General features: G+C 38.1%; 1 protein-coding gene and 1 pseudogene across 3 annotated transcripts; one reads left to right on the forward strand and one right to left on the reverse strand.

The window, feature by feature from the left end:
• Nucleotides 1-14,847: 14,847 nt before the first annotated feature.
• On the reverse strand, nucleotides 14,848-34,592 carry ASNS (asparagine synthetase (glutamine-hydrolyzing)). 3 transcript variants are annotated; one of them, XM_006911933.3, is made up of 13 exons: nucleotides 34,436-34,561; nucleotides 28,982-29,067; nucleotides 28,544-28,814; nucleotides 24,824-25,061; nucleotides 21,349-21,534; nucleotides 20,991-21,092; nucleotides 20,443-20,570; nucleotides 19,178-19,304; nucleotides 17,793-17,899; nucleotides 17,208-17,308; nucleotides 15,967-16,048; nucleotides 15,723-15,878; nucleotides 14,848-15,205 (listed from the first exon to the last, which is right to left on the reverse strand). In XM_006911933.3, the coding sequence occupies exons 3-13, from the start codon at nucleotides 28,790-28,792 to the stop codon at nucleotides 14,996-14,998; spliced, it is 1,686 nt and encodes a 561-aa protein (XP_006911995.1). In that variant the 5' UTR covers nucleotides 28,793-28,814; nucleotides 28,982-29,067; nucleotides 34,436-34,561; the 3' UTR covers nucleotides 14,848-14,995. The 3 variants fall into 3 exon arrangements, with proteins under 3 accessions (XP_006911995.1, XP_006911993.1, XP_006911994.1); XM_006911931.3 differs by lacking the exon at nucleotides 28,982-29,067 and having other exon boundaries at nucleotides 34,436-34,592; XM_006911932.3 differs by lacking the exon at nucleotides 28,982-29,067 and having other exon boundaries at nucleotides 34,322-34,558.
• On the forward strand, nucleotides 22,909-23,026 carry LOC112479785 (annotated as a pseudogene).
• Nucleotides 34,593-72,089: the final 37,497 nt, after the last annotated feature.

Genomic DNA, 72,089 nt, shown 5'->3' on the forward strand with positions numbered 1-72,089 from the left:
CTTGAACATTTTTTTGTTTCTATCTTCCACATACTCTTAACAAGCAGACTCCATGAATGCATGCAACTGAAAGAAGTCCTTCTCTTTATATGCCTACATAAACCTCTTTCAAAGGTAAAGCAATGCCCAATGACCATGAAAAATTAATTCTTGATTACATTTCTACACCTTCTTTATTGTTTTGATGAAGATCTGTCTCTTGAGTCAACCTGTACATCATTCCTCCTCATTTCCCTTGACCATTTATGTGGACTCTTCTCAGACTCCTGCAGCTCCATTATATCTTCCTTATGACTTTAGAATTGCATATGTCATCCAAGAGCTTATGTAAGAAGAAGATAGTGTTTGCCATTTTATTTCCATTGCTTTTCTGATGATTCCTTCCATCTGGACAGCATTGTTGTCTGCATTCTAGAATGTATCTTGCCAATGCTTTTGAGGAACAATCAACCATCATGCTACATCCTGTTTGGAGCTAAAACTTAGAGCACAATGTTTTCATAATTTAAGTATGTTTTAGAATCAAATTTTCCAAGATACATTATTTGAATTTGGCTACAGATAATCAAACTCTGCTCTCAAACTCTTTTGTCACTATTTCATTTTTTGCATAATCAAGTGAAGTATTAACTTAAAAAGGCTTTTGTGTTCCATGTCTAGTTACCTAGTATTTTAAATGACATAATGTTAAGCATATAAATTTAGCTCTCTCCTTCAAAGGCAGTGTGTGAATCTTACTAATTTTTATTAGAACACAATAAACCCTGCCATTGATATAACACTTTAGAACTCTTGGATAAAACCAACACCTTGTAATTAGAATGACAAGTTAATAATCACTGCTATCTGCAGGCAACAACAACAACAACAACAACAAAAACCGTTGGTTTACAACAACTTGTTTGATCAAAAGCAATTTCAAATGAACAGAATAATTATGTTTCCAGGGAACAATGCACTCACAGATGAAAATAGACTTGGTTATTTCCTGCCCTCCACATTTGCATTGGAACAAACAGCACCCAGAGCGAACAGAAAAAATATTGAGCAAACACAGTTGCACTGGCAACCTCGAGAATATAGAATTGAAAGGTGAGGTTAGATGGGGAATAGATGTGTCCCCCCAATAGAACACTTCTGGAGCATCACTACTCTGCTTTATTTCAGCTCCCTCTGTAACCCTTTCTGAGCAAATCAGTAATATAACTTACATAATAAGCCAAATCGTTAACCAGTCACATGGTAAATATCTGTCTGGTACCCATACTTAACTCAAACTTAAGTTATCTACTACTAGAGCAGGAAACTGTTGTGTTCCAATTCATTAAACTTGTATATGTAAATACTGTGTGGAGAAAATACTACCATATATCAATGGGAAACATGTTTTGGTATAATGTTTGCAGTTTCACTTACATGTAGAATCTAAAAAACAAACAAACAAGCAAAAAAAAAGAAAAGGAAAGAAACAGACTCATAGATACAGAGAACAAACTGATGGTTGCTGAAGAGGAGGGGCTCAGGGAGGGATGGGTAAAAAGGTGATGGGGAATAAGAGGTACAAACTAAATAAATATAAAATAAATAAGCCATGGAGATGTAGAGTATAGCACAGGGAATATAGTCAATAATATCATAGTAACTATGCATGGTGATAGGTGGGTACCAGACTTATCATGACATCATAGGTATATAAATATCAAGTCACTATTTCGTACACCTGAAACTAATATAATATTGTATACCAACTATACTTAAATCAAAAAAATTTAAATAGTATTTGTTAAAAGTTGTCCTTGGATAATAATCTAACTCAGTTGTTTCTCAATGGCAGCTATTATTGGCGACACTTAAATCAAAAAAAATTAAATAGTATTTGTTAAAAGTTGTTCTTGGATAATAGTCTAACTCAGTTGTTTCTCAATGGCAGCTATTATTGGCATTCAGAAGGGACAATTCCTTCTTATTCTGTGCATTGCAAGATGTTTAGCATTCCTGGACCCCACTTACTGTCAGTAGAATCTGCCAGTCTTATGACAATCAAAAATGCTCCCATATACTTCAAAATGGCCCCTAGGGCAAAAATCCTTCCCTCTCTCCCAATAAAGGATCTTTTTGTAAGGTTTCCCAGAGAAATTGAAGGATTTAATAAGTAATTTCCCTATTGTATGGTCCATGACTCTTTAGAGAAAGTCTAAGCCAAAGATACAAAGGAGAGCTGAATCTAGAAGATATTTTGTACAGAACCAGAAAAATATTCATCTCCTTCTACCTTTTGCTAAATTATGCCTAAAAAGTGGTCTAAAGTTAGAAATTTAAAATTGTTAAATTCTCTATGACCAAAAAAATCTCCAATAATAAATGACAACCTAGGAACATGTTTGCAGGGTTTAATAACTTTAATGTATCAAAAATCCCCAAATATCATTAGGAAAAAAACTAATATCCAATAGAACACTGGATCGAGGAAATCAGCAAGCAATTAAAAATAAGAAAAATGGTTGATAAACATGAGAAAACACATTCAACCTCATTTATAATCCAACAAGCATAAATCAATAAATTAAAATGACAAAGAAGTAATATTGTTTTACCTATAGTATTGAAACTTAATTTAAAGTAAAAAACTCAGTATTGGTGAGAATTCAAAGAAGTGAGTAAATAGAAACAAAAATGATGTAGCCCTTATGGAGAAAATTTAGCCATAGCTGTCAAAGCCTTAAAATTATGCAAGTCATTTAATCCATCAACCCTACCTTTGGGAATTTAGACTAGGAGTATAATTGTGGTTGTGAGCAAAGATTTGGCTACAACATTGTTCAATGAATCATTATTTTTTATAGTAACAAAGTAGATACAACTTACATTTTTAAGAATAGAAAAATTAGATTAATAAACTAGGGCATATCTAGAAAACTATTATGAACTAAAAATAATGCTGTTGAAAAATATTTAATACCATGGAAAATATTCTTAGTAGATCATTTTTAAAAAGCTACAAAACGATTGGCATAATACCCTTTTTGTAATACATATATGAATGTGTGTGAGTGTGTATGAGAGAGAGAGGGAGAAAGAAAGAGAGAGGGGTGCTATGTCTCTCTTGGCGAGACTTTCTTTTTTTTCTTTACAGACTCCAAACCCAGCATGGTGTCTGGAATGTAGAGTGTATATTAGGAATGTATCAAGTCAATCACATACCTAAATGAATGATGAATAAAGGACTATAAAAACATGTGTATTGGTTCGGAGTCTAAGATGAATGATTTTTTTTTCTCTTTTTTCTCTTTATTTTCTGGGTTTTATTCAATCCATATGTATTACTTTTGTACTTTAAAAAAGAAGAAGTCATATAGAAAGCCTTACTTTAGAAAGAAGTTTGCAGATGCTAAAGGGAAAGTTTTTTGCACGTGCTGTAGTAGCTTTGCCTCTATTTGTCATGATGGGTTGTTTCTTAGCCATAATTTGAACTGATTTAAGTGGCTGCTCGTCTGCTGGGGTTGAGGAGTGCCCCTTCCCCCATCCAGAAGTAAGACATAAGCTTCTGAATCATCCCACCTTACGTGGGAAGAAGAGACAAAGGTAACTGGGGAGAAAAATCCCTGAGAACATTTAAGAGAATAAAATTCTCGTACCAGTTGCACTGTAATTCTGAAAAGGTGAAAGCATTATAGACTAGATATTAGGCTATTTGATTTTATGTTTGCTTTGAAGTGATGTGTATCTTATGTCAACTAACTTCAGCGTTATAATTATAGTCTGAGGGACAGCTTAGTTGCTTTAAAAAGTTTTAACATTTTCCCCTCCGTTGCGGTCAATTCCCTTGTCTAGAAAAAGCCATGACTTGCTACGATTAAAAAAAAAAAAAAAAAGCCAGAGCGCCACCCAGTGGCAGCTCATTTAATATGCACATGGTTTTGTAGAAGAGAAGGAATATCGTCCAGCGAGATGGGCTCTCTGACCTAACATGCCTCACCAGCTTCAATGCACTGAATTTCAAGGGTTCCTTCCTACTTAGGATTTTCGATTTCAGAAATGTGAGGGCTCTGGTCAGCCTGGGAAAGACAGCATCCTGAAATGCTATTATCTCTACCATCTATTACCAAATATGAGGCTCATCTGGAGATAGACCATTGATTTCTCATAGCATCGTTTATAAAACAACAAAAATCATCTGGTGTCAGGGAGCTATGGTCCTCTTCTCATTCATTTATTCAATTATTTAATGAACATTTACTGAGCACCTCTAATTTCCAGGAACTGCACTGGGCACTAAGAACATAAAGATGGATAAAATATCTTTTCCAGAAGGGAGGTGCTCCTGATCTCATGTGATGTTAAGCTGGATGACCTGTTATCAACTGGGCATCACCAGCATCCTTTTAAGGTCTCCTCCCAGAATCCTCTTCCCTGGGATTTGGAGCTGCCCATAGGAGAAAGATGCTTAAGATTTGAAAGGCTGAAGAGAAAGAGAAGCTATATTCTCTATAAGAAGTTGTAGCCAGACTCATGAACAGATGAGAGATTCGCAGTGGCTCCCTGGTGAGCTCTTGGGGACCACCGGTGTCACTGATGCACCCTGAGACTCCAAGAATGCTTCTGGTAGATCTTTAAGAATCGTAGCAGCTCCCTGGTGAGTTTCTGAGACCCACCTGTACTGTTTCATGTATTTCACACCAGATTTTCTTCAGTATCAGCGTCCCTCACCTCCACAACAGCTTTTTTGCCTTCATTACTCCCTCAGCTCTTCCAATTGTCAATTAAGTCCCTAATTCCTGTAGCAAACCCTGTATGACAGAAAAACATGAAGTGGCTTGTTTTTCTACCAAGCCTTGACTGATTCAGACACACAGAGAATCCTACGACATTGCCATAGCATAACAATACAGGAATAGATGAGGTTTTATGAGAACTGAGTAGTAGGAAAGCATTCCAGCTTTAGAAGAATCAGGGATGGCTTCTCAGAGAAATTGGCATCTGAGGTAAGTTTTAAAGGTGAAAAGAAATTATCCAGGTCCAAAGGAAGACTTAGAGACTAAAGTGTTTAGGAAAAAAAAAAAGGGGGAGGAGGGAGGGTAGAAAGACTAGCTAACCAAAATAGAACCGTGTTTAAAAGGAGATAAAAAAAATACTACGAGACTACAAGTTACCAAGTTTACAATTAGTGTGCTGACGGAGAATAAAACGGCAGTTTTCTCATATGATTATCGTTTCTGTAAAGGTCATTAGAGATTTGTAGATATCAATGTGGCAGAACATAGCAATGCTGTTAAAGCTTCTTAACTAGATTGGCACACGAAATTCCCCAGCTGCTGTGAAAGCTAGCCACTAAGAGCTGCAGCCTTCTCTAGAGAACTGCCCTCTGGTGGGAGCTCCCTGCAAGTGCCTGGAAGGTTTTGCCTTGCTTCAAGGGCATCCGTAGACAAAGACTGATACAGGCAGACGAAAGCCTGGCCCCATTGCCTAAAGGTTCGATAATGTTGTGATGCCATTCATTCTCTCCACGGGAACAAGCTGAGAATGGATATTAGCAGAAATTTTGTCTTTGCTTAGCTTTTCCATCATAATATCAAAATTTAAAAAACTGGGTGACTTGTGTGCGCCTGACTGGAAGTCAACATGGTCTAAGGCAGTACTGTTTGTGTCTTTCTCACATCCTGGGCTACATTACAAAGCCAGCTCTCTTCTATCATCATGAACATCATGCCTAATAATCCTTCCTAATTCTGGGACTCACCTTGGCTGGTGGAGATCCTCAACTGAAATAGGGAACAAAAGAGACAGTGGGATGAGGGAAAGTGAGTTCTGCTTTGGGCAGCAAAATCTGTCTTGACAGCAGAGGACATGGAGAGATACCCAACAGGAAGTTAGATAGGAGTCTGAGGCATGAGGTTTTTAGCATCATCACATTATAAGTCACACCATTTGATAAGGTTTTAATTCCAATTGCAAATAAGAAAGGATAGGAGAATAAGATTGACTATTCCTTTTGCTTTAGTCATTTATTCTATAGAATAGATATCTGCACCCCCATATTCATTGTAGCATAATTTCAATAGTCAAGATATGGAAACAACCCAAGCGTCCATTGGTCTTTTCTATTTTATTTTAATCTCTGTTTCATTTATTTCTTCTCTCACTTTCATTATTTCCTTCCTTCTACTACCTTAGGCTTAGTTTGTTCTTTTGTTAGTTCCTTGTAGTATAAAATTTGAGTTCTCTTTTTTCTTAATGTAGGCATTTATTGCTCTGAACTCCTGTCTTAGGATTACTTTCAGTGAATCCAATAAGTTTGGTATATTGTATTTCCATTTTCATTTGGGTCAATGTATTTTTGAATTTCCTTTTAGTTTCTTCTTTGACTCCCTGGTTGTTCAGTAACAAGCTGCTTAACTTCCAAATATTTGTGAATTTTTCAGTTTCCTTTCTGTAATTGATTTCTAGTGGTATCCATTATAATCAATAGACAATTCCATTGGCCACAAGTTGAACATCTTCTCTTTCAATATCTAGGCTCTGAATACAACCTAGGCTGCTTGTACACTGTTCCTGCATCCATAAAATGGGATGGCAACAATAGCGGGTACCTCTCAGGATTGCTTTAGAGACCTAGTGTGGTCTTAGACCAGTGTTGGACTCATACTACGTTATCGGTGCATGTTAGCTGGCTTTATGTGTAAACAAAGTGTCAGTACAAAATTTTGTCTTTTAGCTGGATTAGAATAAACTGAGATGAGTCAGGGGTAACTAGAGTGGGTGCTTATAAAAATGACACTTTATATCTAGATTTTATTGCATTCGAAGTGCAAATAAAGAGATTTTGGGTTGTCTACTTCCTTCTTACCTTTCAGAAATCTTACCTTTTAAGGACATACTTTGTACAAGTATGTTTAGAACGGTGGATCAAAGAGGGGAGAGATAAAAGTTTCAGTATTTATGCTCATACTGGCATGTACAACAGCCATATGTTGTTAGCAAGTAAAAACTGCTAATTACCTCTAGCAAACTACAGCGCTTCTGTGCTGAGAATTATTCTGTGAAATGAACTTGTCATTTCTCCAATTTGGCATAAAATAGTTTGTCCACACCACTACGTTTGAGAAATGCAGGAAACTGCCTGAAGACAAACTCATGTGTCATGGCTGCCACCTTGTGGTTATGTTAGCTCTCAGAAATCAAATACCTTATACTGCAACAACTAACTTCTAAAATACACCAACAGTTTGAGTATGGCTTTTTTTCCTCTTGCATTATTAAAAATTCTCCAAGTTGCAAAGAGGACTATGAATTAATTTCTTGGCATCAATTTACTGGCTAGTTAGGGCCTGAAATCAGGTAAGAATTCCCATAAAATCTAAATCACATAAGCTCTAAATCGAGTAAGGTCTAAATTGTACAAGAGATGTGTGCTTACGTGTTTTTCTTACAAATTTTCAAAATTGAAAAAAATTCCCATGCCTAATTAGTAGATGTGCTAAATGATTTATGGACTACCCATCACATGGGATATATATTCCCATTAAAAATATAGAATTAGAGACAAATTATAAGATTATTTTTTCAATGTACATAGTTATATTCTATATTCTAATCCTTTGAAGGGCAACACAGAGTAAAGGTTAAGTACAAAGTCACTAAAACCCTATAACTTTGGATCAAATATCCTACTCTGATTACTTACTAATTACATGAACTTGGGCAAGCAACATAATACCTCTGTGCCACTTCCCTCATTCCTCAAAATGTGAATGAGCTCAATAGTACATATCTCACAGGCCTGTTGTGAAAATCAATTATAACTTTTAAGCAGTCTTTGGCATTCAGGAAAGATGATCAATAAAAAACTCTTGTTCTGGATAACCAAAATTATAACAGCATGTGTCAAATTCGCTTTATTGTTAAAATCAGACTTCCCCCTTCAAAGTGCACCTGTTTGTCACCTATGCTTAGGAACCTATTCCCCCAGTTCTTTCACTCCTGCCTCCTCCCAACACACTTATGTCTTGGCTGCTGGAGGCCCTTGAAATTTTCTGCTGGTGACTTGAGGTGAGGGCCCTCAAAATGACTGGCGAGCGAGATGTCAGAATTGCTACCGGCTAGGGCTTGCTCTATTGCCCATTCTGCGAACAGAAATACATGTTTTTGTTGTTGTTGCAATTATTCTATTCCTGAACAGGTGGGAAGAATTCTCCTTCTCGATTCATGAAAAAGTGCCACCTCCAGCCCTGAAACAGCCTTCCACTTTAGTACATCACCCAGAAATCCTAAACTTTGGGCTTATGGTCATGACAAAATGGAATTCTTCAGTTGTCACTCCTGAAAAGGGGATGAGTATATTTATGTGTAAGAAAGAGAGTGAATTAAATATCTGGTGACTGGAGGGTGGATTGGGAGAGTTAGTAGTACTGGTACTTGCCCTCTTTAAGTTAGGAGTGGCCATGTGACTTGCTTTGGTCCATGAAATGTGAGAAAAAGTGACGTGTCACTTCAGGGTGGAAGCTTTAAGTTTTGGACACGATTCATCACTTTTTCCGTCCCCTGCCTCGTGGGTCATGGAAGTATATGTCGAGATTGTGCTTCCATCAGACTGGGGGCCCAGAGTGATTAAAACCCCTCAACAATGAGCAGAGCCCCTTAAAGATCCAAATGAACATATAGTTTGAGCAAGAAATAACACATTATGGTAATGCACTGAAAACTTAAAAAATGTTTTCTCATCATCATCTAATCTATCCTATTATAGAAAATGATTAGTGTCACTGTGACTCCTGAGAGGTGACCCTGCTTTCTCTGTCCCTGCCCTCAACTCAAGCCCAGAGGAGGCCCTTTCCCTTAGTCTCCTAACTCATGGCAGAGACCCAGGCTGCAGTTTCATGCTGACAGCAGCAGGGTAGTTAGGAAAGAACACACAAAGGTTCTGGCACCACATTCTCTCCAGCTGACGTGGGGCTCCACCGCTTAGTAATCAGCTGAACGACTCTGGGCAAGTGACTTGTGTAAACTAGGGGTAACGGTGCTTACCCCGTTCCAATTACTATGTCTGTGTAAGAAACCACCCCAAAACGTAGTAGTGTCAAACAACCATTTATTTTGCTCATGGATTTATGACAGCACAGCAGGGACAGCTTGTCTGTGCTCCCCATGGCTGGGGCCTCAACTAGAAGACTCAGACAAGGAGCTGGAGTCATCTGGAGATTCACTCACCCACATACCTGGTGATTGATGTTGACTGTTGACCAAGACCTTGGCTGGGACTGTCAGTCCTGACTCTTACCCATGGCCTCTCCATGTGCCCTGGGTTTCCTTACAACATGCATCAAGAGAAAGCAGAGGCCCAATCACCTTTTGTGACCCAGCCTCAGAAGTCACAGTGTGACTTGTATGGGGTTCTACTCGTCTAGGCAATCATAAAATCCTTCCCAGGCTCGAGGAGAAGAAATAGACTGTTTCTTCAGAGGAGTTAGCCAGGCTCTGGAACAGTCTTTGGGACCACAAATACTGCTGTGGCCACTTTTAGAAAATAAAGTCTGCCATACTTCCCATTTACAGTCATACTGAATGAGTAAACACAAAGTACCTGGAAGAGCTGGTAGGTATATGCTTGGTGTTAGTGATTTATCCACTGCACAGGTTTAGAACCATACAGAACTGCCTCCCTGCCCAGCTTCCACTCTGGCTCCCTGGGGACCCACCCCAAGGCTCTGTTATCTCAGACTCCGGACCAGACAGGACTTAAGGAGCATGCTCTTACTGCGGGCCTCAACAAGATACTCGTGCAGTGGTCTCACACCAGGAGGCTCAGGGTTGCTTCTTTTTTATACTTTCCTAGGAAAGAGTTTAAGAAGCTTTGAGGCCTTAACTGAGATCATACACTTGTATTTTGTGCCTTCTTAGAAAGAGATCTGCAAGAAAACATTCACTCTTTAAAGCAATGGTAGGATTTAGGTGTTTTGTTTTGTTTTTTTCTATTTTTTATTTTTTCAACAAAATTCCTGAGTATTTTTAAAATTCCCACTCCCCTACTCCTCTCCCCTTTGACAACCATTAGCTTGTTCTCTGTATCCGAGTCTAATACGTTTACTTTGTTTTTTTTAGATTCTACATAGAAGTGAGATCGTACATTTGTCTTTTCTGTCTTATTTCACTGAGCATAATACCCTCTATGTCTATCCATGTTGTTACAAATGGTAAGAATTCATTCTTTTTTAATCACTGAATATTCTGTTTGTGTATGTGTATGCATATATATGTATATATGTACCATATCTTCTTTATCCATTCATCTATCAATGGACATCTAGGTTGCTTCCATATCTTGGCTATTACTAGTAATGCTGCAATAAACATAGAAGTGTAAATACCTTTTCAGATTAGTGTTTTTGTTTTCCTCAGATAAATACCCAGAAGTAGAACTGCTGGATCATATGGTACCTGTTTTTATTTTTTGAGGAATCTCTATGCTGTTGGAAGTATATCATTCTGTCAAAAACTATAAAGTACTTTTTTTAGTGTCAGTGTTAAGGCAAAGTGAAATAAACCTCTTAAGGGTCATACCATTCACTAGGGTGCTGGGATGAGACTAAAAAGGCAGGGTGATATTAATATAAAAAAGAGGCACAAGAACTATACCAACTGACTAAATATTACAGCAGGTTGTATTCAGAGCCTGCTACTTACTTGCTGCTGGCCTGGGAACCTGGCTGATGAGCATATGGCCAGACCACAGGGAACCTACCGGAAGATTCCTGTTGAGATTACTAACAGCTACTTCCCCTATGCCTTTAACGCTGCATACTCATACCTCGATAGGAAAAACAGATATAACACTGAATTCCTGTAACACTGAGGCTTGTTCTCTGGCGTTGAGAGGAGACCACATCTCCGTCTGTGGAGCATTATTCCTTCTCTAACAAACTTCCGTTTTGTCTCTAACTTTGGCTCACGCTTGAATTCTTTCCTGCGTGGAGTCAAGGACCATCTCTTGGCAGGCACAGAGCTTGAATCCCTAAATCAGGAAGATTCGCCTTGTCCTGCATCAATATTAGCTAACAATCTTTTAGTTTATGTTGAGGGGACCGGATTAATCTGTTGTTAGGGGTGTTCTATGGATTAGAAACCACACACCTCTTTAGCAACGAGCCACCCATATCAGAATGGTTCAGGAAAACAGGTTTGGCCAGTACAAAGCTGTTGAGTCCTCTGTACATGCCCCAGTGGCTACTGTTTTTTAAATCTTCTATTTTAGTTGCAGAAGAAAAGGCTAACTTTATACCATGTGCCAAAAGCTTTATGTAGATCTCATGTACAGTCTGAAGTCCAGTGAGTTGCTGCAGTTATAGTTAGCCTGCAGGCCTGAGTTCACCACTACGAAACTGGCTGAACTGAGTATCTCTAGTATCAAACTTTTGGGTGGTATCTAAATGTCAGATTTCATAGTCGTTAAAGTTAAAAATCTGGAGCCAAACTCGCACCCTCAAAATCTGGCAGTTTGTGGTTTATAGCATACCTTAATCTTGCAATAATATATAGTTGACTCTGGAACACGGGTTTCAACTGTGCGAGTCCACTTCTACAGATTCTTTTCAATAAAGCCCGTACATGTATTTTCTTTCTTATGGTTTTCCTAATGTTTTCTCTTCTCTACTTTATTGTAAGAATAGAGTATATGATACATATAAAATACAAAATATGTATTAATCGTTGATGTTATCAGTAAGGCTTCTGGTATTAATACTTAAGTTTTGGAGAGTCAAAAGTTATACATGGATTTTTTTGACTGCACAGGGTACCCCTAAACCCCACGTTGTTCAAGGGTCAACTGTACACTGTGTAATCACTATTAGCCAAGTTTCCCAAGCATTGTTGGTGCCATTTAGCTTGGCTGGATGAAGTTGTACCATGAACAGATATGCCTGAAACCAAATCATGCTAGGTTTAAGCAACTCAAGAACTTGCAAATATACAAGATTGTCATTGTCATCCAATATTAATGACATTTCTTCAGCTTTCTAGAGACATTTTAAAATAAGTGAAGGCCTGTAGCTAGCCTCTGTGGACGAAAAGAGGACCACACAGTAAACCTGATATGTTCAGATGGGCCAGCATGGTAGTCCCTACAAACTCAGAGACCAAAATTAACCACACGGAATGGTCTGAACATAAAAATTCCTAACTAAAAGTAAGTCTTGGCAGGCAGTCACATCCTGGGCCTGCAGTTTTCTTGACAAAGATCAATTTTTACCTTAAGTAAGCCTGTCTGTTGTCTCTTTGCATCTGAGATAACATACTCTAGGAATGTCAGAGAAATCCCTTTTTCTCCAGACCCCTCAGGGCACAATCCACTGAACCAGAGCCCAAGACCAGAGGCCCCCATTATCTTGCTCCTGGCCACCCACACACCGCCACCGCCATACCGCATACCCAGTGGCATACCACGTACCGTCTCTATGTGCTATAAATGTTAATTAACTACTGTATACCCACCAATATAAAAGAAGTATGTGTCCCTCCCTTTCACTCTTTACCCAATCTCGAGAGATGTCTGGGCTTTGCTTTCTCCCATTCCCTTAATCTAACACCAATGGATTTCATGTAACCTTCTTTACACTTCCTTTTTTGATTCTAATATAGACAATAAGCTGCAAAACTGCTATTCTCTGGTGCATTTTCTTAATCCCTTGAGATTTTGCTTCCTGGCAATTGTCGTCAGTTTGGCTCAAATAAACTCATTAAAATTCTCTACAGGTCTGGACATTTTTTATGTTGACACCTCAAACAGTCCCTATTTTCCAATTTACCTGCTAAATTACTGGCCTACTTACTGTTCCCATCAAGCTGTTATCTCCTCAAAACTTTCTAGTAACCAAATTCATCTTTTATAACATATTTTAAAATATTGTCCCTAAACAACCAATGAGCATTCAAATGAAAATCTACCTGTTCTTTGAAGGTGGACAAAAAAGGGGCCATATACTAAACCTGACAAGCTCAGGGGAGGCCAGCACGGAGGACCCTACAAACTCATAGACTAAAATTAACCACATATTATGGTCTTAACATAAAAATTCCTAACTAAAGCAGGTCACAGTAGGCAGGCACATCTGGGCCTGTAGCTTTCTTGACAAAGGTCAATCTTTACCCTAAGATTGTCCATTATCTTTTTGCATCTTATGACAACATACCCAGGGAATGTCAGAGTAATCCTTTTTCTAGACCCCTCAGGGCACAGCCCTCCCCATCAGAGCAGGAGACCACAGAACCCCGCCGTGGTTATCTTGTTCCCCAGATACCATCTCTATGTGCTGTAAAAGTTAACTCTTCTGTACCCACCAATGTAAAAGAAGTATGTGTCCTTTTGTTTTATTTTTTATCCAATTCCAGAGATTTTCCCGCTTTGTTTTCTCCCACTCCCTTAATCAATCACCAATGATTTCATATAAACTTCCTTAGGTCTCCTCAATTCTAAAGTATAAAATAAATTGCAAAACTTCCATTCTCTGGAGCATTTTCTTAATCTGTGAGATTTTGCTTCCTGGCAATTGCCGTCAGTTTGGCTCAAATAAAGTTATTAAAATTCTCTACAGGTTTGGGTGTTTCTTATGTTGACAGATGTGAAGGGGAGCAGAGTTTGCCACCCCAAAATATGATTCTTTAGAGATATTATTTTAGGCTGATTAATTTTAAGCAACGGCAGATGGGAAAAGCTCTGAAAACCCAAGTTACCCCTGGTAAAAGGACATTTACATTTGTCAGGGAACTCTCCACCCATAGGGGTGTCTCCCTCACAGTGCCAGCCTGCCTTCACTATCGCTGCAGAAGGCCAGGACTTAAATACGCGTGACAGTCTTACTCTGGTTTGCTATGCTTTTCCTGGTTCTCAACCAAAACTGACTCTCCATCCCCAACATCTTCTTGAGCTGAGGATGGTATTTAATGCGATGGCTTCCATCATTTTGGCAAGTTACTCAGTTTTCCTGGGACTCTCCATATATACAGGAGGTATACATACTATTAAACTTCAATAAATTTCGTTTTTCTTCTGCTAACCCGACTTGTGTTAATTTGATTATCAGTCCAGCCAGAAGAACATGAAGGGTAGAGGATAATTCTTCCTCCCCGACAAATGTCTCCCTGGTATATTTACTCCTTCCCCAACTAGATTCAGAAGGCTTTTTTCCTTTTATCAGAAATGCTTGGCTTGGGTTGTTCCCCTAGAACAGAACTGGGCAAACTATGGACCATGGGCCAGATCCAGCCCATTGCCTGTTTTTATAAAGTTTTAATAGAATGTAACCCTGCCCATTTGTTTGCATATTGTCTGTGGCTGCTTTTGCACCATAATGGCAGAGAGGGACATTCCAACAAAGGTCTGCAAAGCTGAAAATATGTATTCTCTGGCCATTCACTGTCCAGTCACAAAAAATTTACTGGCCATTTACTGTGTGGTCAGAAGAAGTCTGCTGACCCTGATTTAGAACAGTTATTCCCAAAGACACACTGGCTCAACAAAATGTGAGTTACTATCTTATAAAACAGAACTGTCATGAACTCTTACAAAGGGCTAACTTCTCCAGAGTCTGTCTAGAAAGAAATTGAGAGAGGGAAGAATTGAGAGAGGGAAGTCATGAGATGACCACACTTTGATGATGCAAGGACTTAAAGGAACCCATGCTGGCACGAGACCCAAGTCTTCTACAGCAGCCCAGCCAGGAGAGTACTCATGAGTTCTTGCAATTAGACTATTTCCCCCTTTCCCAGCTCAAGTTCTACTTTACTGTGACATAGTAAAAGCTGCTCAGTTTTTTAGTTACCTATAATGAAGGGGCTGCATGAATATAAACAACTATATCGGTGTTTCAGATTTAAGACTTTTATTTTTTTCACCCCCAAGCAAGCCTGCCTGATTGATCCTCTTCGTTCCCCTGCCTGACCCCAAGTCCCCTACCCCTCATAAGAAGAAGAAACATTTACTTTCACTCCATTGCTTAGAGAGGGCCTAAGCTTTGGCGGCTGACTTGTAATGGGTCAGAGTGCGGGCAGAAGGGTCAGTGGCATTGATCCACCTGGGCATCCAGTAATGGGTCAGCCAGTCAGCCCGGCCTGGGTAATGGCGTTCAAAGATCTGACGGTAGTAATAGCCTTCTTTAGTTTTAGGAGTATTGAAGGGAAATTTTTGGGCTGCAGCTGCCATCGTTGCATCGTCGACCTGTAAGAGCAGAGGAGCAAAATGGTCTTTTAAACAGCGTGGAAACACTTGTATTTCATCTGGCTTCACAAAACAAAACAAAAAAAGATAGGGAAAGTCTTGACTATAAATTGTGCCAGAGACCCTCTGAATCACCCATCACTTAGAAAATGCTAAAATACCATAATATGCATAGCTGCAATGACTTTTAAAGAACATTCACATGCACATTTCTAATCCACGGGGGCTCTGAGCGTTTTATTCATTTATGCCTAATAACGCTAACCACTCAGCAGGTGCCCGAAAATGTGTTAAATGAAGGTCAGTGATGACTGGTAAGTTTCTTCTCTTTTTAACACAAGATGCTACTTGATAACCCTGCATGCTACTTAATTCTTAGAAAATTCTTAGAATTGAAAGAAGAAATCTCTCCTATAGACACAAAACGTTTAAGCTAAGTACAGAATGAATAGTAATTATATCTAACATCCGCATCCAAATTGTCCTATTTCAGAAAATATTTTTAAAGACATTATACCTGATGTTCAATATATTCCTGTAAAATCCTAAACCAGGAATTCTTGACTGAGGTTATGCCATCACTGAAGGCTTCTTTCGGTCGCCAGAGAATCTCTTTAGGTAGCAGATTAGAGTCTTCAAATGTCTCTCTCAGGAGATGTTTTTCTATCCCATTCTGAAATGAAAACAAAAGGAGCATCAGTAAAAGTTCCAAATATAATCAATACCAGTGGACAGTTTTGATCTTGAATTGATTCACTTGCCTTGGGAATTCTCATATCTGGTGGCAGAGACAAGTAATAGGAACAAAACCGATGATCCAGGAATGGGACTCTCAATTCAAGGCTTAAAGGGGAAGAGAAGAAAATCTAAGTCAAAATGGATTATTTAGTGCATGTCAGTTTAGATTCTGATTTAGTTTCCTAGCAATTCAAGCAGCCTCTAAATAATGTTAAGATTATAATGTCATTTTTACAATCTTCCTGATTGCCCTATACTAATGCATGAACACAAAAACCTTCATTCAATATATGTATTATCTCATCTAGGAAGTGAAACAAATTGTTTGAGAACAATTACTTTTACTTTCCTTTCTTTATACAATTAAATGCCTATCTCAAGGAGCAAAAAAAGAATCATGAGTGACCTGATCATTAAGGTGTCCTTAGCCTTGACCTTTCTGACTCCAAGTTTTTTTTTTTAGGTGAGACCATCTCTCATCCTATTAAAAGCTATAATAAAAATTCCAAAAATTTTACTCAACTGATTAATAATTTACATACAAGAATCAGCATAAACCAATGTTCCACAGTGTTTCATCAAAGGCTACTTCATCTGCTTCCCAAATCCTGGTAGCTTTGATTAGGACAAGCAGATAAGATCATAACCACAGATTCAGTTCATTCCCAACCTCTTATTTTATTATTTCCCAATCTAAGTGTGATTTGGTAGAAACAACTAAAAAATATGTGGGTTGTTTACCTTATACAATAAAGGTCTTCAATTCTACAACATGGCCAGCTAAAAAATAAAAACTTTAGCCAACCAGAAATGATACCAAAGAAATAGGGTTTTATAATCTCTTCAAGCCTCCTGCATTTTCACTGCAATATCTTCACACAGCATCAGAAAGGCATGGCCAGCAGTCAACACCTGCTACACAGAGGTGTATAATCTTTACTTCTCTTAAAAAGACTTATTAAAAAGAGCTGCAACTGCCTTCCCTCTCGGTTGTTCAGATGTGAGCAAGATGCTGTTACTCTTTAAAGCTGGAAACTCGGTCTGAACCACCCTGCGCCAGCCCTCTCACCATCCCCACAGTGGCACTTTGAATTTAGCCTAATTCCTTTGGGACTAAGTTCAGCGACAAGCTTCATTTTCCCTATAAAAACCACATCTTGCAACACACAACAAATTGGAAAGAAAAAAAAAAATCAGCCATTGAACTTTCTATTTTTTTTGAGGTTATTTTTATGATCGCTTTTTAAAATAATGAGTTAGTTACCCATGGGCAGCAGTAGTTCGATCTGCGCGGAGAACATCAAACAAATAGAGTTCCTTCAGAAGCCTCTCACTCTCCTCCTCGGCTTTTTCAGGAGAAGGGGCCTATTTTACAAACAAATAGCCAAAAGTTACAAATACACCAACAGATTTGCTTTGGGCACATGAAACAGTTCTTATTTCTTAGTCTTACACATACTCCAACCCTAAAGGTGGGAAAGACAAAAAGCTAAAACACAGTTTAGGGAAGGGAGTAAGTGCTGTATAAAACAGGCCTTCTCTCACATCCACACTGTTAGTGTTAGAACAAATAAAACGGACACACTGGCAATAATCATAACAGCGCAGGGACCATCAGAAACGTGATTCTCATGCTTAACGAGTTTTAAAGAATAGAGGTTATCTAATCTAACACTACTAAGACTTCTTTCTCCCCAAAAGAAACATGAAGCAGATATTATCAGATTTCTTCATATACCTCACAAGATACACAAAAATGTTACTGCTGTACTGAAAAGATGACAGAAAATAGTTAAATAATTCATACTTTTCTTAACCTAGCACCAATCTCTCTCCATTTAATGCCTACCTTGTGAAAATATATGTAACCCTGAGTGAGTTCATCTGAACCTTCTCCAGAGAAGATGACCACGCTATCTGTGTTCTTTCGAATGTACTTAGAAATTAAGTACATACCTTAAAAAAGGGACAGAAATTATTGTTAAGGTCAACATAACTCTCTACCCAAAATGCTTTTGTTTGGCTTTTGGAAACAAATGCAAATATTGCTCTAAATTAGACTCTCTATTAATATAAAGTAGTTTCCCAAATAATAATCTTTTATCTACAAGCCATTTATATGTATACTTAACCTAAAAGTCATACTTTTGTAATAAAATAATCTAAAACCATTCCACAATTTTATATAGACATTTAAAAAATTTAGCGCTTTTAGATCAAGAATGTCCACCTTAGAACTCTGTTAAACTGAACAATAACTCAAAAATATCACACCTTTCATACTAGTATCACTATACAAATATGATGAGAGTTGGGGGTTTGATAGTTTTAATTTTTTTTTCTAATACTCCCCCACCCACTAAATTTCACATATAGTTAAGGAAGGAGACTACATAAGTTATTAAAAGATGCCCATTGGTTCCTATTCTACATCCTTGAGATGTGGAACGAACCAGTATTTGTTCTTAACTGCTTTTTCATTACTGCCTCCCTAGGGAGACTTTTTAGACACTTTCCATAATTGCCCTCCAAATGAAATACCAGGTATACTATATATCTGTTTACGTATTATGGCCCTTCTGAAGTGTGCAAACCACTGTACTACCTAAGATTTTTTTGCCCCCCAAGAACCAATTTTTGATCCCTTGGAGGCGACGTCACTCCTGCAATAAGAGTCTTATCTGATTCTGGGTCTCTTACGAAAGGCATATCTAAGCCAGTAGCATATTAGAGGCTCCACAATACTAGATCAGTATGACCTGGAGTACACTTCTGAACTCGGTATGTATCCACAGGGTAAAACTAATATTGCTTGCTGAGCAATAATCATTACTGACTGATAAGTTGTACAATGAAATATTTGTCAAGATATATCTAAAATGAGTATTCTTTACAGAAAATTAGTTGCAATGTAGACCTATTTCCCTATATAGCCCCAAAACTTTACATAGATAAATCAGGGGAAGGGGTGCAAAAAATACATATCTACTCTTTGGAGAAATACAAAGAGTGATAGCATAAATATGGAGGTTTAACCATGTATTTATTGTTCCTCTCACTCCACAAGAGATTTGGGGAATTCTTAAATGATCTTGTCTTGAACAAGTGCTGACAGAGGGATTTTATTTGCATTCACTCAAGTATTGTTTTTTAAACAGTTGCTTGAAATAATAATTTTTAAAGCTTATACCTTTTCGGTATTAAAAATCTTTTTAATGCCATAAAATACCTTACCGACTGAAGCACGCACTGTTGTAATGTCATAAGTTTCCAAGGAAAATATGACTTCGTCCAGGACCTGAATACCTTCCTCTGAGTTGAAGAGGACTTCGTGATGTTCACTCCCAATATGATTTGCCACCTGATTATATAAAGAGATACCCACATAGTTGCTATTTCAAGAAAGAACTGCCCTTGAAAATGAAACATGACAGTAGTTCACAAACATTATGAATCAACAGCTGTGGAAAACAAATGAGGCAAAATAAGGGGAAATGGTTCTGAAAGCCACCACGATATGGGGAAATGATTCTCCAGTCAACCACGTATAAGCCCCACATAGTGAGAGTCCCTTGCCCCCCACCCCCTGGTCTCTCCCCTCCATTCAATCACCAAGAGGCAGCTATCCCATCTAGCCCTTCCACTCCAAGACTTCAACCTAACAGTCAGGAGGCTTCCGATTAGCATGCCACCCCCATTCCCTAAACGCACACGTCTTTTACCCGACCCACCTCATCTCTCTCTAGTCCAACATGGTCCCACCCTAACCTTGGCCTCCTCTCAGCCCTCCTGCAATGCCTAATTTTATATCCAGGATGTTCTTCCTGAATGAAATGACCTCTCCCTTCATTCTACTTTCTTTGGCTATTTCTGTTTTTTTCTTCAGCATTAATTAACTTGCTTTGGGACTGCTCTCTAGCTCTTTCTCATCCATTCTATGTAAGTTTTTCTGGAGTAAGAATGAGGTCTCTTGCACACTGAATGTGTACCAGGCCTCCCTTGTCCACAGTCCTAAACATGTTTTATTTAAAAAAATAACAACTTCCATTCACTAAATACTTATTACATGATAGGTTCTACCCTATGCACTGATATGAATTACATAATTTTCACCTCAAAACTACCTCATAGTAGATACTATTACTCCCATTACATAAGCGAGGAATTGTGTGGCAGAGGTACGATTTGAAAGAAGTAGTGAGGCTCCAAAGCCTGTAGACTTAACACTATACTAGGCCCTTACCTACAAAAGGACAGAATTATTATCACTGGGTTTTTGAGAAAATTGCAGGAGCCATGGTAGATAAAAATACTCAGAATACAGTGTACAACATACTTGATATTCAACAGGTTTTTTATTCTACATTAATATATTTAATTTAAAACAATTTCCTGAGTCAACACAGCAGCAGAAAGATAGAATCATCAATTATTGATTTGATTTTCATTGCAATAGCAAGTCTGTCTTAACTACATAACAGGGAGAGATAGTGTCTCACCTTTCTAGCAGCCAGTAAATCAGGACTGTCTTCCATGCCAATCGCAAATGTCTGCAGGGGGTACTGTACTTGGGCCGCTTTGAGCTGCGTCAACAGGGTGGCAGCAACCAAACTGGAATCCAAGCCCCCTATGAGCAAGACAGCTTAAGTGTACTGGTCATGCGCCTTGCATAAGAGAGGACAGATGACTCACATCCCTATTCAGTGCCAAGATTAGAGTTTTACCATTTAAAATCCCCAAGTTTTATAAACTGAGAAATCTAACATTTAACCTGTGATAATGATAGCAGTATCTGAACTGGTTAAAATTCTCTACACATAATTCTAAAGAAGGTTTACTAACTTACTCATAACAATAATATAACTTTAAATTGCTATATTACTATAAATATTAAATGCAGCTTACAGAAAACTTTTTCATCCAATAATGGAGAAAAGATTAAATCACAGAGTAAATACTTTATAGTCAAAACCTCAGAGTTGGCTATAAATCGTTTAACTTAAACAAATATGCACTAAAAAGAATTAGGTTCTTGAACAGACTTCACCTGATAAAAGGCAGCCAATCCTTCTGTCCGTCATCAAACGTTTCTTAACAGCATTGTCAAAAAGGATCCGGAGGTTGCTCTTCACAGTTTCTATCTCAAAACCTATTAACACATAAAGTAAGTGAAGCAGCTCCAGAAAAGCTTGAGCTGAGTTAATTATTGAAATGAGGTACACGATCATCTAAATCTATCACACGGGCAATTGCCCAACAGTGTAGTCTGCCAGATCACAATGTGTCACCTCCAAATTAAATAAGAATAAATTTTCAAATGTAACTCATTCCAATGACCTGAAAGTATAACTTTCCTTTGGGAGACTGGAGATGGGGGATGGGAGGGCAGGTATGTGCTTTATTACCAGGAAACAGTTTCTCCACATTGTCATAGAGGGCATGCAGGGGCTCATCTCTGCAGTGATGGTATTTAACCATTTCCACCGACGCAACTTTGCCATTTGGCTTTAAATCCAAGACTTCATAGTGCCCAGGAAGAAACGGCTCCACTTTTAAAAAAGGAGCTGTGGAGTGCTTTAAGTTAACAAGACCTACGAATGCAAACAGATAACTTCATTCAGATTAGAACACTTCACAGGAGCCTTCATGATTAGTCACTACTCTTTAAATTCCTATTTATTTTCCCCTTTTTAATACATGTGCATTATATAAACAAAATGGGGAAAAATTAATCACTTAAACCCTACCATCTACTTACTAGAGAGATAACAGTGGTAACAGATACACAGCAAAATTACACTAGTCATTCAAAGCAACAGGAAAATTTCCAATGTTCAAATTCTTCTTCCTAGCTGGAATTTCTGATCAAGAAAATTATTTTCTAAAATAAAGCAAGAGGAAGGAAGAAAGGAAGGGAGGGAGGGAGGGAGGAAGGAAGGAAGGAAAATAAGATACGTTTATTAACCAAAGAGATGGACTTGAAATGTGAATTTTATGATCTCTTGGCAGTTGTCCCTTTGTCACCACACTAAGGTATTTTAAGAAACAGCCACTGTTCCCAGTCCTTTAACAAGCAAAATGATCTCTATTAGGTAATTTAAAGTCAGATATTAAGAAATGAGGCATTTATCCCTTAACTAGTAATTATACATGATGTGTGAGTTAAACAGTATAATCTAAATTTCTTCAATAAATTCTCGCAGGGAGTAGCCAACCTGCCATCACCACGATCTGTGATACAAATGTTTTATTGTAAATAGAAATAGCCTCCCTACACAGAATACTCATCGTGATTTATAATTTGAGTTTGTCAACCTAGTGATCTACTGTGTAGCACAGTAGAATTCAAAGACTAGATGAGACCCAGTTTCCATCGCTAGTTAGCAGATCTTAAGAGAGCCACACAACTCCTGTAGGGGATAAGGAGTAATTAAAAAGTTGTACGTAGGGAGTATCATGATCAGATAAGTGTTTGATCAGTTATTCTAAAAGCAATAAGAAATAAAAAAAAAAAACTGTTGCAGGAAATGCAAATCACAACCATAATGAGATACCGCTTCATATCCACTAGGATAGCCAAAATTAAAAAAAAAAAAAAATTTTAAGTAAGAAAATAACAAGTGCTGATGAGGATATAGAGAAATTGGAACCTTCTTAAATTGCTGGTAGGAAGGTAAAATGGTGTGGCCACTGTGGAAAGCAGTTTGAGAATTCCCCAAAAGTCACACAGTAACCATAGAACCCAGCAATTCTACTCCTGGTATAATTGTAAGAAAGTTGAAAGCATATATTTCTTATAAAGCTTGCACATGAATGTTCACAGTAGCATTATATGTTAACAGCCAAAAAGTGGAAAGAACCCAAATGTTCATCAACTGATGAAAGGATAAACAAAATGGGGTATATCTATGTAATATAATATAATATTATCCAGTTATAAGAAGAGATGAAGAATTGTTGATACAGTCTACGGCCATGCTACCCTGAACACACCCGATCCCTCTGATCTCTGAAGCTAAGCAGGGTGGGGCCTGGTTAGTACTTAGATGGGAGACCACCTAGGAAGACTGGGTGCTGTAGGCGTAAAAAACAAAACAAAAAAAAAAAAAAGAAAGAAAGAAAAGAATTATTGATACATGCTCCAATGGATCAGCTTGAAAATAAACTTGAAATGTCCAGCATAGAAAAATCCAGAGAGACAAAAGAGAAATTAGCAGTTGCTATGGGCTGAAATGGGGAGTGACAGGCAAGGGATTTCTTTTGGGGGTGATGGAAATGTTCTGAAAATGGAAAGTGGTGATGGTTGCACAACTTTGTGAATATACCAAAATCCACTGACTTGTTTACTTTAAAAGGGTGACTGTATGGTGTGAATTACATCTCAAATTTTTTTCTTAAGAAAAAAAAAAAAACTGTTGCAATACTCTAGATAAATCATTTAGCCTGGAAAAGGGCAGTGTTATGAAGGGTATAAAAAATAAGTCAAGAAATTTCAAATGGTCAACTGAATGTTAAGATTATAATTCTATATCGAGCTATTGGGTCTAAAGGAGACACAGTGGAAATAAGGAGTCTGCTTTTCCTTTCTGTTTTCTTTGCTGGGCTTTTCTAATAGTACCTAACATATATATTTATTCTGTGCCACATTTGTTTGACCACACTAGAAATACCTAAAAACATTTCTTCAAGGAATGTACAAATGGCACACACATAAAGATGCCTGAGATCATTATCAACAGGGAAATGTAAATCAAAACTACAATGAAATACTACTTCACACATACGAGCATGACTAGAACAAAAAAAGTCAGATTAAAAAGTGTTTGCGAGGATGTGGAGAAACCAAAACCCTTATACACTGCTGGTAGAAATATAAAATGATGCAGCTACTTTGGAAAACAGGCTGGCAGTACGTTAATACAATTAAACAGAGAGTTACCGTGTGAACCAGCAAGTCCATCTCTATCTATATATCCAAGAACAATGAGAACATACGTCCACACAAAAACGTGCACACAAATATTTATAGCAGCACTACTCTAAATAGCCAAAAAGCAGAAACAACCCAATGTCCATCAACTGACAAATGGATAAACAAAATATAATATATCCATGTAATGGAATATCTTCTGGCCATAAAAAATAAAAATAAAAAAGAAAAGAAAAAAAAGTAATGACTAATACATGCCACAAGACAGACAAATCTTGACAGCATTGGGATAGGTGAAATAAGCCAGTCACAAAAGACCACGTACATATGATATGATTACATTTACATGCAATGTCCTGAATAGGAAAATCCATAGAGAGGTTTAATGGTTGATGGATATAGAGGGGATGGGAGTGATGGCTAAAGGGTATGGGGTTTCTCTCTGAGGTGATTAAAAATTTCTAAAATTGACATGAGTTTTGGTTGCAGATATCTGAATATACTAAAAAACACTGAATTGTATACTTTAAATAGGCAATTATATGGTATGTAAATTATACGGCTATAAAGGTGTTTTCAAAATGCTAAATAATAGCTATAGCTTTGGCATGGTACCACAGTGCAACAATTGCAGGGCTAACCCTAATGTTACAATATGACATAGGAACACTGACCAATACATAGGGGATCAAACCAGATGCAAAGCGTATCAGCACAACAAAAATTAAATGACTTTACTATAGATTTATCCTTCAAGGATTACATCATTTAAGTGCTAAAAGAAGAGTCCAACTCCTTGGTTTAAAAAAAACACAAAGCTCAGAAGGTTCATAGCTTATTTAGTCAATCGTAAAATTGTGGACGGTCCCTTACAGGATTTGCAAAATGGTCTAAAAGAAAACACAAAATCAGGACAATAATGAAAATCTATAGAAAAATACTATCATTACCTTTAGCTTCTGAACATACGGCCAAAAATCCATCTTCTGTCATTGCTTTAAACAAAGGTCTGACTCCATAGGTGTCTCTGCCCAGGAACACTTTCTTATTGGCTGTATCCAGTAAAATAAATGCAAATACCCCATCCAACATACAAATCGTTTGTTCAATTCCTCCTTTGTCATAAAGATGAAGGATTATCTCACCATCCACTTTGGTCTGATATTCAAATTCAAAATGGCGTTGCAGCTTAAGGAAGCAATAGCAAAATTAAAATGTTAGCATCCTTGTGCACTCACTAAATTTGTTATTGCAAAGTTGAGTCAATATTTCCATGCTCAATAATTTCATGCATTTTAGTGATTTAGTAGAATCATGGCATTATAAAAATATAGTTTGTTTGAACTCACAATTCTACAAATTCTTTATAACAAAAAGCTAAACCTGTAAAAATTTTACTTGCATTCCGATAAAGAGAATGCAAAGACAATGTACCAATCAATGTGCAGGATGGAAATGCATGTTATATACATACTGTGTAATACGAATATATGTACATATATATGTAAGTTAAGCAAATAGGTTGCCCAGTTGCCATGACACTAAAAATATGTCTCCCACTACTGTAAAATTTTGGTTTGGGAATATAGTATTCCCAATATCTACCTATGAAAACAGAAAGGAAAAGGACAAACATATTTAGCACTTTTCCCGAAGAATAAATGATTCCATCACTATAACTGACACGTGGTCCAAAACAAAGCTGTTGGTTCCTAAGGGAGGATTACAGCATCTGGTTCTTCCACCACTGCAGTGGAATTAAAGCTACTTCTTACTGACAGACAAAATGATAGTGAAGGTTATTGGTCTACATGCCCCAGAGAAACAGCAAAGACACCATCACTATCACAGCCTGCACACTAAGAGGGTCTGATCAAGTTATGCCCGAACTCTGGCTCTCCACCACCACTGGCAAACTGTGACGGTGGAAAGTCTTTGGTGTGTTTCTCTCTCTGTACTTCCTCATGATTTCTGGCTGACAAACAATATCAGGTGGAAATCCTAGATAAGTCTAAACATTTAAAATACGTTTTTAAATTTCAAAAAGTCTCTGTGTTTGTATATGTATATGTATGACCTATAAAACATGCTCTACAATCTCATTTGCTGTATAAATCTGTGAACCTTTTGTCTAGAAGCACTCACAGAACTGTCCAAAAATGGGCTGTGGCTACCTCCTGTGACTACAAAGCCACCTACCTCCTGCTCCCCCTGCTCTGACTTTCAGAGATGATCTGTCTTGAGCAGGAGGGATTTGGAAACAGGCTTCTGCCGACCCTTCTTGGCTTAAGTATTTGAGGATAAATAACCATAAAGCATTCGATGATATTAGAAGTGATAGCTTCCCACATCTATCCTCCACCACGACCAGGTCATCATTGCTCTTTGGCCTAAACTGCAGGTAATTTATTGTTTAATGATTCACATGTACCATTTTCTACTCTCCTGAAACAAAAGCCTCATATCTTGACACCATCCAGAAATCATATTGTTGCTGGACTTGTCACGTGTAAGGCCCTGACGTTCCCTGCAGGAAGAAGACCTCCTCTTTGCCCCAGGCTTTGCTCAGATTCCTCCTTTCCTTGACCTGTTCTCCCTCCATTCCTGATACACCTCTGGCTGTATTTTAGTAGTTGTAATAAATTTTATTTTGATCAAATAAAAAGGAGGGCTCTGGAGTTTATGTTGCAGAATACTTTATATAAGCCTAAAATGTCTATTCTACTCTTCAGACAGATTTTCAGCTGCTCAAATTCCATTACCATAGATAGCTGGAACTTCTCTGCTTTTGAAAATACAACATATTTGGCTATTTGTCTATTTTCGATACAAAACACACAAAAGCAGCAATGCTGTTCAAGTAAAACAAGGAATTTCCTATCTTATTTAGGTGAAAGGCTAATATTGCCATAATATAACAACATTCTCACGTATGTGGTACTAATTTGGCTTAGTAAGAAAGGAGTTTTAACTACTCTCCTCCTGTACTCCCATTAACGTGACACTCCATTCTTACCTTTCCTGTTCACCATTTCATCTCCAAGCACCCAGAAAAATTGTGCCTGGGTTTGATGAATAACAAAAAAACTTTTCAAATTAAAAGCCTATATTGAGAATGTTCCTATAAGCAGACAACAAACATGGCAAGAGCTATTGTTTGGAGAAAAGTGACCGAAGGGTAGCTAGAATATAAAACCCTATCCGTGAATGATAGGTATATATCAAGAAGGCTCAAAGAATATCGAGAGACATCACAACCAAAGGTAAAAACCCTGAATGAAATCTAGCTCAAAACAAATAAAAACCCCAGTTATAAATACATTCTCAGGACGCTTGGGGAATTTTAATATGAATGAGATATTAGATGATATTTTTGGTTCTTAGTATTGGTGTTAGGTTGAAGAATGTTCTGACTTTTAAGAGATAAATGCTTACATATTTAGAGGTGTCATAATATATGCAATATACTAAAAATACAGACAAAAAATAAATGTGAATGTATAAATACAGAGAGGGAGATAAAACAAATACGGCAAAATATTAACTATTATTCAATACAGGTTCTCATTGTTCTATTACTCTTTGTGTAAACTTTTCAAAATTAAAAGTTGGAAACGAGGGTGACAAACAAAAAACAATTTGAAAATTTAGATAAAAAAATTTCTTATGAAACACTAGCTAAATAATTTCGGATTGGAAGGTTCTTAGCAAATTTGGTTTCCTTGGGTCAGAATTTCCATCCACTCGCCCACTCTCATATAAGAGTAAACTTTCACCAGATAGAAAGCTGTTCCAATTTTAATGCTACTAAAAGTCCTATTTCTTGCACTCCATTGCATCTACCCGCCTTCTTGTCCTATGGCTCTTGATTAAGTGGAAATATGAAATAGCAATAAATATCTTAAGGGCAGCAGTATAGAAAAGCTACAGATAAAATGACCTCCAAACTATTAAATTCTGTCCCTGCCTTAAAATCCTCAAATCCTCCTGCTCTTAGAATGACATTCCAAACTCCTTACTGTACAAACTCCTGCTTGATCTGCTCCTGCCTACCTCCCCAAACTTGTTCTCTTAGGACAGTCCCAGGTCTCCTTCCTGCCTCAGAGCTTCTACGCATGCTATTCCCTCTACATGAACTGCTCTTCCCAGTCTTGCTAGCTGACCCTTCTTCATTGCATCTCAGTTCAAGTGTCAATTTCTCAAGAGACCTTCTCTGACCATCTTTCTTAAAACTGGATCTCCCAGATCCATCAGGTCTATATTCATGTTTTCAGAATGCTTCTTTTGTGTACAGTGATGTTTTTGGTTACCCCCTAATAGAATAAGCTCCTTTAGAGCACAGACCTACCTCTCCTATTTACTAATGTATCCCTAGCATCTAACACAGAGCCTAGCACAGGCTCTAATTAATAATCAAATTCATAATAGGAAAAAAAAAAAAAGACTCTGAGTTAAAGAATTAAATTGTAATCCCTATTTATTTTTTGGACCAACTCACTTCACCTCTTTGAGCATCAGTGCTATATCTATATAATTGGAACCAATGAGGTAATGAACATGGAAAGTGCTTTGGAAAGTAAAAAGTATTATACAAAATATATAGAATTATTATAACCAACGAGCTGTGAGGTTTAATCACATCAGTTATCTTCCGGCTTCATCTTTTTTACCTTCTGGTGGTTGTAGATTTCACCATTGTAACAGAGCCATAAATAAGGATATTTCTTCAGTCGAATTGGCTGCATTCCAAACAGGGGGTCGACCACTGCCAACCGGTGAAATCCAAAGCAGCAGTTGGTGTATCCATTGACATTCTCAAAACGAAATGCATCTGGACCCCTGTGTGCAATCTTCATAGCACTCAGACACTGAACAGAAAGGCAGTCATCGCTGCCAAAGAGAGCCCAAATGCCACACATGGTGCAATGAGCTACCAGCGATCTATGGAGAGACCAATAAAACATGCAGTATCCATTCCAAGTCTGTATTAAATCTCGATTCTAAAAACTTGCACAAACTACTTCGAAGACTGAAATATAAAATATCTACAGCAGTTTTCCATTAGGTTGGCAGGCACACAAGAGCAGAGAATCACTTAATTTACTTACAAGCATTTGGAAAAGATGGATGACCTTCACATCCAGCAAGCTCTAGCAGCTAGTGGTGTTCAGGCCACATTCTGTTCTTCCGCATCCTAAATTTACTCCCAAGAAACAGATACATATGTAGTTGGTTCCAACCATGCCAGAGATTAGAGCCCCACTCTCTGCAGCCCAGCATCTCAAAATCCCTCAAAAAATCCAAGAGACTCTCCAGATTACCATATTTTCTTCTCATGTCTTCTTGACAATTAAATATACTCTCATTACTGGAACTAAATGCACACAGAATATAGTGAGTATAATAAAAGATTATACATACTGCCGAAGTATAATATTAACATATACAACTCTTCTAAACGTTTCACAATTTCTAGCTTACCTCTAAGTGATTTCTTCGTTGTGATAAAAAAAAAAATTCTGAAGAGAAAAAGCAGTATTACCTGATATCTGATATCCTAGCTTCATAACAATAAAAAATTACATTAACAGAGAAATAAAATGTGTTCTCAAGTATTTTTGTCTCAAAGCTCCCTTGGCCAGTAAGAAAGCAAAGTAGTATAGATCACATGTTAGGCCACAAAACAAGTCTCAATAAATTTAAGTCTGAAATCATATCAACCATCTTCTCCAATCATAATGGTATGAAACTAGAAATCAACTACAAGAAAAAACTGGAAAATACATAAACACAGGAAGGTTAAACAACATGCTACAAAACTGAATGGGTTAACAAAGATCAAGGAAGAAATCAGGATACCTAGATAAATGAAAATGAAAACACAACAACTCAAAATCTATGGAACACAGTGAAAGCAGTCCTAAGAGGGAAATTCATAGCAATATAGGCCTACTTCAAGAAACAAGAAAAAGCTCAAATAAACAATCTAACCTTAAACTTAAAAGAACTAGAAAAAGAACAAAGCCCAAAACAAAGTCCAAAGTGAGTAGAAGGAAAGAAATAATAAAGATCAGAGCAGAAATAAAGAAAATAGTCTAGAAAAACAACACAAAAGATTAATGAAACCAAGAGCTCGTTCTTTGAAAGTTTAAACAAAATTGATAAACCCTTAACCAGACTCATCAAGAAAAAAAAGAGCTGACCCAAATAAATAAAATCAGAAACAAAAGAGAAGTAACTACAGACTCCACAGAAATACAAAAAAATCAAAATAAAATACTACTAGCAATTGTACACCAACAAATCAACCTGGAAGAAATGGATACATTCATAGAAATATACTATCTCCCAAAACTGAGTCAAGAAGCAGCAGAAAATCTGAACCAACCAATTACCACTAACAAATTGAATCAGTAATCAAAAAACTCCCCCAAAACAGAAGTCCTGGATCAGATGGCTTCATGAGTGAATTTTATCGAACATTCAAAAAAGAATTAACACCTATTCTTCTCGAACTATTACAAAAAAATTCAAGGAGAGAAAGCTCCCTAACTCTCTTTATGAAGCCACAATTACCTTGATTCCAAAATCAGACAAAGACATTACAAAAAAAGAAAACTATAAGCCGATATCCCTTATGAACACTGATTCAAAAATCCTCAACAAAATATTAGCAAATCAAATTCAGCAGTACATTAAGAATATCACACACCATGATCAAGTTGTATTTACTCCTCGGATACAAGGTTGGTACAATAACCACAAAGCAATTAATGTTATACACCACATTAACAAATTGAAAGATAAAAATCAGATGATCATATCAATAGATGCAGAAAACGTGTTTGACAAAATCCAGCATCCATTTATGATGAAAACTCTCAGCAAAGTGGGAATAGAGGAAACATACCTCAACATAATAAAGGACATAGATGATAAACCTACAGTTACCATCATACTCAATGGGGAAAGGATAAAAGTATTTTCCTTAAGATCAGGAACAAGACAAGGATGCCCGCTTTTCACCACTTCTGTTCAACATTGTATTGGAAGTCCTAGCTACAGCAATCAGACAAGAAAGAAATAAAAGGTATCCAAATTGGAAAGGAAGAAGTAAAACAGTCATTATTTGCAGATGACATGATACTATATATAAAGAATCCTAAAGATTCCACCCAAAACTGTTAGAACTGATCAATGAATTCAGAAAAGTCGCAGGATACAAAATTAATATTCGGAAATCAGCTGCATTTTTATACAGAAAGAGAAATTAAGAAAACAATCCCATTTACAATTGCATCGAAAACAATAAAATACCTTGGAATCAAATTAACTAAGGAGGTAAAAGACCTGTTCTCAGAAAATTATATGTCATTGAAAAAAGAAATTGAAGAAGCTACAAATAAACTGAAGCATATATCGTGCTCCTGGATAGGAAGAATCAACGTCATTAAAATGGCCATACTACCCAAAGCAATCTATAGATTCAATGCAATCCCTATCAATGGAATTTTTCAGAGAACTAGAACAAATAATCCTAAAATTATATGGAATCATAAAAGATCCAGAATAGCCACTGCAATCTTGAGAAAGAACAACGAAGTTGGAGGCATCACTCTACCTGATATCAAACGACGAGTCTACAGCAATCAAAACAGCATCGTACTGGCATAAAAACAGATATTCTGATCAATGGGACAGAATAGAGAACCCAGAAATAAATCCATGTCTATACGCTCATTTAATATATGAAAAAGGAGGCAAGAGTATACAATAGGGTAAAGACAGTCTCTTCAAAAAAATGGTGCTGGGAAAATTGGACAGATACTTGCAGAACTATGAAACTGGACCACCTTCTTACACCACATACAAGAATAGACTCAAAAAACTTAATGTAAGACCTAAAACCATAAAACTTCTAGAAGAGAACATAGGCAGTAAACTCTCTGAAGTTGCTACTAGTAATTTCTTTTCAGCTATGTCTCCTTGGGCAAGGGAAATAAACAAAAAAATAAACAAATGGAACTACATCAAACTAAAAAGGTTTTGCACAGTAAAGGAAAACATCAACAAAACAAAAAGACAACCTACTGAATGGAAGAAAGTATTCGCTTATGATACATTTAAGGGGTTAATATCTAAAATATATAAAGAACTCATAAAACTCAACAACAAAAAAACAATCCAATTAAAAATGGGCGTTAATACCTAAATAGATATTTCTCTGAAGAGGAAATACAGATGGCCTATAGACACATGAAAAGATGCTCAAGGTCACTAATCATCAGAGAAATGCAAATTAAAACCACAGTGAGATATCACCTGACACCTGTCAGGATGGCTATCATCGATAAACCAAAAACAATAAGTGCTGACGAGGGTGCGGAGAAAAGGGCACTCTCATACACTGTTGGTGGGATTGCAAATTATAGCCACTCTGGAAAATAGTCCAGAGGTTCTCAAAAAATTAAAAAATAGATCTATCTTTTGACCCAGCAATTGCACTTCTGGGTATTTATCCAAAGAAAACCAAAACAATAATTCCTAAAGATCTATGCACTACAATATTCATGGCAGCACAATTTATAATAGTCAAGATATGGAAGCAACCTAAATGCCCATCAATAGACAAGTGGATAAAGAAGTTATGGTTCATATATACAATGGAATATTACTCAGCCAGTAAAAAAATGAAATCATACCATTCACAATGACATAGATGAACCTAAAGGTTATTTGGCTAAGTGAAATAAGTCACAAAGAAAGACAAATACGTTATGATTTCACTTATTTGCAGAATCTAAGAAACAAAAAGAACAAACTAATCGGAAACAGACTCACAAATATACAGGACAATCTCATGACAGTCAGAAGGGAGGGGGTTAGAGGGCTGAAAGAAAGGGGTGAAGGATTAAAGCAGCAAAAATTAGTAGCTGATAGAGTCACGGGGATGGGGAGCCTGGCGTAGGGAATGTAGTCAGCAGTAATGTAATGGCTCTGTGTATAGCCAGAGGGTGATAGAGTAATCGGGGAGATCATTTCATAAACTATAAATGTCTATATAAATGTCTACCTAATGTACTGTATACTTGAAACTAACAATAAAATAAAATGCTAAAAAATATATAGTATGTATATATTTTTTGCAGTGCGCACACACACACACACTCTTGCCCAGCCACTGTCCTCAGGACCCTAAGAAATAGACTTTATGGACAAGAGCCCAGGCTCATGTATTTTAAAATAAAGCTCCCCAACTTAAAAAAATCCTGTATTTTCTCATAAACTTCTAAAGCAGTGTTGTCCAACAGACATGTGAGCCACATGTGTAATTTTATATACATGAGTAGCCCTATTAAAAAAGAGAAAAAGTTGAAATAAATTTTAAGTATATTTTAACACAATGTACCCAAAACAGTTATCATTTTAGCATGTAATCAGTATAAAAAATTACTGACGAGATATTTCACACTGCTTTTCTCGATTAAATCGTCAACATCTGGTGTATTTTACACTTACAGCACATCTCAGTTCGGACTAGCCAGCATTTCAAGTTCTCAGTCACATGTGGTAAGCCGCTACCAAATTAAACAGTTGTTTCAATGCTTTTAGCTTCTATTCTACTTACCAACTATTTAAACTTCACGTCACTTTTTTACATGAAGATCTCAGCAACCAACTACTGGTCAGGTTCAAGACAAGTTATCTCTAATTTCTTTTACAGCAATGCGATCAATCAATGAAAAAAGAGTTCTCGGTGCTTCTAAATTATTAGTCAAGCACCTAGGGCAAGAGACAGTAACGAAATAATGTGGGCCCTCGGCTGCAAAGAAAACTAGTCCTTTATTCAAAATAGTAACATTAATCTGAAGCCAGCCTTACAGAACAGATAACCATTGAGAAAGGGTACGCCAGTTCTTTTGCCTTTTTCTGTACCACACTGCCTGTCACCCTCAACAGATCTCTTTTGACAGGGTTTGCTCGACAAGTCACTCGTCTTGCAGTCTACAAAGACGGGGGCGAGGGAGGAAGAGGCTAGTTAAAGTGAGGAAGCTGGAGGTGAAGGGCTAAGAACTGATCCCAAGGACGACACTCACACCAACAACCCTGGACACCGTCCCTCCTAGACCAGGACCAAGCTATCGAGTCACCCCGCGACTCCCGACTGCACCCCAGCCACGTGCACCCTCCGGCCCATCCGCCGCAAGGCCCCCAGACAGCGAAAATTTCCACAAGCCTCGACGCAATATAACAAAAAAATAATTAAATTTACAGGGGCCAATGTAGGCCGCCATCACCGCCTTCTCTCAGAAGCGGTTGGCCTCCCCGCTTCCGTCCCTGCGATCCCTCCCTCCAGCACCGCGACAGAGGTCTTTCGCCTCCTGCTTGCTCCCAAATGCGCAACAATCGGCCCCGCCCCCTTCATAGGCTGGAGCCGCCGCACCTACCGGAGCGGGGATCCGCGTCTGCCCTCCCTTCTGCGGGGCCAGGCTGCAGCGCATCCTCCTTCCCCTCCCAGGGCAGCCGCGAGGCACGCACAGAAGGGCTCGGGCCCGATTTACCTGGGCACAAGCAGGTCGGGTGCAGGTGAGTGGGCGGCGCGGAACCGGGACTGCAGGCTGCGGACAGGAGGGGCAGCACGCAGATGTCTTCTCACTTTATACCCGCCTAGCTCCTGTAATGTGTGCGGGAAGTTTCATCATGCCTGCGAGGACCAACCAGCTTGAGCAGGGATGTGGGCGTGGCCCAGCGGGATAGGGCGGGGAGCAAGGCAGAAGGAGGAGCAGGGAGGAACTGATCTGTTTCCAGCTCATTAATATGTTAATGACTTGCTGAAGTATAGCCTCAGAAGTTTGGCCAGGTGCCCCACTGAGATCTAGGGTTACCTTACCTGCTGTTCTGACAATTGGCGGGTCTTATGTACTTTTTTTGTTCCTTGTGAAATCATCACCAAGTTGATTGCAGTATCCCTTCTGCATCGGATCTCCCTCATATCCTTAATTGCAAAGCCATTAGGAGTGCTGTAGTTTCTCCCTATTCCTAAGAGAGCGTCTGATACATAGATGTGAATACTCAAATATTTGCTAAATTAATAAATAGTGAAGCAGATGGGAATAGCTGGAAGGGTATCCTCTTTTTATTAACTACAAACAAGATTTCATTACATTCTGCCTTAGGCAGAGTTACATTTCTCCTTCCTCTGGATGTATATATACAGCTCAGTGTGTTTCTATTTTGTGTTGGATCACCAGATGGTCACCTCCTTGGTTGTATCGACTTCATCGCCTTTTGAGTTCCAGGATCAGCTCAGTGGATACCACTATACATTGTCAAATCGAATGTATTCAATTCGATTCCCCATTACATTTGGTTGTTGACAAATTTCATTTTCAGGAAAAGACCGAGTTCCAGTCTGAATTTTACCGCTATTTATATGACCATAGGTATGTCCTATAACCTCTTTAGGTTTCCATCTTTTAAATAAGGAAATTAGAGACTACAGGTGTTCCTCCAGCCCTGAAATTCTGAGAACTAAAGTGGTGAGAGTTCTGTAGAGCCAGAGCATCCAAGGAGGGAAATTTTTTTCATCCTCACAATGCAATTTATCTCATTGAAACTCAAAATAACCTCGCAATCTTGATATTTTTGCACTAGGCCCTAAGTTAGAAGTGAATTATCTAAATTTACACACCTGAGACTTTGTAGATCCAGGATGTGAAATCGGGGTTGTCCGTATCTACAGGCCAGGCTATTCCTTTTTCATCACATTCTGCCTATGCGATAAAATGGGGTGGGGGGTGGGGGGAAGCTGAATGGTACTGGAGAACCAACAGAAGAGCAAGGGGCTGATATAGCTTCTCTTTATTTTAATAAACATGAATAATTTCTATTCAAGATTAAATATATTTATTTCATCCCCATTCCTGTATTGAGGCAGTATCATAACATTATACTTTTCTCCTATTTATTATCTGCACTGACAGTTTGAAAGAAGACACTCTCCATTTTAATGGCACTGTTGAACTGTTGTGGTACCAGTACTGCCCTCAAATTTATCGTGAAGTACAGGGAAAGATCTGTTATCAAAAACACGTTTAAGGCCTAAATTTTCTTTATAAAATCTAAATCAAGTTGATGCATGAAGCCAAAATAGATCAGTGCTCCCTAAACATTGTAAGTACAAAGATTCCTTATAAAATAGCAAAAAAAGGTTTTCTTGATCTGACCCCATAAGAAGATAGTGTGCTTTTAGTGTCCCTTTAATCGAGAAATATACCGCCATGATTAAAAAAAAAGGTACTATGATCTTCATAACACTCTTATATAAATTTATATATTAGTCATATCAGCATCAAAATAAACTAAGAAATAGTAAAATAACATCCGCAAGACATACTAAGATCAGACTATAGTCAATGCTTGTAACATATATAGGTATGCTATCCCCATACAATACATTCCCAACTAGTTCAAAAATTGCCAAGAATATAAATTCCCAAAGCAGAGAGCATGCAGTGGGCACTTAGTAGTTGACAGGCAAGAACAAAGATGATAGATGACTACATTCTAAGGTTCCTTATTGCCCTAAAGTTTTCAGCATCAAACAGACTTTGCTATATCCTCATCCACATAATATCTTTTAAACCTGAGAACAACCTGGAAAAGTAGGTCTTTTACCCACATTTTACAAATGTAAAAATAAGACTCAGAGAAGTTGAGGGACATAGCCCAACACACACAGTTTGAATTAAATCATAAAGAATCGAATCATAATCTGTATCAATCTCGAGCCCATTTCCCTTACCACCCTGTCTATATAGTGGAAAACAGATACTTGATATGTTACCTACCACGGTTGGTTGCACTGAGTATTTTCCCCTTGTCCGTCCAGAAACACTCTCCATCCTCCTCCACTTCACTTTGTGCCTTGACTCCCTTGCCCTCCTCTTTTAGTGGAAATGTCCAAAGCAAGACACTTAAGGAGATACGGAGGGTAGAGAGAGAGTCATCAGGATATTTCTTCTCTTGACTCCCTTACCACAAAATTCCTCTCCTGAAGTACATAGCTCCTGGCACCTGGGCCTCTCCATACCTTCTTCTCTTCAAATTCCAGGAACAGCCCTCTCCTCTCCCCTTCAGTCCTAGCCCTTGGGTACTGAATTCTCTTGCTTTTCCTAAATTCTTCCCACTCTTCTGTAATTAGTCCCTACTGGAATGTGCCATCTGCTTCCTATCAGAACCCTACCTGATACATTGATCTGAACTATAACTGTGGATGCAGTGGATTTAACTACAGTAGAAGATGATTCACATCCTCTCTTTATTATTAGACACAAAAGAAAAATTATGTTGGCCTATTTTCCCACATCTTATCCTATCCTCATATTAAAACCTCACTCTAAAAGCAGCCTTGGAACATTTAAAATTCTTTGAACTGAGTCACTGAGCAGTCAGAATAAAATCCTCCTCTGCCAAGTAAAACCTTTAGGCCATCTTGTAATAGACAACACAAGATTACACTTGTTCAGCCCTGAGAGCATTAATTAAAATGAAGTTAAATAAAATAGCTTTAAAGTTCTTTGAATATCAATTATTGGTCTCTCTCTCTCTCTCCCCGCACCCTCTCCCCTTCTTTCTTTCTTTTTTTTTTTTTTTTGGTAGATAGATCCACTTTCTAGAGTTAAAAAATATATAGTAATTCGACCATACCAACATGACAGTAGCTATCCTTTGATATTCATTGACTAAAAAAGTGTACGTAATAAAAAAATTGGTGTTAACAACAACTTAAAGTTGCATTTTATTCAACCGAATATACCTCTGTAAAATTAATATTTGTTGATGAGTCAGACACTTATTAAGTCTACAGAAAATCCTATAAAACTATTCAGACTTGCCAACCTCTCTCAATAACTCCAAAGCTACCAGTACCTCATGAACCACATGTTAGATAACACTGAATTAGAGTTCTGACTAGTTTATAAGTCCACCTCATCTCATTCCCCCAAGTAGAAAATGCTTCTAGAGCAGGCCACATGGTTAGCATTTCCCTAAACACTAGGTGGGTTTTCAGCAATAGAGCCACCTTCAAATTATAATAACCAGAGCCATGGACCTGGGCCCCACACTTGACCTTTCCAATGGCCATGAATATGCCCATTCAGAGTGAAATTCAGGATGCCACCTGCACGTGTGCGCTTTCAAGCTCCAGAGTAGAGTCCGAGCAGGACAAAATGGAGCTGGAGCCTCCATTTGAACTGTTGGCTTGTCCCGCAAATGTTAGCCACAGGCCTTCTCAGCCTATGATTCTGTTTCTCTGCTGTTGGATCAAATTTTTAATGATGCTTTTTTATCAGGTGTTGAAATGCAATTTGAAATAGGACTTATGATCTTTAGTTCTATGTACCCTATTTCTCTTTTAATTTTATAGAAATTCCCTGCGATGCCTACATTTAAATCAGTAGGTTAAACAATAATATAAAAAATTCCAAAAGTTCCAAATTCCAAAAAATTAGTCTATCATGACATTATTCGATTTGTCACTCTAGGATGTTAATTAGTCTCGGTAAGACAAAAAAGGGAAATATGAACATGGGTTGTGTACATTATTATGTGAATCCATAGAACCACAGATTTCCAAAACTGGGAACCATCTACTTTTTCAATAAAATGTTCCAGTAGTCTCAAATACAAGAGACTAGTGGATAAAAAAGGAATAAGAAAACACTGGTAACACTGAAAAAAACAGAGTCTCTGCTCTAAAGATTAAAAACTTACATGGAAGGACTACTAACTAGAATTAGAACAACAATTGTTTTAAAGAATGTAAAAATAGAGTATAAGGAACATAGAAAACAACAATAATTCAGAGTAGACCCTACAGAGCAGATGATATCTGAGCAGAGAGTGACATTTAGGACAATAAAGTACCTCAAGGATGGTTCAACATAGGCAAATCAATTAATGTGATATACCACATAAACAAAATAAATAATATTAATTACTTCCTAGCTGCAATGCCTATTGTATAAAATTTTTCCACTCTGTATAGCAAACATGGGAAAAAATAATTATTCTCTTTTGACAGTTGAAGAAGTGGTTCAAAAATATAAGCTAATACATCCAACACCAGAGGGCTATTAAGTGGCTAAGCCAAGGGCCTCTAACCCAGCATGGTGACTTGAGAGCTCCCATGTCTTCCCTAGAAGTTGCTCAGCAGGCAGACCAGGTAGAGGGGACCTTTCCAAGAAATGGCAGTGATCCATGGGAGGTCCTGTGTATCCCTATGGACAGCTGGAGAAAGTACAGAGATCAAATGGATCTAGGCTTTGGGTTTGGCAGAGCAGGTGTAAAACAAAAATAATATGCATCAAGTGTCCCTGGACAGGGACAGCACTTGTAGTGGACTCTATTAATGCTCAAAAATATTCAGCGTCCCTCCCTGGGGAGGATTATACTATATCTAGCCTATTGACATCAGGCTTAGCCCTGTGACTTGGTATCACCAATGAAATGTGAGTGGAAGTGAAAGGTGTTACTTAGGAGCAGAAATTTTAAGAGCCATCGTATGGTTTGCCACATCAATATTTCCTTCTGCCATGGCTCTGGCAGTGTTCCAGAGAGGGGCAATGCTGCCAACCCAGGACCCAGAATGAAATATATGTGGAGAGGAGCTGCAACCTACCCATGACCAACATATAGCTTTCTGGTTGCATGTATCTGAGATTCGGGGTCATTTGTAATTGTAGCATAACTCAATCTAAACTGACTAATAGAGCTTAACTATTTTAAGTTGGATTAGGAAGAAACAAAGCCAGAAATGAGTTTATTTATTGAAAGACTAACAGGAGCTGAAGGATTAGAGGCATGGATATAGGCTAGAGAAGTATGAGAATAGAAGAAGTATTTAGATTGGATATTTTCACAGGAGATGAATATATAATTTTAAAGCATTAAATAAAACATTGAATGTAAAATTATCTATCCCAGGTCCCTGAACACAGTAGGCATTAAGTAAACAAAGGTCTTCCCCAAACAGAATTCACTTCCAGGCTAAACTCTCCCAAAAACTGAAGAAGAGGCAATACTTCCTAACTCATTTTATGAGGCCAACATTACCCTGATACCAAAACCCAGCAAGGAAAACACAAAAAAATAAGAACTGTAGACCAATATCTCTGATGAATTTAGATGTGAAAATCCTAAACAAAATACAAGGAAATCAAATACAACAATACATTTAAAAAACTATACATCACAATCAGGTGGGGTTCATTCCAGGGGCACAAAGATGGTTCAACATACGCAAATTAATTAATGTGATATACCACACAAACAAAATAAAGAATAAAAATCATAAGATCATATCAATAGATGCAAAAAGAGCAACTGACAAAATACAACATCCATTTATGATTATAACACTTAATAAAATGGGTATAAAAGCAAAGTACCTCAACATAATAAAGGCCATATATGACAAACCCTCAGCTAATATATTTAATGGCGAACAACTGAAAGCTTTTCCTCTAAGATTGGGAACAAGACAAGGATGACCCCTCTTACCGTTGCTATTCAACATAATATTAGAGCAATCAGGCAAGAGAAAAATAAAAGTCAAATTGAGAATGAAAAATTCAAATAGTTACTTTTTGCAGAGGACGTGACTCTATATAGGAAATGCTAAAGACTCCATCAAAAAACTATTAGAAACAATGAATAAATAAAGTTGCAGGATACAAAATCAACATACAAAAATCCATGGCTTTCCTATACACTAACAAAGAAATTTCAGAAAAAGGAAAAAATTCCTTTTGCAATTGCAATAAAAAGAATATAATACTTAGGAATAAACTTAATGAAGCATGTGAAGGGCTTATGCGATGAAAACTATAAGACTCTATTAAAAGAAGTTGAAGAAGACACAAATACATGGAAAGATATTTCATGTTCATAGATTGGAAGAATCAACATAGTTAAAATAACCTTATTACTCAAAGCAATATATAGATTTGATGCAATCCCCATCAAAATCCCAATGGCATTTTTTAAAGAAATAGAACAAAAAATCATCAGATTTATATGGAACCACAAAAGACCCTGAATAGCCAAAGAAATACTGAGAAAAAAAGAGTAAAGCTGGAGGTATCACATTCCTTACTTCAAATTATACTACAAAGTGACAATAATCAGAACAGCATAATATTAGCAGAAAAAACAGACACACAGACCAATGGAACAGAATTGAGAATGCAGAAATTGAGAATTCACATATACAGTGGCGAATAATTTTCAACAAAGGAGCCAAAAACATACAATGGAGAAAAGAAAGCCTTTTTAGTAAATGGTGCTGGGAAAATTAGAAAGCCACATGCAAAAGAATGAAACTAGACTATTTGTCACCATACACGAAAATTATCTCAAAACAAATGAAAGACCTAGATATAAGACCTGAAAAAATAAAATGCAGAGAAGAAAACATAAGTACTAAACTTATGGACCTTGGTCTCAGAGAGGATTTTATGAATCTGACCTCGAAGGCAAGGGAAGTAAAAGCAAAAAAATGAATGGAACTATATCAAACTAAAAAACTTCTGTACATCAAAAGAAACCATCAATAAAGCAAAGAGGCAACTAACTGAATGAGAGAAGAAATATATCTAAAATATATAAAGCATCCAAAATATATAAAGAACTCATACAACTTAACAACAACAAAAAACAAACAATCTAATTGAAAAATGGGCAGAGGACGTGAACAGACTCTATTCCCAAGAAGACATACAAATAGCCAACAGATATATGAAAAGGTGTTCAACTTCACTAGCTATTAGGGAAATCAAAACCACAATGAGATACCATCTCACACCTGTTAGAATGGCTATTATCAGTAAGATAAATAATAAGTACTGGAGAGGTTGTGAAGGAAAAGGAACTGCTGATGGGAATGTAAATTAGTACAGTCATTATGGAAAACAGTATGGAGGGTCCTCAAAAAATTAAGAATACAATTACCATATGACCCAGCAATCCCTCTACTGGGTATCTATGCTCAAAATTTGAAAACATTTATCTATAAAGACACATGCACCCCGATGTTCATTGCAGCATTATTCACAGTGGCCAAGACATGAAAATAACTGAAGTATCCTTCTATAGATGATTGCATAAAAAAGATGTGGTATATATATACCATGGAATATTACTCAGCCATAAGAAAAGATGAAATACTGCCATTTGTGACAACATGGATGAATTTTGAGAATATCATGCTAAGTGAAATACAAAAAGTTGAGAACCATATGATTTCGCTCACATGTGAGACGTAAAACTGAAAGCAACAAATGAACAAGATAAACAAACAAAAACTCATAGACTCAGACAACAGTTTAGTGGTTACCAGAGGGAAAGGAGGGAGGGGGACAGAAAAGGGTAAAGTGGGTCAAATATATGGTGATGGAAGGAGATTTGACTTTGGGTGGCAAGTGCTCGCTTTGGCAGCACGTATACTAAAATTGACTTTGGGCGGTGAACACACAATGCAACATACAGATGATGTATTACAGAATTTTACACTTGAAACCTATATAATTTTATTAACCAACATCACCCCAATAAATCTAATAAAAAAAGACCCTGGTGTCAGTATCCCCATCTTCCCTCATCTTCACTTACCTATCTCTACTCTGTCACTCATGTGTTACTAAGGTTTATTATGTAAAATTAATAAGCCCTAGCTGCAGGGTCCACAGCCAGCAAACAGCTCTGGCTGAGAATATTAATTAAAACAAGAGCTTTCACATGAAAATAATCTAGCTGGTATATAGTTATGAATAAGAATGTCTTTTTTAATGTCAAAAAATGAGTAGTATCATGTAACAACAGTTGTACATGTAGTTTCCCATTAAGAAAAATAACTGATAAGCCACTTAAAATCTAGTAAAGATTCTGAAACTCATTTTGTTTTCTTCAGCATAACAGTATCCACATATATCTGGAAATATAATTCTTCACATACATTCACAGGGAAAGTGGGCAAGGCCACTTTCTTCACATACTCTCACAGGGAAAGTGGGCAAGGCCAATTACAGAATGATATTATAAGGAGAACAGAAATGATGGTGGAAGTGACAGGAGCCACGGAGGTTTTTAAGTGGAGTAAAATAATCAGATTGACTTTGGTGAGAACCAGCTGCAGTGGGGAGCCCCTCAGCAGAGAAGAATGTCAGCAGCACTGGGATGCAGAGGCATCTCTGCAGGGATTTAGAGACCAATGGACATAGGGTGAGGAAGAGGAAAAATCCAGAATGTTCTAGACTTGGGGAATGGGATAAAGGAGAAACCATGATAAGAAGTAAGGAATATCAGAGGAGGAGATATTGAAAAAGACATTTGTGGGATAGGGAAGGGGTTGGAATGAGGGGTAAATAATACTGAGTTTGGTTTAATATCTATTAAGGTAGAAATGCCTGAGCACAACAATTAGGCAGTTGGATGGGTTTACCAATCTAAAACTAAGGAGACCTGAGTTAGAGTTTTATAAGATGATAAAACACAGTAATAATAATAACAGCTTTAGAGTCAAGTGGACAATGGGTTGATTCAAAGCTCTGCCATTTGCTAACTCTGTGGGACTAGATAGGATTTGGAGCCTTACTGAGCATAAACTTATGTATTTGAAAATGAGGACAGTAAAATTCAGATGAGTGTTTAGTATGGACTGAATAAGACAAGACAGTTATATCAGTTACAAAGTGCCTAGCACTTAATAGTAATTACTCAGTAAATGTTATATGCCATTACTATTACACAGGTAATTGAACCATGAATACAGGTAGAAACTGAAGCTAAAGGATTAGAGCTGATAAACCCTGGAAGCATGTGATAATTATAGGTGGGACGTTGGTGATGCCAACTCTGGAGGGGCAGGCACACCAGGAATGGGCAAAACAGAATGAGAAAGGAAAAGAAAAATCAAGAGAGGGTGGTAGCCTGGATGCCAATGAAAAAGTTGGTAACAAGTAGGAGGATGGATCAGAATCAATGCATTAAGCAGTTATGGAGCAGAAAATTAAACATCAGTTCTGTTAATGAAGATGTCTCAACCTAAACAGAAAATACTTTGAAGAAAGGATAGAAGCACATAGAGACAGCATTCAGCTTTCCTAGTATGAAAGTTTAATTATTAAAAGTGGATATATAATTCTGAGAGAGTTTAATCTAGCTTCAAAGCAGGATGGGGATAATTAAAAGCATTAACATAGCTGAAGCAGATTTCTCTAGGACCTGTCCCCTTAGTGTGTGATCTTGCTATTATTTCTCCCATCTTAACAAAACAAATTATTGACTCTGACTTTACTTCTTTTTTCATCTACTGCTCTATATCCCTTTTTACCTTCAACAGTAAAACTCTTCCAATGGTTGGTCCATACTCTCCATTTCCAATTTTCTTTTATTCTCTCCTAAATTCATTCCAAAAGGATTTTGGTCTCACATTCCACAAAAATTACCAGTAACCCTCACATTGCAAAACCCAAAAGTCATTTCTCAGTCCTCATCTTAGTTATCTTATCGGCGACATTTTATACAATTAATCACTGTCTTCCCTTTAAACCCTTGGCTTTCAGGACACATGTTCTCTCGATTTTCCTCCTTTTCACTAGCCACTCTATCCCCTTTGCTAGTTCCTTTTCATCATCTTGATCTCTTAATATTAGAGGTTCCTACAGCTCAGTCCCTAGACTTCATTATTATTTTATAAATCTATACTCATCACTCACTCAGCAATCGAATCCAATATCATAACTTAAAAAAATTTTACATGTTGATGACTTCCAACTTTATATCTTAAGCCTGATTCTTTCCAGAAATTCCAGAATACTATATCTGAAACAACACACAAATCACATTGACCAGCTTAAAACTGACCCTGCTCTCTTAAAGAAGACTGGTGATTAACGCCATCCTTGAGTTATCTTACAGAGACAGAACTGTGCATGTGCCACCCCTGTCCTCAGGATGACCCTGGAACCAAGAATCTTAGTGTACAGAACTCAAGTAACAGAATTATGGCCACCTGAACCCTTTATGAAGTGAGAAGACCTTCAATAAGGACTATTTAGTGCTTAGACCAAACATGGACAAATATAGGACTGACCAAACTCTCCCAGATGGGAATTTCTTTGTGCCTTCTCTTGTCCCTCAACCCTGTACCATGAGTGGTCAAGTTCTAAACTCTCCGATCAAAACTCGCCCCACCAGCACTACCACATACCAACCTGTTCTCCCTAACCTTTAAAACTTGTCCAGACTCCAGATCAGAGACACAGATTTGAGCCTTGCCTCCTGTTTCTTTGTGGGTCGACTTAGCAGTAAAAGCTTTTTCTTTTCTCAAAAGCCGCCACAGTACTGGCTCCCATGTGCACTGGACAGCGGACCTTTGCTTGGTAACATATCCATCTTTGTTTCAATATTTCCACTTGAAATTCTTTTAAAAACTATAAATTTTTGAAATACATATCAACTAAATCGATGCTTGCTAACCCTTTCAAGTATGTGGAAGCCTTTCCTAACATCAAATAGTTAAACCATTCACATGAGAGTAGCTGTAACTAGGTATCCATTGATAGCAAATTTTATAGTGAAACCACCTACTATGACTTTAGTCACACTTTAGGTTTATATTTCATCATTACATTCATTTGAAAATCATTTTTATAGATATATTATTACATTATTTTCAATCTAGAGACAGTGAGACAGTGGCATCCAGATTCACTAATTCCTTGTATATAATTCCCAAACTATCTAGGAATCCATATTAGATTACCAATTAATTTATATGTATATTCAAATATTTATGTTTTCAAGGCAGAGCCCACTATTTAAATCTTATATAGGTTGACACTTAGCCTAGATGACTGATTTCTTGTTTCTCTTCATTTAATACATTATTTATAGGAATTCTTTTCTCAAGCTCTCATTCTGAAATTCAGAATGAGAAAAACAAAAATCCTCGTGTTCAGCTTTCCAGCCCTCATAGGTCTTCTCTCATGATTTCCTAGAGGTACCACTGCATCTGCTCACATCCTAAATATAGTTCAAAAGGTTAAAGAGCAGAAGGTAAAATTTGACAATAACTAGTACATCATTAAACTGCATGATGTTTTGCTTTGTGATATTTTGACCAGATATTAAACCTAATTTCCCTTTGTGCAAAACAATAGAAGTACTATTAACATAGTCCCCATAAAACACTTCTTAGAAAAATTAAGATATCAGTAAGATGTAGGATGGAATCGGAATATGGAGAGACTAAAAGAAAGGAAACTAGTTAGGAGGTGGCAGATGATGGCAGTAATAGTAAGGATGTCCAGACATCTCTGGGGGTGATTCTACAGAACTTGGAGTCAAAAGGATAAGGAGAGTAAGGGAGCAGAAGGATTGCAGAATAACTCCCAAATCTCTATCTTTGTGCGGATGGTGATATATTAATAATATAAGAAATACATGAAGGAGGATTTGAAAGAACGTAGGAGATTTGTTCATGTTAAAGTCAAAGTTTCTGGGAAGCATCTAGGGGATGACCCAGTAGAAAGCTGATATAAGGATCAAGTTCTCATTTCCTGTTATGTATCAATAGCATGCATCCAAACCATCTACCAAGACTTTTACTCAGTAAGAACGAAGAGGGACAAAGGCACCTCTATTTAACCTAAGTTTTACTAATGTTTTTAAAGTGTCCCAAAGATGTGAAGCCCTGGTCTCAGGTTCAAGGCAGAAACTGGGGTTGGCAATATATTGGGTAGCCATGTGGTAAGTTTAAAACAATAGTTTTGCAGTTAGATCTCTCAAACTGTGCTTTGGACAGGGCATGCAACTTTTCTGATCCTGTTTAATTAATATTAAACAGGAATATTAATAACACCCTTTCAAAGTGTTTTAAAAATTAAATAAGATAAAATATATAAAGAGATAAACACAGTTCCCAGCACATAATAATTGTTCCAAAAATGGTAGATTTTGAAAGTTATGAGTATTTGGAGAATGGAGTCAATCATACTGAAAGAGCAAAAGAGGTCAGAATTGAAGGCCAGGCCTTGGAAATGCCAATGTTTTAGGAGAAAGGAGAGAATGATCAAGCAAATACACCATGAAAGTATAGGCAAGAGGACAGAGAAGATCCATATAGGTTGGTGAACCAGAAGCAATGGAGGAAACTGTTTCAATAGTCATGGGATTCATCCATAGCATCAATATAGGGAATAAGGAAGACTAAAACTAAAATTGTATCATTAGACTAGAAAATTAGGAATTCATTGGGGACTAAACAATTTCAATAGACTTGTAAATTTAGTGAGCCCTCTTGCCTGTACCCTTAGAAATGGCACCTGTGGTTGATCTTTAAATAGTCTTATTAACATCCATTGGTTTTAGTTTCTGGTTGATGTCTTCTTTGAGGGCCATCATATCTTACCTTTGAAATATTGCAAAGATGTTGGTCATTCATGCAAGATGGTGGTCCAAGAACTTAAAGAGACAGAGAGCATGGGTTTCATCAAGTGATGGTTGTATAACCCTATGAATATATTAAAAGGCTAAATACACAATTTTATGCCTTCTTGTACACATGGCAAAATGTGACCAAGGGATAGCTCTCATTATAACCGAGCTCAAGCTTTTTCAGCAACTACAATTATCTGTCAAGAATTGACCAGAGACAGTTCTTCAGGGTGATCTTCAGCCTTTGAATGATATGAACTCCTTTTCTGTGCTGCAGTTTTGATAAGCAACAAAATCCTATCATAAATCCCGAGTCTGAGCCTCATCTTACACAACAGTTTGGTGTAGTTGTGCTGGGATGAGAAACAACAGATTTTGAGAAGAAGTGAAGTACAGAGCCAAGACTGTGTGAGCCTTGATGCTTCACTTTAGGCTCTTCCTGAAGTCCCCTCTGCATGCCTCTCAGCAATGTCATGGATAAGCTCTATCCTCGAGTTTTCTGTTCAAAAAGACTTTGTTTTTTGAGAATTATAAACTGAATCTGTCTGTCTAGTTAAGCTTCCTGCTTCTCACATCTTTCTTATATGATCTCTTAAAAATGGATGACTTATTGATGTTTTATCTAGCTCAATTTTCTATTAGTTATCCTCAGTCCAAGATTTAAGAAGGGTATCCTACCCCTGCTAGGTATATGTTAAATCATAATTATCCTTGGTCTATTTGTAGCAGCAGTTCTCAAAATATAGTCTTCAAAGAGATTCTTTAAGTAGTTCTGTGAGGTCAAAATTATTTTCATAATAATACTAAGAAGTCATCTGACTCACTCATTTTTTCACAAGTGCACAGAATATAAAAAAATTCACTGATATTGTTTCTGATTCCACATTACAACCAAATTTTAAGAAACTACTGCTTGTCAAGTTTGGTATAGTATCAAAGAAGAAAATCCACAATTACTAAAATACTCCTTCCTTTTCCAATTGCATGAGTCTGGATTCTCTTCATATACTTATTCGAAACAACATATCATAACACATTGATAAGAGAAGCAGATATGAGAATCTAGCTATCTTCTAAGCCAGAAATGAAAGAGATCTTGAAAACATGTAAATAATATCTCTCTTCGCTAACTTTTTAGGGAAAATCATGATTATTTCTCATAAAAAATTATTATCTATGTCAATATGTAAAAGGTTTATTGTTATTTTAAAATGAGCCAATGAAAGTGGTTCCATAGAGTAGTGGTTAGCACATCTGCTTTACATACAGAAGGTCCTGGGTTCAGGCCCCAGTGGAGCCATAGCCCAGGTCCTGGGTGAGAGGGGAAATGGCAACATCTATAGGTCAGTGGTGGGAACGGGAGGTGGAGGGTAGTATTTTAAAAAATAAAAAATAAATAGGTAAAATAAAGCAATGAATAAATATTTAAAATTTTTTCTCAGTTCTAATTTCTTATAAATATTGATAGATATAACCCACATATACAAAAGCTCTCTGGGGTCCTCAAAGATTTTTTTTTAAAGGAGTCCTAAGATTTACAAAACAAAAAGAAGAAGAAGATGTTTAAGAATTGTTGGTCTATAGAATTTTAATGGAGCTATAACATCTACGAAAAGAGACAGTATGGAGATAAGTGGATCCATAAGGCTGGTGGTGATGGGGATAGCAGACAGGGAGAAGTGATGATTGGGAGGTGGTGCCTAAAGGGTACGGCATTTCTTCCTGAGGTGATAAAAATATTCTAAAGTTGAATATCGTGATGGTTGTATAACCCTATGAATATATTAAAAACTATTGAATTGTATACTTTGAGTGAATTTTATGACATATGAATTATATTTCAATAATGCTGCTACCAAAAAAGTAGAGTTGTAATACTGGGGATTATGTGAAAATACAAGAAAATATTTCCCTTTCATGGCTCCTATAGCCATATTTCCTCTACCACTCTCCCTCCCCGCACCCCACCCCCACCACCCTCAAAATGAAAAACGTGGCATCTTTAGCCTGGAGGGCAGAGACAATATACCTTGTGGTATCCCCATCAGACCGAGTGAAGACCTCAAAGAAACTTCTAAGTTCCTCATGGGGACTCAGGACAAATATCATCAGGACTTGGGTATGTACCAGTAAACCACCAAGCCAATAACCCTATGGAAGAAGCCTCATTCTCTGCTTCTAATGTCAGGTGTTTCTGTCAAATGTCTCTGGAAGTTACAGTTAGTTATCACCTCCTATACAGAGTCACAAATATACAGGCACACAAGAGTGGCTTACAATGAACAAAGAAGGGAAGTTGATAAGGAAGAAAAAAAGCTTCAATAATAAACGGAACTTCTTGTCATATATCCTAAAAGGTAAAATCTCAAGGTTTCCTTAGTCTACTGCTAAGGAACAAACACTATGACTCCTTTGTAAAGTGTTTATATTTTACTCTCCTGGACAAATACTGTGAATTATTTTTAAATCTTAAGTATTTTATTGGATAAATAGCATAACTTCTTTCAATCGTAGATTGTTCCCTTTAAATAGCCCCCTTCAAGTTTGTCCACTTGAGACCCCAAGCTCTGCCCTCCACCAATCCTCCCTCTACCCCTTGCCTCCATATCACAAAACCCAGTTGTAGGACAAGGACCAGGATTTCCACTTACAGTTCTACATGTTGTAATAGATCATAGACTTAAGCTAGAAAGGAAAGAAAATGAATTGTAAGCAGATTGGTGGATGGGAAGAATATGGAAGGATAGAAGTTTAAGTAGTCTCAGTTAGTTGGGTGAGTTGAGGAGGTACATTAAAGGGTGCTTGTCACATCACAATCATAGATGTATACACATCTGTACAAAGTTATATGTGTAAACCTATAACGATTTTGTGGGATATGGCAGTTCACTAGGTTACTGTGAAGTATAGAGGAAAGGGAGAAAGAACAGGGCTCCATCTACCCTCAGCTGCTCTCAGCCTTCCCTCTGTTCCTCCCACTCCCACATGTCTTGACATTTCATTGATGTTGGGGACATTACCTCATTTCTGCAAGGCTGAACTAGATCTCCCAATGGGAGGGGGTGGGGAGACTCTGATTCAGCTGTCAGGCCAACTCTACCCTGAACTATGGGATGAGAAGAAAAGGGGCCTGGGGAAGGAAGCAAGAGTTCAGGAAGGATAAAGGAAGAGGAGAAAAGCCTGTAGTTGTACCTTTGAGCCAAACAGTTAGAATACAAATGCAAAGCAAATCAGAATAATAAAAATCCAGGGATGATCTGGATCTTATTTCCAAAGACCTGTCTTGCCTGCTACTTGGAGTTTGCCTGGTTTACTGCCCTATAAAGCAGGAAGTTTCTGCATTTGTTTATGACTCTTTGGGGAGGAATTACAAATTCTTGTTATTATTTGACTTTCAGTCTTATTCTCCCCCATCCCTTAATTGTAAATTGTTTGACTCATTTCTTTTTTCTCAGATGTTTCAAACACAATACTTGGCAGAGACATTTTGCTCCAGATACATTTGTTGCATTAATGATGGGTAATATAAGCTGGAATCTACTTCAACAGATTTCCCAAAGCCTTCTTTTTGATCTGCAGACTGAGGACTGCAGTTAACTAGAAGATTGTATCAGTCTTTTAACCAAGCCACACAAGATTCATAATAAAATCTTCCCCTTCCTAGTGAAGACCAGGGAGAGTCATGTCTCAGATCTACTGTTTAGTATATGTATACCCTAGGCCTAAATAAACATATCCTATCTCGGCCCAGAGGGTTCTGGTTATAATCATTAAGATTTTTTTCAAATGTTGATATAGTTGCTATATAAATCTACCAAATCACTACTTCTCAGCCATTTTAGGTTATGAATCACTTTTCTAATATCACAAAATTCTATGGACCCTTTCCAGATATACAACATAGTAGCTATTCTCTTGGTAATCATTGCTGAAGATATACATGAAAGAATGACTTTGGAAACACTTTAAAATATTCTTATCTTATACATCACAAAGGTACACCTAATTGTTTTTCAGAGATTATTATTCAGTCTACAAATAATACCACAAATGCAATAACTCCTGTGAGCCCATGGCCCACAGATTAGAAAACAATGAACTAGATGACCAGCTTAGGTCTGAGTCCCCAGCCAAGGGAACACGTGATCACTTTCATGGATCCTAGGCACATTGTTGCCTTTGTGGATCCTTCCCTCCATAAAAAAATGCTAAAGTTTATATTTTATAATTGTGTTAGTATACAAATACATTAATATTATGTTAAAATATTTTCTTGGACCTAAAAGTTCATTTTTTTCTTCTGACTTTAAAAAAAATAAAAAAAATTTTCATTATAGTTCTCAATTCTGTGCCTAATGGTGAAGCTGGCCCTGCCCAGGTATAAGCACTTTCAAGGCAGAAAGTTGGTTATTAGTCAGTAACCCAAATAATAGTCATATCTTTTCTTATCTCTTCAATGCAATGTCTAAAATGACTTCTTTTTCAGTATTTGAAATGCAGGTTTGAGAAAGCAAACTTCTGATCTTTAATTCTCCACATCATCAATTATCTCTCACAGTGGCTTCCACGTCACTGTGAAAGTTAAAAAAAAAAACAGAAGAGAATATTCAAGAAGAGAATTTCTAATTTCCAGATATAGTACTGTACTGCTATGCTCATTTGCTGTCATTTTAGACCAGCTAGTACTATACCTCTTGGCCTCATGTGCATTCTATATAAATTCATAGAGGAATTATTAAAATAGTCCATCAATAGATGCTTTTTTGATTTTTAAAAAATGTCTCTGGAAGCTGGAATGTAAACTGTTGAAAAGCAGCAGACCAGTAACACTGCAAAAGATGAAGATACACAACTGCGGGGTTGTCCAGACATGTCCAAGACAAGCTCTGTAGGACATGGTACCAACTGGATCAGAGAGGTGGGAGGAGCGGGAAGCAGCCTGGGATAGTTCCCCCATGCACCAGTTAACCACTTATAGCTGCCCAGCTTTAAATTCACCCAAAGCCTACTCTGTGAAGTAAACCTGGGCCCTTGAAATTTTCTTCTTTGCCAGCTAGCACAATATTAAGCTTTGTCAGTAGAGGGCACAGGAGGAAAGTGTTTTGCTCCCTGGTTCTGGTGAAGTGTGCATGTCTTTCTCTGGCACAGTTCCTCCAGCGGCTAGCAGCTTCCCCAATCACACCCCTCAGAAAGCTTTATAGCAGAATGCCTGCAGTAAGATACCTCCCTGTGAATAGCTTTCCTTGGCACCCTATTTCTGGCAAGTTCCACCAGCATTGCACCGCAGCGACTTCTCTGCCACCCAGTGAGTTGGCTATGCCCCTTCCAGGAAGGTCTGGGTCTCAGCCAGAAGCGGGTGGGGGCCCTTCCTGCTGTACTCCATCTCAGCCCTGGGATTGAGAAATATCTACATTTCTAGATTCATTTCAGTTCCTTCTCCCTCTTCCTAGCCCATGTCTTATTACTTCTATTGCCCTTTAATAGCTAATAATTTTTTATGTGAAACTTTCCCATTACTGTGTGGTTTCTCTCTGCTGAGTGGGCCCAGGCTAATATTCCTGGTTCCTAAATTAAATTAATAGGGATGGTGATGTTATTAACACATATGAAAAAGAGGGAAAGGAAGTTTGGAAAGGAAATAATTTATTGTACTTTGTGCATGTTAAACTAAGTTTCTTGAAAGACATTCAGGAGACAGTCAAGAACAGGGTTTTACATTACCTGGTGCTTTTCCAAAATACACAGTCCTAATTCTACCCACTGAGATGTTTACTGAGATGTAGTATTATATTAAAGCACAGACACCTGTACCTTTGTTAATAAATCTCCCAAATGGTTCAAATGTACAATTGCAATATTTGGCAGTACAGGGTGCTGATTAAGAAAACAGTTTCCAAGTTAGAGTCATCTTAGTTTAAATATTGTTTTGTCTTTTACTAGCGGTGACTTTGACCAATGATGAGCCTCTTTTGCAAAATGCAGCTAGTAAAACTTAACTGTTTAAATTGTAAGGATTAAATCAGATGAAGACATGTAATTAGTTCTTGGCACATATTTTAGTAAATGGTAGGAGTGATTACTCTTTATATTCCGAATCTGCTTTATTTTCCTACATTCCACTTACCTGACATAGTATACATTTGTGACTTTATTTTACAATTTACTTCTCTAGAAAGTAAACTCCAAGAAAACGGGGAATTTGTTCTAATCATAGTTGGTCTATCGGGTCCAGGATCAATTTAGGTACTCAGTTGCCCTGAAAGAGCAAGAGAGAGTTTAACTTAAAACAGAGCCAATATTTGAAAAGTAGAAAAAAAGATAAGTAAAGACATTGTAGGAGAAGAAAACGCTTTTCCTCTGCCCTTTTAGGTTATTTTAATGGGATCCACAAATTAAACTAATGAAGCTGAAGTTAACAAGAGAAAAGGCATACAAATTTTATTTGAGGTTACTTTTTGCATGTACACAGAGGTCTTCATAGAAAATAAGTGAAGATCTTAAGAGGCATTTAGACCCAGGGGCTTATATACCATTTTAACAAAGGGTGATAAATAGTAGAGACCAAACTAGACAAAGGAAAGAAGTTTGGGCTTTTAGGGGCAGTAAATTGTGGGAAGATAAATATGTGGGGGAAACTAATGGAAGATAAAGGTTACTTATTAAAGCTTTGTTTATTTCCACGCATCCTGGTGCTATCTTTACCTCCCGTGATAAAGGTTGTTCTCTCCCTGGTAGAAGAGAGGAAGACACCTTCACAAAAGGAATTTATACCCTGTTTTAGGCAGATAGAGAGCTTTTGATTCTTCTGTTTCTCAATTGCCTTCACTAAAGTAATCCTTAAGCCAAAGTGGCATATTCTGATCCCCTTTAACATTAAGAAGGACAAGTAAGAGAGGCAAGATGAGAATCAGAAGAGGGCAGAGCAAGAAGCCTATGGAATGATGTGATAAAACAACCAGGAGGCTGGTTAACATCTTTGAAGAGGAAAGGGAGTGAAAATTTGGCAAGGAGGAAGTCACTGGTGGTGACCTAACCTGCTGTAGTGAGAGTAGAGGCTGTATATGTCTGGAGCTCTGAAAGCCTGATTAGTAAAATTAATATGTAATTCTAACAAGCACAGTATGGTCAAAACTAAGTAAAAGAAGATTTCACTCTAGCTCATTGATGGTGCTAATGTATTTATAGGAAGATGAAATAGTCCACATGGGAATCACAAATCTGCCTAAAGAAACAAAATTTTTAGTACAGCACAAGTCTGGGCCTCTGAAGACTCTGAGCTACAAACTCAGGTATCCAAGCCCTTCAAATATCAATGTTCTACAGTTACCTCCATGTGTGATCAATTGAAACCATAAATCATTAAAATACCAAACTCTTAAGTCATCAAGGTCATTGCTTGAACTTCTGGTGCACAAACAACTTTATCTATGTAATCTGACTTCTTGTATGCTTTTACTACTGGGAATGAATTCTTGTCCATAGAGTAGAATTAATTCTTGCTTTTAAAAGTAGTATGTTGCATTCTGGTTTAATGTCAGGCCACTGAGTTTGGTCACCATAAGTCTATCTACCTAGATCTGACTTCTCTGGTACACTTGAAAATTTTCACTTGTGGATGGAAAAGCTGAGGTTCAAAGTCCAGACTGTGATGACTTTAGGAAATTACACATTCCCATGAGATCATGTGATGGCCAGCCTGTCTGCCTATGTAGTCACCTCCCCTCTATTTTGCTGTGCCTTTTAAATAGGCAGAGACAATAATGTATATTAGAGCAGTGATACAGGCTGAGGAAGAAAACACAACAAAGACTTTTCTTTCTGAAAGTTAGTTGGGCAAGGAAAAGAAAGATGCAGGATGGCAGCTTACTGTGAGGTTATGGTCCAAGATAGGCTTAGAGGAAGGACTATGGAAAAAGCAAGAGTTTCTCATTATGAGGCAGAAGGGACAATGCCAGAAGTATCTTCAAGGAGAATAGTCCAAAAAAAAAAAAAGTGGCACCTATAACTCAGTATCCAGGAGAAGGGGCTGATCTCTGAGAGATGGACCCTTTGTTCTTTCCCAGTAGGAGAGAAGGGGTAGGAATGGGTGCAGTTATAAGTAAGCCTAGAGAAAAGTAGAAGGGAAGTTGGAAGAGCTTGTACTTCAAGGACTCCATTTTCTCCAAGAAATCTGCTAAGACTGACAGGGTTGCAGAGAGGGCTTGCGGAGATTGGTGAAAGTTTGGAATACCTGAGAAAGCAAATGGGAAAGGAGATGACTAGAGACAAATGAGAGGCAGAATGAACATCACTGAGGTCACATAGAGGCTAGAAACCATTCACTTCTAGTGGTGCATTTACATGGCAGCCAGAATCAGAAGTGAAGAAAGCAGATGGCTGGTTAATACAGATTAGTCTTCTCCAAACTGGAGCAAAGATAAAGGGGTGAAAGGCCACAGAAAATAAGACTTTTGGTGAAAGAGTCATTGATATGATAGAATTTAGGTTTGAGGTTGGGAAGGTAAAAATGTGAAACCATAAAAAGATTTGTAGAGAAGAATATGGAGTCACAGAAGAAGTAGACTATCAATAAATTGGGCATATTGGGAGTGATAACGCAATGAAAGGGTATAAAAATGGAAGATGCTGGAAGTGGGGATTACAACATTAAGGAGATCGATGGAACCAATGCTAGGGTCTCTGTCAGCGAGTCAATCAAAAACTTCCCCAAAGGAGACTGCTATGTGGTAAGAGTATTTGAACACTCTCCCCAAGAAATTCTGGGCCAGGATGTTCACAAGTTCCTGATGTCTGGTCATTAACACTGTGTTGAAAGACCCTTGTGATGCAGACACCCAGTGATTCCTAAGACTCACTAAATGATACCCATCTAAGCCTGACTTTTCTGTCCTGACTACCCTGCAAGGATCTCCACTTGAGTTGGAGTCCAGCCTCAAGTGCAGGCCCCTAGAGGCCCAGGACTCTATTTACCTTTGCCCAAATTCTGGCCCTCCAAGAAAGGGACGGAGGCGAATACTTCAAATCCAATAGAGGTTAGCATATTCCAGCAGGAGTGTTAGTGATCTCCACCAGTGCACCTACTGGCCAGAAAGCTGGAATCAAGAATTATTATTAGCCAAAGCTGCTGTTAAGCTCTGGAAGCAGTACCTTAAGAAAAGTAGCCAGTGGTGATGGCTTTACTCAGCGAACTGTCAAATGCCAGCTGCCCAAATTATCAGCAATTACAACATGTTGATAAGACTGAGCTGAGTTTATTGTCTACTACAATAAGAGAGACCACCAGCTTCACACGGCTTTGGCAGTGTCTGGCGGGAGGCGGGGGGCAGGGGATGGAGGGCAAGGTCAGAATTTACTGAGAATTAGAAGTTTGATTTAATGTGGCTCTTTCAAAGCAGCAGGGAGGGGGTTAATTAGGATCCGTAAGGATCACAGTGAAAGTCCAGGATTAGTGAAAACAAGGCAATAATTTTGAGACAAGAGAGTAAAAGAATTTGGGGTGCAAACTCTGTTGATGCTTTCCATTGAAGAGTAGGTGGGTCTGTATTAGTTTCCTATCGCTGCTATAACAAATTACCACAAAATTCATGCCTTAAAAAACACAGAGTTATTAATCTTGCAGCCCTGGAGGTCAGAAGTCCTAAAATCAAAGTGTCAACAGGGCTGCATTTCTTCTGAAGGCCCTAAGGAAGATGCCATTTCCTCGCATTTTGCAGCGTTTAGAGATCGCCTGATTCCTGGGCTCATGGCTTCTTCCTCATACCACCCTAACCACTGCTTCCATCATTACAACTCATTCTCTGATTCTGACTCTCGAGATAATCTCCCCATCTCAAGACCCTTAATGTAATCACATCTGCAAAGTTCCTCTTGCCAAGTAAGGTAACATATTTTTTTCTTGAAAAAAATGTAAGATAACTGGTATTAATAAGGATATAAGTTTCAGGGATTAAGACATAAACATCTTTAGGGAGAAATTATTCTGCCTCCTGAGAATCTCTTATAATAAACAATCAAACTACATGCCTAGGCAGGAGACTCCAGAAAAGTAAAGTAATGCTAACAAAGGCAGTGGAATAACAAAGTCATATTAACATAGAAGGAAAGGTGTGGTTCTCAGAATCCAAACTGAGCATGAAAGTAAAATGGCTTTGGTTCTCACCATCTTGTCCTAGAGTAACAAAAACAAGAAAGATCCAGACATTATGATACAGTAATAGATATGATTTATTGAAGCCAGCCTTCTTCATGTGGTTTAATTTAACCATTTGCTAAGTGTCCTATAATCAAAACTGCTAGTTAGCTACCCTGTCTGCAAAGCTGGAACAGAGGCTGTACCTCCAGGAAAGATTTCAGCTTGAGAAACTATAGCCACAAGGCCAGCCAACTGTCTATGAAGCTCTGGAACATCTCTCCTCAGGAGACCCTGGAAGGTATCTACACTGGGCAGTTGGAAGCAGCAGCGGGCAGCCTTAGGGTGGATGGGGCTGATAGAGCCTTACCAGGGCCAGTACATTACTTCCACAGCCTGGTGTAGATGCCCCTTCCTCAACAGAGCTCTATGTCTGTGGCTCTGAATATGGCCTGCAAGGCGTTCGGCGACATGATGTACTCAAAAAGCCTCTTCAGTTTTATCTTACCCTTGTGTCCACTGTTGGGGAAATATAATTAAAAACAGAACCTCCTCCCAATCCAGAAAACCTCTCCACAAAGGTAGAAGATAAACAGAATAATGTTATTATCGAATAACCATTAAACCAGAATGTGATGCATATCACAGGCAACTTGCTAAAGGGATTGCAAAGATGAAAAGAAGTCTTGCTCTTTTAGAGCTCAATTGATCCCACCTCTTATGTTCATGTTTACAAGGTAAAATTGCAAAATCTTCTGTATCTTTGTGATTAGAGGTAGTGTTTCAATTTGGAATCAGGTAACAGCTGAAGTTAGGCCCATCTCCTCCCAAGAAACTGGGAGATAGACCATTGTCTTCCTTGATTTCAAAGAGATGGCTCTCAGGTAGTTGTGAGACTGGCAAGAGGCTTGCTTAGCCTTTGACCTGACACTCCCACCATGAACAGGACAAGCCTGGCAGCACATGGGTCTGCTACCCCACCCCCAACACTAGACACCCGACTTTGGCTTTCATTTCAGGTGCTACCCCATTATCCTGTCCTCTTTGTAACCAGTGTTCCCCCAACTTCAACCCATGGGTATATCCCTGCTTTGGTGAACTTAATTCATGTTATCATCCTCCTACCAGGTGTCTGGTATAGAAAAAAAAACTAGTATTTCAATGGAAAGCTATGTATTGTGTAGAGGACATTCCTCCAGGTTACCAAGTTCTCACCCTCTCCATTGTCCTTGAGCTCTGTAAATTGTAGGCAACAGACAGACGTGCAAATTCTGTCCTGTCTTACAGAGGTTCAACCACTTTCCTTGCCAACCCACAGGGGAAAAGAATTACCTCCATTTGCATGTTCAATTCAACATCCCTTTGCTCTATATACATGTGAGCTTTTCTGACTTTTCCTTTGCGCATTTACATTAATGACGTCTGCCTGATTCTCTCATGAGTTAAGCAGACGTGTTCATTTTTATACCTGTATAATGAAGAGGTTCAGAGTATGCCACCCTAAAATATGCCACTCTGGCATAAGGATTATTTTGCACTGAAGGTGACTGAGAAAAAGCAGACACAGAACTAGCTTTCCGCCCTCTCTCTATCTGCCTGAAAGCAGAACATAAATCTACCCAGGAAGGTGTCCTCCCCGCCCTTCACTTCTCACACCAGGAAGGGAATAACAATCTTATCACCAGAGACAAGGCGGCACCAAGAGAAATTTACATTAAAAAACCCTTTACTAAAACAACCCTTATCTTCCAGTTCCTTTCCCCATGTATTTACACAGTTTGCCATCCTCAGAAGTCTAAAACTCTTACCTTTTGCCTTGTTATTCGCTAAGATGCTATACAAGCCAAACTTCTAACCACCCCTTTGAATTAGTCATCAATGAGTTTTGTCTCACAAGTGTGTGCACTGCATGTGTTAATAAACTTCTGTTTGTTTGTTTGTTTCTTATTATTAATATGTCTTTTGCCAGTTTAATTTGCAGGGCCCAGCTAGAGAGACTACAAGGGTAAGGAGAAATTTTTTTTCTCCCCTATAATAAGAATCATGAGTTTACCTTTTTTAAAAGAATTATCTTTTGACGTAACAGTAGCCAAAGTGGGAGGAGAACCAGCCAGGTGTTCTGCTTTATTTGCCATAGATACCATATGCTCCCATGGAATTTTGTCTATTGCACACACCATCTTTCCACACAAAACATCTTCTTCTCTCCAATTTACTGTTTGCTTTTCAATCAACTCACAGATCTCGATTCTTATTAAATCCATTGTTGTTTTATCAACTTCACCTCTGGACCACCTAAAAGGACATTCCAGTCCATCCCCTTTCCCTGCCTTCCATCCTAAACACACTGATACTGCCTGCACTTGCCTTAAAGTCGGCTTTTTATAGCACTCTTGTCGAAATATTAGTGGGATGATCACATAATTTATTGTCTAGTCCGGGACTTCTGAGAATAAATGGGAGTGCTATTAAAAATCACAAGGCAAGAGGAATAAGTCAGGACTGTCTTGGGCATCCCAAGATGTAGGTTTATGCTATGAATCTATGGGAGAATTTGGCTTTAGAATTAAATAATAGATAGTGCTAGAATCCTGGGTGAATCCCTCACAAATTGTGTGATGTGGAACATGTAGTTTTACTTCACTGAGCTTCAGTTCTTTCTCTGGTCAATTGGAAATAGAAAAATGACTTTCTGGCATGTGTTGTAAAAATCAGTGATCCCTGGAACGTTAGAGATACTTAACATAGTACCTTGCTCCAAAGAGTGCTGAAGAAAAAAATGATACCTCTGATTGCTAATGTGAGCCCTGATATGGTTCTTACTCTTCGGTTTTCAATCACAGTTGCATATTAGAGGACTTGCTCCTGGTCCTGCCAGCAGCTTGATCCATCCCCCTAGGCCTGTGGAGAGCAATTGACACATTTCCCACCTACCAACTACCATTTCCTGCAATTCTACCTCACAGCACTGTGAAAACTTAGAAATATTAACTAGTATTTTTTGAGGGAAAAAAAAGATACTTTTCTTAGCCATTTCCATTATTTAAGTATTATCTCATAAAAATCTGAAAGGCAATGAATGATGTTGTGGATAATGTCACCTCAGGAAATGATCTTTCAAATCTAAATTCTACTCAAAACTGAATCTATTCTAAGGGTTCTTACTCCTGCCTGCATACTGAGTCCCTTGTGGAGCTTTTTAAAACTTCTATGCAGATGCCTGAGTCTCATCCAGAAATGATGGTTCTGTGGGCCTGGTGTGGGGCCACATCTTTTTAAAGTCCCCTGGTGATTCTGACAGACAGCCAGGGTAGAAAGCCACTCTCTGAATAGGAATATTTCAAAACTGTGCAAATGTGATCAAGGGGAAAATAATACAGAGAAAAATGGCAGTTGTTAACTTAAGATGATGGATTCCATCATTATAGCTTATTTGGAAAATAAGCAAAATGATATCAATTACATGTATTTGTGGGGTCTGAGTCTGTTCCTTCTAGAAACCCCTACCTATAAGCCTATGAAGAAGACAAGGGAAAGGACAAGGTAGGGTGGCTACATGGTAAATAAAAAAACCAAATACTGCCCACATGGTACTCTCTAGACTCCTTCCATCTCATCCCACCCTGCCCGGCTGCAAATTATAGGCAAGCATCCTCCACTGTCCAGCTGTCAGCTCATGCTCAGGATATATACTCTCTGGCAGGCATCAGAGGCTGCAGTCTGCTCCCAGCTATTCTCAACATCCCATGTCTGGATTTTTAAAATTCAGAGTAGAGATTACATCATTTTTTTTTTCCAAGGCACTATCAGGGCTTTAAAGGAGTCTGCTGCCAAAAAATCTTCGCCTTAAACTAGAGACTGGGAGAAAGGGATGGGTGTAAATGGACATGTAAAGCTAGATCTCTGAGCCAGGTTCTCAGAAAAGACACGCAACTCTGAATCATGGAGGAGGTTTTGGCTGCTAATTTCTCATTTCCACAGAGAATAAGCCTAGTTATGAGAGCCTGGACAAGAACTTTAATCTTACTAAGTTTCCTCCTTTGAAAATCATGACAAGAACATATTCCTCCTAGGGCTTTAAGGAATGGATTAAATTAGATAATGTGTACAGCAATTAGCAAAGGGCCAGGCAGCAATAACAATACGTGCTATAATTATCATATAGGTGTAGAAGTCATCACCATATAGATGGTGAGTGTTGCCAAGGGCATGGTGCTGGAAAGCTAAAGAGAGTTACAGGACAAGAGCCTAGGGACTCCAATACCAGAGAAATGGGCAGAGGAGAGGTAGGCAAAGGGGGTGCAGCCAGGTGGGTAGTGAGCTGGAGGCTGAAGGAGAAAGTGATTCAACAAGCAGGAGAACAGGTCAGCAACATTCACCTTTGCAGTCATTGAGGAGGATAGGGATAAAACTTAACTTTTGGATTTTGCAAGTGGAAGTGCCCTTCAAAATGGCCGTTTGAAGAGCTCCGTGAGGATGGAAGAAGTTCATAGGGCTATCGATTAGCCCTCAAGACTCTGAAAGCTTAATCATAAAAATAGATGCACAATCCTAAGAAAGAATATAATCTGGATTAAACTAGGAAGAACCTAATTAAAAGTAATAGCATACTTAAATGCATAATTTAGCTCAAACTAAAAACCTAGAAGTCTTCTTGATTTTTTTCACTTACCTTAAAATTAAATCCATTAAAAATTTGTTTTGAGTCAATTTCAAAATTAAGCCCTGATTCACCCACTTCTTTCCTTTCTCTCTGTGGCTGCCATTCAAACTGAAGGCACCACTGTTTCTCCCCCGTACCACCTGCACCTCAACAGTCTTCAGGCTCATCCCCGCCTCTTGTAGACCCATTCTCTTTAGAGTGGCCACAGTGCTATTTTTAAAACAAGAATCAGATCATATTAATCTATTGTTTTAAACTTTCCAGAGACTCGCCATTGTACTTAGACTAAAATCCAAACTAAGGAGTTTGTGTGGGGTCAGTAGCGTCCAACGTGGCCGAACCCCAAACTGCCTCTCTGGCTTCGCTTCATCCCACAAGTCCTTTGCTTTCTATACTGCAGCCACATTGATATTTTTGACAAAAATTTTGTATTTGTATTTGACAAAAATACTTGACAAAAATTTTGTATTTTTTTAAAAGGGTCCTATGAATAACATAAGCTCAGAACTTATTACACTTAGCTCTACTTGTGTTCAGCTTCTGGTCACCACCGCATCAGTTTGCTCTTTAACTGAGCTCCTTGTATGTGCCAAGCGCTGTTCTAAGAATTTAATATTTACTTTTTCATTTAATCCTCACCACAACTCCATGAGGTTAATAACATGATGATCCTGATTTCATACGTTAGAAAAAAGAGTCACAATGAGGTTAAGGAATTTAACTAAGTCCATACAGCTGGAAAAGAGGTGCTGGGATATTTAACCCCAGGCAGCATGGGGTGAAGGAAGGAGGGGAAGAGGAGAAGGGAGGAAAAGAGAGGAGGCTGTAGGTGAGAGCTTAAAGAAAAGCAAGGCAAATGTTATCGAAAGGTAGAAAAAAATGAGACTACGTAGTGGCAGATGTTTATCATTCTCAGCTCTCTAAATGATAGATGATTCTAAAATTAAGAAATATCTTCTCACCAGAGATCAAATATAGAGCTTTATAAGAAATATACGGTCTAAAGGCAAAACCAAGGGAGTGACTGTAAAAATCTTTCTTAAGACCTAAGAAAGATTTAAGACCAAAGCTCCCTAAGGATCTTAATAAAGGTGTGTCTCGCCTATCCTCTCTTTTAAACAATATTGTGATTCTAAGAATTTTAAGAGCATTGTCTCAAAGCAGTCTTACAAAAAGCCCAAGGCAGAGAAGGACTTAGCTCAATAAATTTGTGGGTGTGGCTTTTGTCTAATGGAGAGAAACAATAACATTCAGAGGAGAGTGACAAAGTTTTTAAGAGAATTGTATTGTTAGATACACAGCTTAAACTAAAAGAGGGAAAGAATGCACAAAATTAAAAGAGGCCTTTGGACTCCCAAACAACTATGCGTTAGAAGTAGGCTAAGAAAATTACTCTGTTGGACATAGGAGCAATTTATTATGAAAAAGGAACGGTGACTGAGATGGCAGCACCTAGAACACAGACAGAGCCAAGATCCACAGTAAATTGACCCCAGGTAGAAGGATAGAATCCTAATCAAGAAATGTGTAGCAGGTGCCTAGTGGACTACAAAGTTGCTTTGGAATGGCAACTCTTATGTGCTTCTCATTTCCCTACTATTGTATTTTGGGTGTATGGGAAGCAGAGAATTTGTCTTTTTGTTCACAGAGCTTTTATATAAAGAAGGACTGTACTTGAAGAGCTGCATACAAAGACCCACATCCAAGGATCCCCACCTTCACCTGAACCAGATTTACATGACAGGATCCTGGACTTTGATCTGATGTTACAAGGGCTGAGAGCTGAGAGTCCAGTGGGAGGGAAAGAATATCTTTCATGTGGGAGGGACATAATTAATATGGCCAGAAAGTGGGCATATTTTCTTAAGATGGCCATGTCTATCCTACATGCTCTTCTTATGAAGCAACACTGAAACTTCTCTGGATCTTTGTAACTATTACCTCAACAAAGAGCATCTGGCAGAGTGATGCCATGTATTTTAAGGCTAAGTCAAAAAATACGATTGGCTCCCACCTGGCTCTCTCTCAGACACATGCCTTGGCAGCTGACGTATAAGAAGTCTGGCTACTCTGAAACTGCCAACGCTAGAAAGATTTCACGTAAAGGGTATATGAAGGTAGAGCTGCCCCAGGAGCCCCAGCTGTAGTACCCCCACACCCCCCCGCCATTTGAAGCTTCCTAGCATCATCTGTCAGATACATGAGTAAGAGACACTTCAGCCCCCAGCCTTCAAGCTGCCCCAGCCCACACCAAGTAGAGCAGACGTAGGCACTGCAAACATTGTGTATTTGAGAGCAAAATAGATGTAAATCTAGTAAATTTCAGATTGGTTTTTTATACAGCCATGGTAATTAGAACAATATTCCTGCCTCCAAAGAGACCCTATTGTACCATATCTAAGACATTGTTTTCTAAAATATAATTACCTGAGGCAACCGAATTACAAAGGGATTCCTAGGCATCCAGAGTTTTGCTGTTCCAGTCTTGACTCCTGAATGCCACTGGGACCCATGACCTTGATTTCAGGAAGCACACAACCATACTCGCTCTAGAATTTCTCCAACTTTGTTCCCTTCAGAACTAATTATCACAACATTGGGCATAAAAGATATTTTCTATCCTTATGTAACCACCAAATCTTCACTATTTGATCTCAATGTTTATTCCAGTTTTGCAGGACAGTTCAAATATACTCTTGCTGAGGCACACAACAATCCAGACAGATTCTCTACTGTAATATTTCTAAAATCAAATATCACTGGTTCAGCTATTCAGGCGCCATTGACTCTTCAGAGGAAAATATTGCTTTCCCCCACCCAGACTTCTCTCTTCCGTCGATGCTGGTGACTATGTAATCCATTCTCTACCAATCCTCCAGGTCCTCATTCCTCCTGGACTCATCGTCATTCGGCCAATTTAGGTCAAAACCACTTATGTTTCTACCTGCCTTTATCACCAAAATTTTAGAAAGAGCAATCTATATATATCTCCACTGCATTGATCCCTCTTTATCCCTTAAGATAAAAGGCAATTCAAAGGGCACAGCTAGGTAGAGAGATGAGATCTAGGATAGGCTGACTGGACAGCTACCCAAAAATGGCCTTAGAGAAAGTTTCAATTTTTGAACACATCATAATCTGAAATTTGGACCTTTGCTTATACATCCAAAAAATCACATCTTTCCATAACTAGAGTTTATATGATCCATAAGCAGACTCATGATGATCAAATTAATTCTGATATGTTACTAGAATTCCCATTTCTTAATTTATAATAAGGAATCATACCTGCATTATGGATCAAAATACTTGTGGCCATAAGATTTACTGTTGCTTCTTTCCTCAATTGACACCAAAGTCAAATTTTTATATCTTTTTATATTGAGAGAGGAGAAGAGGCATCTGAAAGTAAAAATAGATGTAAAGGAAAGGGCCTGCAGAAATAACCAAGTCAGCTGGTTAAAACTGCTCTCTCTTCCCCCATTCTGCCCTATGCTCTTCAGTTACCATGTTTTCCATAGCTGCATCCTCCACCTCAAGGATTCTCCAGCCCCTTCCCTATCTCTGTAGTGGTATAGGAATGTCAAGACTGTAGAACTATTTGCCGTGTTACAGTGAGAGCTCAGCCTTTGGATAAGGAGCCCCCTGAGTGGGCATCAATGAATGCTGCTCCCTGCCTGTAAACTTAGGAGTGCCGTGTCTTTATTTAAGAAACCGATAAAGGTGCTGATAACACCAAGGGTCTGGAAATTCCTCCCCTGCAGCCCCCCACCCAAAGCTTCCCCTCCCTACTCTGAGTAAGGAGGGACATGTAAAACCTCAGACAAAGGAATCATGCGCCCCTTGCATGGACACTGTAGAGTATATAAGCTGTAAGCAACCTAACCAAGGAGAGATCGTGCTTTGGGTCTATTAAATGCCCCACGCTCTCTACTGGCATTAAATTCTCCTTCCTCTAACAAAGTTGTCTGAGCATCTGAGTTCCTCCATTGGGTGTTGCTTCCTGCAACAGTATCTATCCTAAGACACACTCCTTCTCTCCCCAAATTTAATCTCTCCAAAGTCAGAATGCTTCTTAAAGCTGACTGTGTTTTACAGTCACTGTCAGCCAAGTGTAAGCCATGATATAGTAGATTTAAAATCTTCTGTACACAATAACTTCATGATTGTTTATAACAGCATTATCCATATTAGTTTAAAAAGTAAAAGCAACCAAATATCCATCAACTAATACATGGTTAAACAAATTGTGGTATATCCATACAATGAAATATTATTCAGCCATAAAAAGGAATAAAGAATCATACTACAACATAAACACTGAAAACATTACGCTAAATGAAAGAAGCCAGACACAAAGACCATATATTGTATGACTTCACTCATATGAAATGTCCAGATTAGGCAAATCCATAGAGATATAGAGAATGTACGTCAGTAGCTGCCAGGGGTCGGGAAAAGGAAGTAATGGGAATTGACTGCTAATGTTATTGGAATTTCTTCTTGGATGATGAAAATATTCTGGAATTAGATGATGACAGTGGCAAAATGTCAATATACTGAAAACCACTGAATTATATACTTTAAAATGTTAAATGTCATATGTGAATTACAACAAAAAAAGAGAGGTTAACAACAAAGTCATAAAACCTATGTCAAAAGTAGGAAAAAAAAAAAAAAACTTTCTGTTAAGATTAATAAAGTGCCAATATCAATGTGTCTAAGTTTCGATGACACACAGTATGTGAGGAGTACTCTTCACCAAGGCCAAGCATTTGCAATTTATTTTTTAAGGACGTGTTCCAAAGAGAAACCAGGAAAGGAGTGGGGAAGCAGGACAGGGAAGGGAAAGAAGCCAAGCGAAGGTGCCATTTCAGGGCAAGTCCCAACCTCATCCCAATCCCACAGGGAGTTCACCAAGCATTGGCACTGAAGGAAATGCATATTTAAATGACCAAGGGCTTTGAGTTATCACAGATAAAGGTATTCACCTGCCGTCATTTCTACAATGGCAGTCAGAAAACTTTGGGCCATAAGCCAAATCTGACCCATATGTTTTTGTATGGCTCACAAGTTAAGAATGGTTTTTATATTTTTAAATGGCTGAAAAAAACAAACAAAGATTAATATTTCATTATAAAGCAAAATTATATGAAATTTAAGTTTGTGTCCATAAATAGTTTTATTGGAACACAGCCATGTTCATCCCATACAGTAAAGGCAGAGTTAAATAGTTGTGGGAGAGACTTAGTGGCCCACGAAGTCTAAAATGTTATATCGCCCTTTATAGAAAGTTTGCCCTCCCCCAATCTAAACTACTGATATTATAGAAGGCACTAGATAACTGATTTTGTTAATAAGAGCACTCAGGGTCCAGAGCAATGCAGCTCTAACACATCTTTCATCTTTTCTGGGTTGGTATTTCCCTGATGACTATTCCAGCTTCCTTTAAACACACTGGCCCAATGAGTTGGGCTAGAGTGACATTTTCCTTCCTTGTTCAATTAAGATTGTGTTGTTTTTGTTTTCTGTTGATTTTAATAGTTAAGCTCTTAGAGGTCTAGAGGTGCCTTCTTGCTATCTGTGTATACCATTTCTTCCCTCAGGACAGCAGACACAGTCAGCTCCCTCCCATATCCTTCAGACCTTTTGGTGGGCTTCAGATCACTTCCAGTATCTGCCTCCTTTTGCCTGGGGAATTTGTTTTTGGAAACACAGTAGGTCTTTACCTAAACTTCAGGCAGGTAAAAAGTACAGAGCAATTAACACCCCTAGGAGTAACCATCAACCAAGAACCCTTGGGAGTGAGCATATAAATATCCTAGCCGCCTCGCCCCTTGGGCATATATTTTGCTTCATTTCCAAGAAGGTCCTTGTGGGATTAAGCTCTAGTCTCCCACTATGGTAGCTCACTTAATATTGCCTTTTACTAGTTGCTCTTCCTTCTGTTTCACTTCTCCAATTTACAAGAATGTTTCCTGAAATTCCCAAATAACCTCTAGGTACTAAAATTCTATCTTAGTCTCCTCTTCTAAGAGAATCGAAACTAAACACTGGGGCTAAAATCAATCCTCCTGGAGCCCTTTGACTCTCATCACTTGGAAGGAAGTTGTACTTGGAATAACACACAGAATCTCCAGAAATTTCACCTCTTTCAACAAGGGTTAAGATGCGTACAGACAAGAAGTAGGTTGTGCCCCTCCCCAGATCGGTCAAGAATAAACTCTGCACTGAGAAGAAAACCAAGCTTTCTCTAGGTCTTTATTTATGGCATTAAGGAGATGGTTTCCTGCTATCTGAAGCTCTAGCTCATATTGCCTCAGTTTAGACCTTTATGTACAGCTGTCTAATGACTATTATCTGGTTGTAGCCCACATGTCGATCTTGTGCATGTATGCGTGTAGAATATTCTTGGCCATGCCCTTTCTGGTGTGCCCCACGTTCAGCTGGTCACCAAGTTCTCCTGTGCTGGGGTCGGAGGAATCTCTGCATCAGTGTGACAACTGATATCATCTTCTATCTCCTAATTAACCTTCTGCTGATGATCTTTTTATATGCCATTTGGCTCTGCCAAAATTATCTTTTCAGAAAAAGACAATCAAATTCTGCCAATCTGCTTTAAAACTTCTTTGACTCCACTTTGGCTACATAATAAATTTTGATCTTCTTGCTATGTCTCTCAAGGCCCTTAATAATTAGCCCAGACTCCCCAGAAGTTAGCCATTCCTCACACATATATGAGTAATTATTTTTCAAAAGGATAGAGATGTTGTCGAGATGAAAATACAAACTCGTTTCAAAGCTTTACTGAATTCATACTGGTTTTATTCATGTATTTCAATCAATGAAATACCAAAAAAGTACAGATATCATGTGGAGTTGCAATTTTCTGATGTTAAAAGAGATTCTTATACTTTAAAAATTGGGAAACAACTAGACTTACATATATTTTTAAGTCTTTTTCCCACTTTCAGCACATATTTATGTTTAGTAACTTTTTAAGGCAGGGTTACTCCAAGAATGTAGATTTTGAGAACACTGGACTATCTGGGCTGAAAAATAAGTTCAGTTTTGTATTAGAGAGCGTAACAGTAGGTGCTGGAAAGGATATTAGTCCAAGGCTTATATAAACAGGGCAGGATATTATACTTCATTTTCAGTAATTCAGTTAAAACAACTCCAGCTCCTTTGGTAAGCTTCAATAAGGAAATTGGAGTAAAGGGACCTCAATATAATACAGTACAACTTAAGTACAATTTAGGCTTCCAAAATGTCCTGTCATAAAAAGGGAGGATACAAACGGTTTTCCACCGTACCGAAGCCACTAGTTCTTCAGGCAGCATCACCGGGACATCACCTTGGACAGTCTCTCAATATAGAGTCAGAATGTGATCATTGGAGGAAATAAATTCCAAATGGATTTGGGTTTGAATCCTGAGAACACTCTTGGTAACTGTGACTTTGAACAAGTCACTTCTCTGAATCTCAATTTCTTCATATATAACATGAATAACAGATACGTTGTACAACTTTAAATACATTATGACAACTTTAAATGAAATTAAGTTGTTCTTATGGGTATTAATTTTTTTATCCCTTTACCTATTACTATTACTAAAATTACCATGCCCCCAAAAACTTCATTTATGCTTAAGGCTTCAAACTTCATGTCTGGAAGGATCTTTAGACCTTATTCAGAGCACCTTACTTTGTTTTCAGTTTTGGAAACCAAAAGAGGTTATGTAGGCTGCCTGTCATTACAACATAAAGTAGTAATATTTGGAATAACCACAAAGACAAATAGGGTGGGAGGAAGTTTATGAGTTGCTGAAAATCAAGGTTAGTGGAAGTTAAAAACAAAACCTACAAATGTGCCTTAGGAAGGATATTTTCTCACAAAAATATTTGACAGAACCAGAAATGAAGAAAGCAGATACCACAGGTCCCCCTGCTCCTACTGGCTGTTGGGCGACATTTATCCACAGATCCCACATTTTTCTTCATGCTTTGCAAGCAGAGTCACTGACTGCCTTTGTACCAAACTATGTTTTCAAGAATACTTATATAGTGAACAGTCTTGAGAAACAAATGTAATGTTTACCTTAGATTGAAGGAAAGTTCTGCTTACCACCATTATAAAAGATTCAGGTTCTCTGAGTGCAGGGTTTCTCTCTGTAGTGCAACCCACTCAGTGTGTGTGTAGCTGTCACGTAGCCCTCTTTACATTGCCCTGTGGGAATTTAGGTTCAGGGAATCATTGCAAGAAAATGCTCTTACTGTAATTAAACTCTTTGTCTCTGACTCAGGGCTCTCACCTCTCCTGCCAGCATCCATGAAACTCTGAGGCTACCTTGTTAGCCTGCAAGTAGGGAGAAAAATTTCAGACCCTCCACAGTTCTTGACATTTGCTAAGTATTATTATCAATCAAAGTTGCCTTTAAGTCCTTGAAGCAGAAATTTTATATAACGGGCCCCTGATGTCTTCACACAGACCACTAGTAACTAACGCAGACCCAGAAATGGCAATAACAACCGCTTATTTAGTGTATGAAAATGCTTAGCACTCCGATTACAATCCCCCTTGGATCCCTCCGAGTAACTCTGTGCTCAAATTCCCTAGCTTCTGAGGGTTTTGCTGTTAACTGCTCTCATCTATGACCTTCTTCAGATGATTGACCTTGGGCACTGGAGCCATTTCACCTGTGTAGAGTGCAGGAAATGGCTGAGAATTTATACTGTTTCTCCCTTGACTCTAATTACTGACTGAAGTCTAAGCAGGAGAGACTTAATCATTTTCCTCAAGGCTGGACACACTCCAGGGACATAATTTATGTTCTAGAACTCCCTGTGGGATTGGGATGAGGTTGGGACTTGCCCTGAAATGGCACCTTCGCTTGGCTTCTTTCCCTTCCCTGTCCTGCTTCCCCACTCCTTTCCTGGTTTCTCTTTGGAACACGTCCTTAAAAAATAAATTGCAAATGCTTGGCCTGGGGCCTACTTCTAGAATAAGTGACCTAAGACGGCCAGTGATTCTCAAGCCTGATTATATATTAGAATCAACTAGGGGATCTTTTTAGAAATTATGATGCTGTCCCAACAACCTAGGCCAATTAAATCAGAATCTCAGGCAGTAGGGCCAAGGCAGATATATGTTTAAATGCCCCCCAGATGATTTGAATGTTCAGCTCTGACTTAGATCATTTGAGTACCACCATCTTCAAGTCGTTTAATTTCACCATTTGCTATGTTCCCAGCATTCATACAGGCCTAGCAGAGATACTATATCTAGGATACCACCCAGCCCAGGAAATCCACCAGTCTGAAAACTTGGCAACAGCATGGCCCAGCTCAGGCAGCAGCAGAATGCTTTTCCTTGGCAGTGCTAGTAAAAATCTTTGGTATCTGGGGCAATCTTGAGATGAGAAGGGCCTAGAGGGCTTCTGTAGAGAAAGTTGCATACATTTCGCAAGGAAAAACAGGCCACTAGTCCTCCCCACTACCCTGAACATACCACTGCTGTTCATATACAGCTCCAAATCTAATCTACAGGAATATCTGGTGACATCGCATCCATAATGAGTCTCAACAGCACTTCTTGACCTCTACCTTAGATTGAGTACTTCTTGACCATTGTCTTAGATCAGGCAGTCTAAGGGTGTTGTGAGTTAAATTTTGTGTGTCAACTTGGCCAGGCCACTGGGCCCAGTTTGGTCAAATACTAGTCTAAGATGTTTTTGTGAAAGAATTTTGCAGATGTGATTAACTTCTACAACTACTTGACTTTAAGTAAACAAATTATCCCTTACAATGTGGATGGGCCTCATTCAATTAGCTGAATTCTTAAAAGCAAAAAGTGAGGTTTCCTGAAAAAGAAAGAATTCTGTATCATATCAGGACTTTAACATAGAAATCCTGCTTGAGT

The sequence above is a fragment of the Pteropus alecto genome, unplaced genomic scaffold (assembly GCF_000325575.1).
Source record: "Pteropus alecto unplaced genomic scaffold, ASM32557v1 scaffold21, whole genome shotgun sequence".
Taxonomy (NCBI): Eukaryota; Metazoa; Chordata; class Mammalia; order Chiroptera; family Pteropodidae; genus Pteropus; species Pteropus alecto.

What these genes read in the sequence shown, in the direction of transcription:
- ASNS (XM_006911931.3), bottom strand. Translation starts at nt 28,792, where the DNA reads ATGTGTGGCATTTGGGCTCTCTTTGGCAGCGATGACTGCCTTTCTGTT. An exon ending in GTTACATATATTTTCACAAG is followed by an intron (nt 17,309 to 17,792) that starts GTAGGCATTAAA and finishes TTTGTAAAATAG; the next exon opens with GCCCCTTCTCCTGAAAAAGC. An exon ending in AGGAATATATTGAACATCAG is followed by an intron (nt 15,206 to 15,722) that starts GTATAATGTCTT and finishes CTGCTCTTACAG; the next exon opens with GTCGACGATGCAACGATGGC.